Source organism: Barbus barbus (assembly GCF_936440315.1).
Source record: "Barbus barbus genome assembly, chromosome: 35".
Taxonomy (NCBI): Eukaryota; Metazoa; Chordata; class Actinopteri; order Cypriniformes; family Cyprinidae; genus Barbus; species Barbus barbus.
The window spans coordinates 15,543,606-15,606,813 of record NC_136763.1 but is presented as its reverse complement, the minus strand read 5'-3'; the positions used below and the strand labels follow the sequence as shown (position 1 = coordinate 15,606,813).

The 63,208-nt window shown below is 36.2% G+C and overlaps 2 protein-coding genes across 2 annotated transcripts; both read left to right on the top strand.

The window, feature by feature from the left end:
* Positions 1-2,919: 2,919 nt before the first annotated feature.
* LOC306855401 (A disintegrin and metalloproteinase with thrombospondin motifs 9-like) lies at positions 2,920-33,409 on the top strand (the record flags this gene model as incomplete). Its single annotated transcript, XM_079394103.1, has 28 exons — positions 2,920-3,016; positions 3,751-4,127; positions 5,306-5,465; positions 6,630-6,919; positions 8,029-8,112; positions 8,247-8,371; positions 8,719-8,759; positions 8,844-8,949; positions 11,817-11,963; positions 12,233-12,374; positions 12,640-12,744; positions 13,837-13,982; positions 14,286-14,467; positions 15,498-15,634; positions 15,768-15,885; positions 16,083-16,178; positions 17,286-17,452; positions 17,593-17,722; positions 17,944-18,070; positions 19,598-19,808; positions 19,934-20,095; positions 20,242-20,403; positions 22,133-22,252; positions 27,152-27,259; positions 27,367-27,534; positions 28,410-28,685; positions 29,763-29,924; positions 30,756-33,409. 28 exons carry the CDS (start codon positions 2,920-2,922, stop codon positions 30,942-30,944), a joined length of 4,335 nt encoding a protein of 1,444 aa, XP_079250229.1. The 3' UTR covers positions 30,945-33,409.
* Positions 33,410-44,090: 10,681 nt separating this feature from the next.
* LOC306855410 (A disintegrin and metalloproteinase with thrombospondin motifs 9-like) lies at positions 44,091-48,687 on the top strand. Its single transcript, XM_079394120.1, has 6 exons — positions 44,091-45,326; positions 45,503-45,597; positions 45,761-45,894; positions 46,035-46,126; positions 46,746-46,850; positions 47,551-48,687. Exons 1-6 carry the CDS (start codon positions 45,318-45,320, stop codon positions 47,638-47,640), a joined length of 525 nt encoding a protein of 174 aa, XP_079250246.1. The 5' UTR covers positions 44,091-45,317; the 3' UTR covers positions 47,641-48,687.
* The last annotated feature ends 14,521 nt before the right edge of the window (positions 48,688-63,208 follow it).

Here is a 63,208-nt window from a genome sequence, read left to right as displayed (position 1 = left end):
ATGGGCCTTGTTACGAAGTGGCCTGGAAAAGGTTTTTCCAAACTTAACAAATTTCATCAGTCTATCTCTCCTGTCTAATCTCTGTTTGTGAATCTTGATGGATCCCTGCTTTACTAAATTTGTAGTGTTCTCATTCCATGGAGCAGTACAAGATTTGTAAAGTGCTTGGATTTGGAAAAGACCCGAAGCAGCTGCTGTAGATCTTGGAAAGTGTCTATGTTCAGTTTAGCACTGTCAGCACTCTTACCCGGTTTTGCTTTTGATATTAAAACGTTTATTATGACAAAACACACACATTTTCCCAAGGGTGAAGCTAGATTCAGCAATTCTAAGCACTAGATGGAAATCGAATGATAATATAGGCATATTTCTATACCTAGAATTCAGTCTCTTTTCTGTTTTGAGAGTTTAGTTCCCAAGAAAGCTTTTTGTCATGCAAGATTGTGGGAATTTATTCTGAAGAACTTAAAAAAAAAAAAAAAAAAAACAGTGGCAGAAGGGTATGGCCTAAAAATATTTTAGTCTGAGATCAAAAATAAAAAAAACATGATATTGAGTGTATGTAATACATTACATTGCTATGGAAGCCGCCTCAGAGTAAAAAAAAAAATAATACTTGATAAAACAAGTATTTATCCTTATAAATAAAAAAAATTTAAGAACTGACTTAAGTTCAAGATTGTGAGATACAGTTACACGCCCGAGATTTCCATTACAGCACGAGATATTAAATACAGTTTCATACAGATATTTCATACAGTTGTGACTCTCACAATTGTGACTTTATTTCTCACAATGTGATTTTGATTCTCATAATCACCACTTTGATTCTTGTGAGTGCGACTTTCTCACAATGTGACTTTATATCTTGCTATTTCAGATTTGTTTCTCGTAATTGTACTTTAAATCGCACAATATAAATTTTTTGGTAACTGCCACTTTGTTTCTTGTAAGTGCGACTTTATTGCGAATTTGTTTCTTGTAAATGCAACTTTATATTCCACAAATGGGACTTTATATTGCACAATGCCATGTTGTTTCTCGTTATTGCCATTTTGTTTCTTGTAAGTGTGACTTTATTTTTCACAATGTGACTTTGTCTCACAATTGCAAATTTGTTTCTCATTATAGCAACTTTATATTCCTGTGAAGACCACTTTTTCATTATCTTTGTCAAAAGTACTTTTTATAATTTTTTACTCTGAGGCAGCAAACTAGAAATGCAACTGTGTATGCAGTATGTGTGCAATCTATTAGCAAACTGTATTTAATTGGATCATACCTGCTAATAATTCTTTCGACCCCATTTTTTCTCATAAGAATGCACAAGACTTTGCCTCAGTGAACCTAATCAAATTCTTTGAAGCTTGGCGATAGATATTGCACCATTAAAGAAATCAAGCTTGAAAGAAAAAGAAATCTATAGCCGTATGTCTGATTATCGGATGATTGTGTGATAAAGTTTAGCATAGTGGTGCAGGGACATTCAGTGACTCATCTTGACCCTTCTTTGAACACTCGAGCCAACTTTCTGCATCCATTCAAGCTTTCTAGTTCTTATCATCTCATCAAAGCCAAGAGGAAGTGAAGTTTACACTGACTTGAGGTCACCCTTGTTACACGATTGCAAGTCGGACACTCTACAGTCAGCCTCTCTCTCACTCATTCATACTTTCCTTTAAGGAGCCTTACAGCTGGTGCATATAGTGAAATCCATATCCACTCCAGGAAATCTTATAGTGTAGAAAGAATCTCCCACTCTTTTCATCTAAACCTAATGGAAAACTGTTTGCACTTTGCTCTGTCCAAATCTATGTCCCAAATAAATCCCATGAAGCGGCAGGTTTATAGTAACTTCAGAGAAGATACTGTAACTGTAAATAGAGAATACCTTCTGGAGGATTTTGTGGCTGTTAGGAACAATGTGTATTGAGCTGAGATGTTTTTACTGCTCATGCAGTGATTTAAAAGTGATTCTTGCATAATTATCTATCATAGTGCAAAGTAACATTTGCTATTAAAGTATATTTGAGTGAATCTTGTATAAAATGTTTGATTTCAGCAAATAAGAATATGTCTCAATTGCTTTATAATAGTCTACATCACAAATATCAGCATTATATATATTAGTATTCAGCCACCCATGCTGCCTAATAACTGGTATCAGCATTGGCCACTGAAAAACACTTATCAGTCATATAAATGCACATTGCTGGGACACAGGTGTTGGGAAAGACACAAATGCTTAAAAACAGACCAAGAAGTGGGAAACTATACAAGAGAAACCTCAGTGGACTTTATCAATAATATATAGTATATATAATGTCATATTCTATTCAAGATTATGTTGAAGGTCAGGTGGTCAAATTTACAGCGCTCCTTGCTCTTTAAAAAGAAGAAGTTTACAGTTATTGACTCAAAGCTGTTTGCATTAATGTAAACGTCAATTAGACTAAGAACTATCTTATGAGAGAGAGGCAACGGAACTGAATGTAGTCATAACTGCACAGTCTGAGGAAGGAACAAGAACAAAATGCACGTGTGCATGATCGTTATGATTAACATATTCAGTGATTTTAAAATGAAGTTTAGTCTGAACGCTGCATTAGCGACACATATGGCAGGAGTGGCTTTCTGAGAGAGGGGTGTCTCTTAGAGTACGCCCAAGTCTCGGCAAAAGTAATCAGCAAACTGGAGACCACCACAGTTGCATCGACCCCCTTTCTGGTATTATGCATGAAAACCAAGGGCTCCCACCGAGCGCTTGTTAGCGACATGGAAGTCACTTCTATAAAGTAGAGGAGAAACGTTTTGGATGTGGCAACCGTACGGCAGAAATCCCGGCTGAGAGCAGATTCAAGGGACAGCGGAATACTGAATTCGGGCTTGCTTGCATTCATTTTTTTTAAGTGGACAATCATGGTTTTGTTCTTCTGGGGACTAAGTTTTTTAGTATTACTCTCTGGTTTTATGAATGCACTAGCTTCAGCAGGGACACCGCGAGGTTCAGAGAAAGGTACGAGCTCTTTTCGTGATCTTTTACTCTCTCATTCAACTCAGAACCTGAGGCGCGGAGAATGAATGACTTTTCCTTGCTTGCTTCAGAGCTCATAGCGCGCTGTATGAGAGTCTTCGAGTAATAGTAACTGACTGACACCTGATTTAGGTGGGGGGTGGGGGGTGGGGAGGACGACACACACTGTTAGCTACAACTTTGGAGATTTTTCAATATATATTTTTTTGTAAGTAGTGTAGGCAGACAATGAATTATTTAAAGAAAACTTAAAGTTGTGTTCATAGGTTATGCATCAACCATGTTACTCTTATATTTCCCTATTTGAGAATAATTCTCTCTCTCTCAGTCTCTGAAAACTATTCAAGAACAGGTTTAAGTGTTCTCTTTTTCATCACTATGTTTTATGTTTATCAGTAGGAAACGATCTTACGCTGTCAACTCTGTTACCATGATTATTGATGACTAAAAAGCAGGTATTTCAAGAAATATCGAAATTAAATTGTCTTTCTAGGAAGTGTAGTTCCGCTATGTTGTAATGGCAAATTTAAATTGTCAACCCTGTTACCTGTTTGTTACATAGACGCGCAGTGCAATAGACTACTCGACCATTTAGACAGTTTGTATGAATTTTTTTTTTAATATAACAAAAATGTTTAAATGTCACAAAAATGTCGCTGCAAACGAATGACTCACTTGCTGTTACTTCACCATTCAATCTCTGTTTTCTACCACAGCAAAATTATCGCAGTTTGGCTCGTATGAGATTGTAACTCCGGCCAGAGTGAGTGAAGCCGGTGAAAAACTCCCAGCGGGCGTGCACTTCAAGAGGAGAAAGCGGAGTGCCGATCGCCCAGTAACCGACAACATCTCCCATCATTGGACCTCTTCGCACGTCTATTACCAAATATCTGCCTTTGGGCAGGACTTTTACCTTAATCTTACGCTCGAGTCGGGATTTATTGCGCCAGTTTACACTGTCACGATCCTCGGAGCATCCAGTGAAGGTTATAATTCAGAAGAGGAGGACACGGAGTATCAGCACTGCTTTTATAAAGGACATGTGAACGCCGGGAAGGAGCATACCGCAGTAATAAGCCTCTGCTCCGGTTTGGTGAGTTTAATAAACGTTCATTAATAATAATAATTATCTTAATCATAATTTATGCGATACAGGTCGCAGTATGCATTCGGAAACTTTGCAAATGTTCATATGCACACCAGATCCTACCTATGTGGTTACATAATTACTCGCACACTTACAAAGAAGTTTGGTGCAAGTTAGTCGGATACATGCGCACCAATTTTGAGCCAGATCGAAAGTATTTTCCCAACATATTCACTCATGTATCACAAAATGACGCTCTGTAAATGAGCTGTGTGACGTACACTCATCAGTGGCATAAGCTGCAGTAGTGTGCTGACGTCAACGGATGTCCATATATGAGACTCAGATGTCATCTGTTGATGTGAACGTGAGTTCGAGTTCGAGCCATTTCTCACAGATCAAAAGTAGTCTTGGGAACGAACTAGTGAATCGGTTCTTCCGAATCGTTTCAAAGAACCTATTCAAACCGTATTTAGTGGTTACTTTTGAATGTCTGTCAATGGAGATTGCCAGAAAGCATTAGATGTTCAATATTTTTAAATGTGCTATCATGAGAGCTGTAGGCTTTTATTGAAAGCGGAAGGATCTGTGACCCTAATTAGCCACCTTTTCAATTAATCTGATATTTGCATTTGAGTTTGCTCTTGATTGGTCTCAAGCACCATAACGACTGAACATGTTGGTTTAACTTTAAAATATTCAAAACATTAAAAAAATAAACTAAAAGAGAGAATGTAATGTTAAACTTTTATTCCATTTTAACATATTGAAGAAAATCTGACACAACATCATTTATCCCTCCTTCAGCGTTTGAACCTATGAAGTTTGGATTACCTGCCTAGATAACACTACACAACTACCCCCATTAGTAGGCTATAGAGTGCCATAGCCTGGAGATTATATGGTTATTATATGGAAATTCATATTTCAAAACTTTATGCTTCGTAAGTGTAGCAGAATGTTCTGATAGTTATCAACAACATTCTCCATTCATTACCCCCCTGAGGCCAGTACATTGATATGCATGCAATGTATGTTTACTTTATCACTCCATCAGCCACTTAGGATTTGTACGTAAATCAAATTTTAGGGGCAAATTGTAAGGGCAATTTACAGGTACACACAGACTGTGTCTATAGACTTTACTGGCTGTGGACCAATTTAAACTTTGTTGTTTGTTTTAGCTTGGCACTTTCAGGTCACTAGAAGGGGAGTTTTTTGTGGAGCCCCTTCATAGCTACAATGGTGAACATTATGAAGAAGAACACATCAAACCTCATGTCGTGTACAGAAAAGATGCCTCAAAAAAGACTGTAGATGACTCAACTACATGTGAAACTTCAGGTAAGCAGGAAGACACACAAGTCTTATCTTTTGAGTGAAAAAGGTAAAACATCTGATTTAAACTTTAGAGTAAACCAGTGTTAGTAATATTTATAATAACAACTGTACAGGACCGTTCTGGATCTTGCATCAATGCAGTGAATTCAGTGACTCCCTGTGCATTGCACTGACTCATATTCAAGATAAGAAGCATTCATTTACCATAATGTTACTATGTAGTTTAGCAAATGGTATGTTAACGCATAATTAAATGAACCAGTTATAATTCTTTAAATCTAGATACGATTATGAATAGAAGCACAGCACAATGCTTCTAGGCACGGAAACCGATATGCTATCATTGGCATTCAAATACTCATAGTGCTATTCATGGTTTCTTTTGCATCCTTTGCTTTTCTATTTTGAAATGTCATTGAGTAGAAATCAGTGGAACAGGAAAAATCATTTTGGAAGTTCTTGGTATCATTCCAATCTTAGTTTACTGCCTCAAAATTCTGTTGACTCTTGCACTTCCTGTGGCCTGAAGATAAGGAAACTCAAGAGGCCCAATACCACGAAAGCCACGTGGTGAGATGCATTCTAGTAAAACAATGCTAGTTTTAAGTGTTTGTAAATTCCATGTTACAAAAATAAATTTGGACTGGCCTAATGCACGCTGCTGTGTATCAATAGCACTCAACAGAAGCTTTGTTTTTTGAATTACCCCTTTGGTATTCTTTGCTATTGTGTTATGTAAAGGAAACGTTTTGCCCCCAAAAGTGCTGGGAGAAAGCTTATTTTAGTTTGCAAGAGTTTTATTGACAGCTCCATTGTGGTTTTCTTTTTGTCTAGTGGAATAAGATTAATATGGATGCCCAGTACACTTTTTTGTGAAATATTATTTTTCATATTTTAAAATAGAATTTATTCCTGTGGTGGCGAAGCTGAATTTTTAGCCAGTCTTCAATGTCACATGATCCTTTGGAAATCATTCTAATTGACTGATTGGCACTCAAGAAACATAACTTTTACCGATCCTAAGCGGTGGCATGCATTCACTTTTATGGAGGCTCACCTGTCTACAATACAAATTATCATCTAATATTTATAATGATTAACCCTCCTTGGATGCATAATCGCTTCACTTCATTTCTTAACATGTATTGTTTTCCTCCTTCAATGCAGGACATAAAGAGCCACAGCGCAGACACAGGAACAGACTGAAGAGAAAGTCACCCTCAAGCATGTTGTCCGACCTGGAGACTCTTAATTCCAGACTCTTCTCTGCCCCCTTCCCCTCCTCAGAAAACAAGCACAACTCTGCTAATGAAAGCAGTGACTCCAAGCCACACCGGAGATCAAAGCGTTTCCTCTCCTACCCCCGTTTTGTTGAAGTCATGGTTGTGGCAGACAGCAAGATGGTGGAACATCATGGAAGCAACCTCCAGCACTACATTCTTACACTGATGTCCATCGTAAGTTCTGCCCAGTTAACAATAGTCTCCTGGTTTGTGTCTGGGTTTGCTTTAGGTCTGGTGCTCTTGCTCTTACAGGACAGATTATTAGCATTGGGTGAATATGTCTGACAGGCTTGATGAATGTTGAATATAAAACACATAAAATCAGGTATGTTGCATGGACTGCATGCTTTAGATGCTTTTTCGTTGGAATGCACAGGGAGGTTAGATGACCTATATCTTGATCTTGGCAAAGGCTGAATTCTCAGCAGGATCTGGCAGCACAAGCTAGTTCTCAATGGCCAAGAATTTTTTTATTTCAACAGCTGAGGTTAACATCACATGTTCAAAGAGGTCTTTGTGTATTGAAATTCAGAAATCAAAAAATCAAGACAGCAAATGTAAAAACCACCCTACCAAGTACTTTCAGATTTTGAGTGATGATATTTTTATTTAAATATTTTGTCAGTGGTGTCTTTAGTTACATCGAGATGATTACAAAAGATCACTTTCTTACAAAGCAGGGGTCTCAAACTGAAACTAAATTATGAAGGTTAAGGTTAAATTATGTTCTCCAATTTTTATATGCATTACCATTCAAAAACATTTTAAAAGGTTTTAGAAAGAAGTCTCTTATGCTCACCAAGGCTGCATATTTGATCAAATTACAGTAATATTAATGTGAATTAAAAAGCAAACAACTGTTTTTCTATGTTAATATATATATATATATATATATATATAAAAAAGTAACTTATTTCTCTGATGGCAAAACTGAATATTGAGCAGCTATTACTCTAGTCTTCAGTGTTGCATGATCTTTCAGAAATCATTCTAATACATTGGTTTTGTGCTCAAGAAGACATTTCTTATTCTTATCAATGGTGAAAAGTGTTATTTTAGTGTGTCAAATTGTAAATACCTTTACTGTCACTTTTGATCAATTTAATGCATCCTTGCAGGATAAAAGTATAATTTCTTACAATCTTACTGACCCCAAACAGTTCTGAACAGTAGTGTATAATGTAATAGCTGAAACTCTCACAGGGCTGAAGTTTGAGACCCCTGCTGCAAATTAATTAGAAGCTCTGACAATGAATTCCAATTGTCTGTGTTCTCTCATATAGGTTTCCTCCATCTATAAGGATCCCAGCATTGGAAACCTGATTAACATTGTTATTGTGAAGTTGGTCATCATAAAGAATGAGCTGGTAAGAGTTCTTTGCGTGGAAGTGTGGTAATTAATGGTTGCATTAAGAGCGCTTTTAAAATGTACTTAAGCAGTTTATTGCGGTTAAACCTTAATTTTATTCAAATGTTATCATCTGTCTTTGTCCTTCTATAGGATGGTCCCACTATCTCTTTCGATGCACAAACCAGTTTGAAAAAATTCTGCACATGGCAGCAGAGTCAGAACCACCCAGATGACAATCATCACTCGCATCACGACACCGCCATCCTAATCACAAGGTAAGAACGATTTTAATGGAATGGTTTTGATTTTTTTCTTGTTGCTCACAGGTAAGTTGCTCATGCAGTAAGTCTAATTGTGTCATGTTTTGTGTCCTCTCTCCACAGTAGGATTTCAGTGCCATTCATTTGGCAACAGAAACTTTATACTTGGTGTGAACATTGAGCAAAACAGTACAGAAAGATTTGAGTAACAAAATAATTTATGGTGCTACAACTACTTAAGTTATACTTTTTAAGGGCATGAGTGCATGCAAAAATAAGAAAGCAAAGGACAGCACAGACACAAATGCAAGATAAAAGGATATCCAAATTTGTAAAGCCTTGTCCTTTTTGTTTGTTTTTAGGCAGGACATCTGTCGAGCACGGGACAAGTGTGACACTTTAGGTAAATCATCTTTGTGTGAAAATGGTGCTTATGATCATATTAAAGTTGACAGTTTAACTACGGTGTTCTCTCATGCACTTTCAGGTCTTGCTGAGCTGGGTACAGTTTGTGATCCCTACAGAAGTTGCAGTATTAATGAGGATAATGGGCTCAGTACTGCTTTCACCATCGCTCATGAGCTTGGCCATGTGTGAGTACTATTTTTATGAAATATTTCACTTTGTAAATGTGTGCGTACCTTCCCCCTTCAAAATAAATACCTCGAGTTCATTTTTGGCTAATCTAGCACAATGACAGTCATGCATTAAGTATCCAAATAATTGTCTTTAAATCATTTATTTTTAAAGTTTTGTGTGTGGCTTAAGTGTCCAAATACTTTTTGAGCTGTAACATCTCCTGCATTATAAATGCTGTTTGTCACACTGACTTTGTTTGAGAAGAGCTCTTGTTATACCTAGAACTAAATTGTCTTTAAATCATTTATCTACTATCGTGTTCTACTTTTTAAAGTACTGCTTTTAAAACACTCCACTTCTTCAAGGTCCACCAGTCTGCAAGTTTCTCAGGCCTCTTCACTGCCTCTTTTCCTATTTTTTAGTTGTGAGTCTTTTATTTTGGTATGTTTTGGGGAGATGTCATTGCCATTGGTACAGCTCGATAAAAGTGTGTGCAACTTCAAGGTTTCTCAAGGTCTGTTCATCACTGCTGAAATGACTCAGTTATGCTCTGGCTTTTTTAGATTAATAGAGTCTTGGAGGTAAATTATCTAAATAAACGAGTTCATGGCACATACAACGGTCTCATGATGGTCAAATACAGTAAAACAAACATTATATCGGTATCTGTTCCCATTTCAGTTTTCAGCGTGGCAAATTTTTTTATTAAAAAAGGTCAATATTTATGCCATGATTTTGGCAAATGCATCTACGCCTAAGTTTGCATGTACAGACATATGGAAATTACCTCTAAAAGGCCTTTAAACAAACTCTTTTGAATTCCATTCTTATCCGGTGGCAGGTGGTGACATCAGTGCCATGTGCTTGAGTGAGGATTTAGTCTTGGTGCTGTACAGTACTATGCAGCGCGTACCACCTCTCTCCCCTATGGTTGTCCCAGAATTTAATATGTTCTGCTGCTCATGGGATTATTACTTTCCTTACTGGTGGCCAACTGATATAGGTTTTTTAATACTGGCAATATTGCTAGCAATATCTAGAGAGCGGGGTGGCAAAAAGTCTATTTAAAGGTGCCATAGAATGTAAAACTGTATTTACCTTGGCATAGTTGAATAATAAGAGTTCTGTACATGGAAATGACATACCGTGAACCTCAAACACCATTGTTTTCTGTAAATCTCGTGAATACATTTTTTTTTTTAAAAGCCACTGAAAAATAGGCGAATCAGAACATAACACTGACTGTGACATGACAGTCGGGATCACTAATAGTTACGCCCCCCAACATTTGCATATACCCGCCCATGTTCTAAGCCAACCGGACCTGCCTAGCCGAATCATCAGAAGTTCTGCAGGTATTGTGAATAAACAAGCGCAGATAATAGCGAAAATGGCAGATCATGGCAATAAACATGTTCCAGGCTGTGCAGGGGATGTGAAGTGCAGGGATGGGTTGGTGTCTGTATTCAGAAAGGTACGGAAAGCAAATAACATGAGCCACTAAAGGGACATGGTTAGCTCCTTGCTAGCGGTATCCTGTTACATTACAGTACATAAGATTTCACTTACCACATAAACAGCGTAAGGAGAGATGACGGAGGACGATGGCATAGTATAAACGGAGTTCATGCGATCGCTTTTTACTTTCGCGATCGTGCATTTGAAAGCAGTTTCAGTGCCCCACATATTAATAGCGGCTCCCTGATGCCCGCATTTTATATACAGTATAATTACCCAACTATATAACTGCACAAGAAAGTATTGAAACATGTTTTCCCTGCTTTTCCTTCCTGCTGTGTGAGCTAGAACTGTTAAACAGCCAATCAGAGCAGAGCTCAACATTGAGCCGCACTGTGAAACAGCCAATCAACATTATTATTCATGACCCTTCCAAATAAGCCGATAACAAACCATGTTATTTTAGGGAGAAATCCTAGGGTTGTTGTCACACTTTATGAGGGAGCGAGCAGTACTTCAAAACAAGGTCTTTAATAGTCCACACACATAGGAGACACAGGAACACATGGAAAGACGTTCAGAACCGACAAACACTAACAGAAGGACTGGGTCTTTTAAACACAGGATATTTGGGGAAGACGATTTTTGGGGAAGACACACCTGGAATCAAATTAACACAATCAACATGAGGGAAAAACTGGGTCACAGGGAACACATGGGGAGCAAAACACACACAAAACAGTCCACAATCCTGTTTCTGGAGATGTTTTGCCCTTACCTAAGCCACATACCTTCTATGTAAATATCAGAGAACAATTTAAAATATTGTATCAATGGCACCTTTAATGCTGATATAAATAATACAGTTTATTGACGAAAAAAAAAAAAACTAAAAAAACTAAAATGAACACTTATTTATGCTGTATTCACTAAATATTTACTGAAATATCCTTTCGGATATTTAATTGTTCATTATCATTTCCCCTATTTTCTATTTTTACATTTAGGTTACCTTTGCCATCATCATATTATATATATAAATATATATAATTGCCCAGCTTTTTAATACAGTGAAATAATTGCTTGTAACATTCCCAAAAATTACAAAGAAACATTCTCAGAAGTAACACATTGAAATAAATGTGAAATTTTAAAGTAGAAAGACTAAAATATTATTTTCTTTTAAAATGTACTCCAATAATCTTTGTTTTATTTCCAAATAAAAAAACAACAACTACCATTATTTACATAGTAGGATTGTGGTACAAATGTGTAAATACCTGGTTTTGGTCAGTGTGCAGATCACAGTACATGTGTCCTGAACCTGCTCACGATCTTGTCCTGTTTGTGTGTGTGTGTGTGTGTGTGTGTGTATGTGTATGTGTGGGTGTGTGTGCATGTGTGTTTTCAATCATGCCCTTAGGTTCAACATGCCTCACGATGACAGTAACAAATGCAAGGAGGATGGAGTCAAGAACCAGCAACATGTGATGGCCCCTACGCTCAACTATTACACCAATCCTTGGATGTGGTCCAAATGTAGTCGGAAATACATCACAGAGTTCCTCGAGTATGTAAACCCCATTTTGCACTCCACACAGTCACAGTGTGTTGTTGAATCTGTGATATTGGTTTGAACTCTCGAAGTTGAGCCCCACATGTCCCGCGTCAACTTGCATTTGTTTTCTTCTAAACATTCTCAATTGAGATGGAAACAACATCATCTGTAGCAAACTGAACAGATTATTATTTTTTGTCTTCTGTCACTTACTGAGATCATTTGTGTTGTTTGTGTCTTGTTTGTTTTCTTCAGCTCATTTGTTGATCATTTATCATTAGCACAGGGTATGGTGAGTGTTTGCTCGATGAGCCAGTTTCTAGGCCATACAGTTTGTCCCAGCAGCTGTCTGGACAGATATACAGTGTCAATAAACAATGTGAGCTGATATTTGGGCCTGGGACACAGGTGTGCCCATATATGGTGAGAAGATCCCTCAGGGAATTGCATAACATACTGACATGGACGTTTTCTACTGTGTATTATCTGCTGTCTAATATTACTTATGGAGATGTTTTTAATAAAAAACCATAAAGAGAATCCATAGTACAGCTTGTTAGTAATATCACAGTGACATTCAAAGCATGTTACGTGCTCAGAAAAAACAAGTGTCAGTACAAATTTTGTTAGTAAGAGTGCATGTTTAAGAGTTGTTTAAGCTAACAGTAAGTGTTTGGATGTTGTGCAGACACAGTGTCGAAGGTTGTGGTGCACCAGTCCAGAAGGAGTCCAGCGTGGCTGCCGGACCCAACACATGCCATGGGCCGACGGGACAGAGTGTTCTCCTGGAAAGGTAAGCACTCAGTAAATCAAATGTGAACATATTTAGACATTAGGCTCCAGTGTTGTTTAGATCTCAACAATATCTTCTTTTGTGTTAATTGACACGAGGGTGAATAAATGATGATAGAACTCTCATTTTTTTGGTGAACTGTCCTTTTAAAGATAAGATTTGTGTAGCGTTTTCTATTGTGCAGCAATAATACATTTTGCTGGTTGCTTGTGGAGAGTATGTGATTAGTTTTGTGTAAGTATTTTGCAGATGAAAAGCAGATTCTTCAGTCTAACTTCAAACACATATTTCCTCCAAATAGCAACCAAATCACTTCCACAGTGACACTCATCCTCACTGATATACTGCTTTGCCCTTGTCTCTGTTTTACAATGTTTCCCAGATTGTGAACCCAAGTCAGACTTGTATAGTGGTAGTGATTGTGAACGGGAATGCCTTTCTCATGACCTCCGTATGAAAAGCGTTGCAGATAGCATCACAGAAGGGCAATTTTACATAGTTGCTAGGTATCTCAACATTGAATTACTGCCATACATTGTTTTTCCCTGCATGTCATATGCTTTCGGTGTGGTATCATGTGGCTTGATGTATCTAGATATGCACAGGACCGGTCTCTTACAGCTTGTTTTGATTTTCACGCTGGGACCACCCATAATATGTGGATTGTCTGGTAATCATTGGGTGAAACTGTTTTAAATTTGAGCATTGCATCACAAGGCTTGACCCACGTGCAGTTTGATGGCAGAATAATGCTGTAGCTTGGCGCTTTGCTCCATAAAGTTTAATGCCATTAAAATAAGTTGACATGAATCGTATGAAAGGGATCTTCAGAGAAGATTGCTGCATCAAAAAAGAGTCCCAGAACCTATTACGTAATCACCATGGATTGAAATTAAGATAGATGAGATTGATAATTGATAACTTAAATGCTACAAGGGTTTTGAGTGAAACAAAAAACACTTTGAATTGTCATAGTGTCTGTGTTTCAACATCATTCCTCCTCATTCTAGTTGGTGGACTTTATAGCAAGCAGGCTGCACTGACTGGTTCTGCAATGATCTCATCTTTTCTGTGTTTGCTCCTTGCTTGCAGCATTGTAAACATGGCCTGTGCGTCCATAAAGAGCATGAATCTGTTCCAGTAGAGGGGGCCTGGGGTGTCTGGAGTCCCTTTGGCACATGCTCAAGGACCTGCGGAGGGGGAATCAAGATCGCTGTGCGCGAGTGCAACCGACCCGTGTAAGCTACCGCTCTTTGTAGTCTTGCATTCTCACTGGACTGTGAATTGGCACCAGGTTTCTCAATGTTCCTTGACAAATGACAGCAGCACAGACATCCTGAACAAGAATATTCTTCAAAAGAGATTGAATACTTAATGCACACGGGTAGACAGCAGGTTTTGCTCAATTTAAATTGAAATCAGACACAAACGTCATCAAGAAAGCAAAAGGGACTTTCTATGAAAGAAAGTTTTATTGATACTATAGTTACATTTTCTCAATGTGAATATATGCTCTGTTTATGTGTTTTCATGACTTTTAGGCCCAGAAATGGGGGGAAGTATTGTGTTGGACGCAGAATGAAATTCCGTTCCTGTAACTCTGAGCCATGCTCCAAGCAAAAGAAAGACTTCAGGGAGGAACAGTGTGCCAGTTTTGATGGGTGGCACTTCAACATCAATGGTCTACTTCCAAATGTCAGCTGGGTGCCAAAGTATAGCGGAAGTAAGGGATTTAGTTCTATGGTTGCAGCTGGCGATTTAAAATAAAAAATTCAAGGGATAGTTCACTCAGAAATTAATATTTAAACATTAATATTAAAATATTACCGTCATTCCAAACTTTAAATTTTTTTTTAAATATTAATGCAGGTCTGTTTCAAAAACGTAAGATCATAGTGACCATGTCTCTTAAGTTCTGAAAAGTGACTCAAAAACTGATGTGAACAAATGATTTAGTCTGATTTTAAACTAAATCAATTAAAAGAACCCTCTCGAAAGATTGATGATCCAATTTAAACTCACCGATTCTATGATCCAATAACAGCAGTTCTTGATTTAACAGCTCACTAGAGAAGAAGATTTTTACTGAATTATGGCATGGGCTGCATCTCCCAAAAGCATCGTAAGCCACCAGTGGTCTCTACGATCAACTTAGCTTTACGATGCTTTTGAGAATCGCAGCCATGGTCTGTTCCTCACACAAAGCTTAAATGTACAGCAGTAGTTTTGGCTACATTTATGGTGCTTTATTCTGTTGTGATTGGGAGCTTAAAAGACCTCACTACAAATTCTTTAACAAACCTTCTTTTTGTGTATCACTGAAACAACTTAATAAAATGTAATAATAATAAACAATAACAAATATAAATATTAAGCAAAATATTAATAAATAATGTTATGCTAAATAAATAATACTGAAATAGATTTTTCCCTTGATGTTTGCCAGTAGCTCATATGCCCTCAGTATGTGTTGAAGATATCCCAATAGAGTAAGTTTTTTAATTGTTTCAGTTCAAACGTATTGTTCGACCAATATATAATTGCTTTCAATATGTATAACCCACATTAAACAATTCCCCAGATTTTCCTTGTGATTTGAGACGAATTAAATGACCAAACACAATTAGATTTCAATTAAGTTCATAATCGTGTGGTACAAAGATGAATAGCTGTGATGAGAAACATATTATCAATGTCCTAAATACAGTAAGTCAGACTGTAGTAACTCTTTCTCATGGCTATGTGTACTGTAGTTCTAATGAAGGATCGCTGTAAGCTATTCTGTCGTGTGGCGGGCAGTACAGTTTACTACCAACTCAGGGACAGAGTTACTGATGGCACGCAGTGTGGGCCTGATACCAACGACATCTGTGTGCAGGGCCTGTGCAGGGTGGGTGCATTTGTGTCAATGTGGTGTGAAAATGCACCTTAAATCAGTGAATATCCTGCATAATCTGAAGCATTAGTCCTGTATAGTCCTGTTCAAGTGTCCTTTGAATTAATTCCACATTCTGTTTCTGCAGCAAGCAGGATGTGACCATGTGCTAAACTCCAAGGCCAGGAGAGATAAGTGTGGAGTGTGTGGTGGGGATAACTCATCTTGCAAGACTGTGGCAGGAACGTTCAACATAGTGCATTATGGTAGGTGACACAGGCTTTTATTTTAGTTCAGTTCTTTCCATGTTGGTCAAAGTAACCCAAAGCAGTTTAATTCAAATGTAGCTTGATTCGCTTTAGTTCCACGCAGTTCAGCCCAATTACAGACCAAAAGAACAATAATGTTTACTCTATAATACTAGTTTTGGAAGAGTATTGTATTGATTTCTGCTTTCTTTCAGGTTACAATGATGTGGTGCATATTCCCAGTGGTGCTACAAACATAGATGTGAGACAGCACAGCTACTCAGGGAAACCAGAGGACGATAACTACCTCGGTAAGACAAGAAATTACAATAGACCTTAAATACAATAACATATGATTTTTTTCCCAGTTGTAGTTCAGAGTATTTAAATAAAACTTGGAAAAGCAATAATAAAAAATTAGACCTGCACTGATAATTGTGGCCAATATGGATGCTGATAATTATTTTCATATTATATTCAAATTAAATTAAAATGATATACTATTTTGTAATTAAAAATAAAACCCTATACATTATTTAATAAAATATTAAAATCTGTAAAATACTAAATGCTACATAGTACTTAATTAAAAAAAGATATTTAATTATTTAAAGATTAACTTTAAATGAAGATTATATGTTGACAATGTACTGACAAATGAGCATACGATTAAATGTACAACACTGGCTGACAAGTTTTAATAATCTCTAAAATCGACAGGTAAAAATATGGCACTAAAATATCATGCATCCCTTGTAAAACAGTTTGTATGGAAATGGAAAATTGTTTTGCATATTCATCATGATCAATCCTTATTTAAAATGAATCATATGGCTTTGATGTGCCATAGGTGAACTGATGTCAAGATTTACTGCAAGCTAACTTACAAGAGGCTTTTGCAATTGTTTTCATAAACGTTTTTGTGTTAATGCTTCTGAACTCTACAAACCTAAGGAAATATGTGCTGTTTTTAGCAGATTACCGAGCTGTGCTTGTGTGTTTATTGATATCTTTGCATGCCAATGTGTATTTGGTGCATTTGTGTATGAGGAGCAGGGGTTGGCCACTGTAATGTGTGAAGTAGTGAGGAAAGTAACTCAGGAAATTAGCTACATAATCACATTAGTGTGCATTTTTGAAGCACACTGACTTCAGTAGAGTAAGATGTGGCCTCTTCACGGAATGCTGGATTTCTTTACCCCGATAAGCCTAATATGCCCTGACTGTTGCTAAATCTGACTGTAAATGAAAATGTTTTATTCCTTAGGTCATGTAGGTCTTGTAGTGAGACATATTTGAGTTTAAACAAATACACCATTTAATTATTTATCCTGTGGCATGGCTGAATATATATTTGTTTTTTGTGTTTGAACATAAAGAAAATAAAGTATGCATGTTGTTTCATTTTTGTTTTGCAGCCTTGTCCAACAGCCGTGGAGAATATTTACTCAATGGAGATTTTGTGGTCAGTATGTTTAAAAGGGAAGTCAGAGTAGGGAATGCTGTTATTGAATACAGCGGCTCTGGCCATGTTGTTGAGAGAATCAACTGCACTGACCGCATAGAAGAGGAGATTATTATCCAGGTAATATGGCATCAATGAATTCAATTTGAACTTTTTTGTTGTCTTACATTGTGAAACCTCACATTTTAACAACGTGTGAATAATGTTTAAAATCTTTGTAACACCATACTTTTGGCCTATATTTGATCTTTTCCAACTAGGTGCTATCCGTAGGTAACCTCTATAACCCTGACGTCAGGTATTCCTACAACATTCTCATAGAGGACAAACCTCAGCAGTTTTTCTGGGATGCGTACGGCCCGTGGCAGGATTGCAGTCTTTTGTGCCAAGGTGGGTGTGAGAGAAGCAACACATATTTTTAGTGAAACTTTTGCCAAAAAAGTCCGTTTAGAATTCGGTAAACTTGAACCAGACGTCTAATGCTGGCGGGGTTATCCAGTTCAGTTTTTCTTGGAAATTTGGAGAATGCGATGAGGAACTTTCTTTTTTCTTTCTTTGTCTAGATCACAAACGTGTGTTTGAACTTGTGTATGTTATGTTATGTGCATCAGGAGAGCGCAAGAGGAAGATCTTGTGCAGTCGTGAGTCGGATCGAGTGGTTGTGTCTGATCAGCGGTGCCATGGCTCTCCCAAACCAGCTGTGATCTCTGAGCCATGCAACACAGATTGTGAACTCAGGTACATGTTCACATTCACTAGTTTTATAAACTTGTGTGTGTGTGTGTGAAAGAAGTTAAAAGGATAGTTCACCCAAAATTGAAAATTCTGTCATTAATTACTCACCCGCATGTCATTCCAAACCTGTAAGACCTTCGTTCATCTTCGAATCCAAGAGTTTTCTGATCTTGTAGAACATGCTGCTTTCTGCAGAACATGCATGTGCTGCGCCTTGTTTACAAACAGAAGAATGCACATGCATGTACTCTTGATAATGGTAGAGGATGGTGATGCAGAAGAGAAGAATTGTTGAATAGTTGTTATTTTTGTTTACTTTGCGCACAAACAGTGTTATCGTAGCTTCGCAAAATTACGGTTAAACCACTGATGTCACATGGACTATTTTAATATCTTTAGTAAGTTTCTGGGTCTGGGAACATTTCAGTTACATTGCTGTCTGTGCAGGGTCAGAAAGCGCTCTGATTTCATCCAAAATATTTTAATTTGTGTTTGTTGTCTGGAGTCTTACGGGTTTGGAACAACATGAGGGTGAGTAATTAATGACAGAATTTGAATTTCTGTCAGGACCACTATCGTTAAAATGATTGACACTTAGCATACAGTTTGGATTTGCGGTATGGTTCTGTTCTGGGCAAAAACTCCCTGCCCATCCATGCAACCCGTCATGAATGAACAGGAAGAGAAGCAATAATAACCCCCTTAGGGTAAACAGAACAGAACAAAGCAGATATCATTAATGTTCTTAGTGATATTTAAGTGTAACAACATTATTCAAGCTAAAAGGAGTCTGATTCAATGAGGACTATTAGAAAGCCAAGTCCTAACGGTGGTGAGAGGAGTTGGAGATGGAGGAGGGTCGTTTGCGCCTGAGCAAGTGAAAAAGCTGCTGAATAATACTGACTAGACCTTATTTAAGAATGCCGTTATAGGCGTTGTATTCCTATAGGTAGATGTGGATCAGCTGAGAGTCAGCCAATGCAAGCTTGACTTGACAAGGCCAGAACTAACGCTATACGCTTGATTTTTGGGTAAACTATCCCTTTCATATTTTTATTCAGCAAGGGTATAATAAATTGATCAAAAGTTACAGTAAAGGCATTTATAATGTTCTAAATGATAAAAGATAATCAGCTCAACATAATAATAAGATATGTTACTTGAGCACAAAATCAGCAAATTAGAGTGATTTCTGAATGATCATGTGACACCCAAGACTGTAGTAATGATGCTGAAATTTGAGCTTTACCATTACAGGAATAACTGACACATTAATATACATTAAAATAGAAAACAGATATTTTAAACTAATAATATTTTGCAGTGTAAGAGTTTTTGCTCTATTTTTGATCAAATAAAGGCAGCCTTGGTGAACATAAGAGGCTTTTTTTCAAAATCATTAAACAATCTTACCTACCCGACAATCTTAACTTTTGAATGAGTCTATCTATTTATTTACTTTGTTTTTGTAATGAAACCAGAAATAAGGCTGCATGGGGTTTAACTTTGTTGCATTTCTTCAATTTACAGGTGGCAGGTTGTTCGCAAAAGCGAATGTACAGCCACTTGTGGTCAGGGCTTCAGGACTTTGTACATTTACTGCATCAAACAGAGCAGGTTGGATGGGAAAACCCAGAAGGTTGATGACCGATATTGCAGCAACCAGCGCAAGCCTGAAGACAAGGAGGTGTGCCATGGAGACTGCAACCCTGGTGGATGGGCGTACTCTTCCTGGTCTGAGGTGCGAAAAACCTCATTGGTCTCAAATCAGCTCTTGATAAATAGATTCATGTACTTGAAAGAATATGGACTGTATTATATTTGACATGTGACTTACTATGAGGGTTTTTTTTCTTGGTTTTCTAGTGCTCCAGGAGCTGTGGAGGAGGAACACGTCATAGGAGTGCAGTATGTGGAAAGTCAGCAGAAACTAATGACGAAACCAAGTGCAACCCACAAGAAAAGCTCACAGTCCAACCTTGTAATGAGTTCCTGTGTCCTCAGTGGAAAACTGGAGACTGGTCTGAGGTAAACACCGACCAATGCATCCTATGAATACAAGAGCAGCTTCAAATGTAATCTGGATTTATGCAGACTATGCTTACACCATCAAAGTAAAAATCTAGTCTTTCCCCATGACTTATTCTAATGCTACTTTGGAATTCATTTTGTAGTGTTTAGTGACATGTGGCAAGGGCTATAAGCACCGTCAGACTTGGTGTCAGTTTGGAGAGGAGCGTTTGGATGACGGCTTCTGTGATTCCTCCAAACCAGAGTCGGTACAGGCCTGCCAACAGCAAGAATGTGCTTCCTGGCAGGTGGGACCCTGGGGACAGGTGAGAAACAAAAAAAAAACTGTATTTGGGTGCATTTTAGGTATGTCAGGTATTACATGAAGTATATTTGATGCTTATGCCTGTGAAATGAAAATGCAAGTGTATTGTGATAACGCAATGTAATTTCAGTCAGTACAGTCATAGCTGGCAGATATAAAATCAGATTATGTAAACAGATTATAACAGCTGCTGTGTGGGCAGAAAGTGACCACAAAAATTTAATGAGGTTAGGGACCAGACAAAGAACAACATTTGGTACTTTTGCGTCGATGTGGAACACATCTGAAACAGACATATCTATGCCGTTTATAATGTCTGTGGATCCCTGAAAAGTATTAAAACGTGTTTCATTTGCTTTTTTTTAAATAAGTTTTAAATGTTGTTCCCAGAAGTCAACACATTAGTTCATTGAAAAACTTGCTTCTCACTAGGCAGCCGATTTACGATGCTTTGCTGCATGTACTTAAAATGTCATCAGAGCAAGCTTAAAGTTTTTCATCTTGTTTCTTTTTTTTGTCAGCTGTACATGGAAATCAATAATCAACATTCAACAGTGCAAAACACTGTGCTGCTTTAAAACATCTGTGTGAATGTGCCATTTTTTGAGCTTGTACTGCAGAATATTTGATATTATTGCAAAGGTGATAATAGACTTTTTCCATTCTGATTTATATGATACCCACGATTGAAAAGTAAAAAAACTAAAAGTAATATACTACCATTCAAAAGTTTAGAGTTGGCAAGATTTATTTATTTATTATTATTTATTTTTATTCTTGAAAAGAAGGCTGCATTTATTTGATTGAAAATACAGTAAAAACAGTAATATTATGAAATTTTATTACAATTTAAAATATCTGTTTTCTATTTTTATATATTTAAAAATGTAATTTGTTTCATAATAGCAGCTCTGAATTTTCAGCAGCTATGTCACATGATTCTTCATATATCTTTCTGATATGCTGAATTTGTGCTTAAGAAACATTTGATCATTATTATTAATGTTAAAAACAGATGCTTTTTTTTGGTGGTCTTTTTCTTGAGTCTTAGATGAATAATCAGCTCAAAAGAATTTATTTGAAAATAAAATAAAGTAATTTAAGAGTATTGAATATAATTAAGTTTTTTTAGCTTATTGCCAATCATACAGTTGAGCAGAATGTGGTGTTAAAATCTTTTTTAAGCTTTTTGTTACAAATCCATCTTAAATACTTTTTAAAACTTGCAGACACCATGTGAATATCATCTATTCATGGATAATCTGTTTTCTATCCACTTGAGCAGTTTATGACTTTCTACAGAAAAGCAAATAGATTTTTTCCAGAGATCACCAGAGGGGAATCATATAATTTGTAGCATTTGTGTTGGCAAACTATCTTTAAGTCCTAAAGTATGATAGAGATTAGACATCACTCTTGCATAGATTAAGCAATCATGATAAATGCATGTTTGAGGTGCTTTACTGAAGCATATGCGATCTAGCTCTAAATGCTGCCACACTAGCTTGACCTTGTTGCAGTCAAGTCAGCGATGAGGAAAAGAGATAAAGAAAAGGATAAAGGTGGACAAATTACTGGCCCACATCCCAGGTTGCCCATGTGGGTGCTTATCACATCAGTGCTGGATTGATGCCAGCAGTCCAATAGTGGCAGCCTTAAATAGGCATTACAATGTAACATTAAATAATATACTGTCCCTAACTGACCTCCCTCTTTATTTGTGTGTGTAGTGTACCACCACATGTGGCCCGGGCTATCAGATGAGAGCTGTGAAGTGTGTGGTTGGCTCGTACAGCTCTGTCATGGATGACTCTGAATGTAATGCAGCAACACGTCCAACAGACACTCAGGTAGGAGCATTGATCTCTAACATTCACACTGTCTCTCACTCATTTCTCTCTTTCTCATAATTGATTGCAAACTAAGAACTGAGTTAGTTTTTCATAATATAACTACTGAAAACCATAAAGGGGTGAACCAGTCTCCCTGGTTCAATTTGCTGTATGCTTGATGAAATGAAAGAGCAAGAAGCCAGGGAGTGGTTAAAAGTTGCTTTTAATGGCTGAACCACAGCACAATTAAGAAACCTTGGAGATCATGCGTTATTGTTATTGCAAACACTGTTTTGCTTTGAAATGGACATGATTTGTGGCACTGATACATTAGAGGGATAGTTAATCCAAAAATGAAGATTCTGTCATCGCTTACAAGTTGAGTTTTTTTTTTTTGGTTGTTGTTGAATGTAAAAGAAGACATTTTAAAGAATGTTGGCAACCAAACAGTTGACAGTAAGCATTGATTCCATAGTATTTCTTTCATTCTCAGTAACTACTACGATTAATCGCATCCAAAATAAACGTTTTTGTTCACATAGTATATATGTGTGTACTGTGTATATTTATTATGTATATATAAATACATAACCATGCATGTATATATTTAAGAACAATATGTTACGTTTATATATTAAATATATTTATGTATAATATAAATTATATGAATGTACATCTAAAAAAATTAGAATATAGTGAAAAAGGTCAATATTTACTCAGAAAATTAGAATATTAGATAAGATATATATAAAAAAGGATATTTTAAACAGAAATGTCAGGCTTCTGAAAAGTATGTTCATTTCTATGCACTCAATACTTGGTTGAGCCTCCTTTTGCATGAATTACTGCATCAATGTTGTGTGGAATGGAGGCAATCAGACTGTGGCACTGCTCAGGTGTAATGGAAGCACAGGTTGCTTTGATAGCGGCCTTCAGGTCATCTGCATTGTTGGGTCTGGTGTCTCTCATCGTCCACTTGACAATACCCCATAGATTCTCTATGGGGTTCGGGTCAGGCGAGTTTGCTGGCCAATCAAGCACAGTAACACCATAGTCATTGAACCAGCTTTTGGTACCTTTGGCAGTGTGGGCAAGTGCCAAGTCCTGCTGGAAAATGAAATCAGCATCTCCATAAAGCTTGTCAGCAGAAGGAAGCATGAAGTGCTCTAAAATTTCCTGGTAGATGGCTGCGTTGACTCTGGACTTCAGAAAACACAGTGGACCAACACCAGCAGATGACATGGCAGCCCAAATCATCACTGACTGTGGAAACTTCACACTGGACTTCAAGCAACATGGATTCTGTGCCTCTCTGCTCTTCCTCCAGACAATGGGACCTTGATTTCCAAATGAAATGCAAAATTTACTTTCATCTGAAAAGAGGACTTTGGACCACTGAGCAACAGTCCAGTTCTTTTCTCCACAGCCCAGGTAAGACGCTTCTGACGTTGTCTCTGGTTCAGAAGTGGCTTGGTAGCCCTTTTCCTGAAGACGTCTGAGCGTGGTGACTCTTGATGCACTGACTCCAGCTTCAGTCCACTCCTTGTGAAGCTCTCCCAAATGTTTGAATCAGCTTTGCTTGACAGCATTCTCAAGCTTGCGGTCATCCCTGTTGCTTGTGCACCTTTTCCTACCCAAATTCTTCCTTCCAGTCAACTTTGCATTTAATATGCTTTGATACAGCACTCTGTAAACAGCCACACCTTTCAGTAATGACCCTCTGTGACTTACCCTCTTTGTGGAGGGCGTCGATGTTCGTCTTCTGGATCATTGCCAAGTCAGCAGTCTTCCCCATTATTGTGGTTTCAAAGAACAAGAGATATCCAGAATTTATACTGTAGGGATGGTCATTAATTGAAACTCAAATGTAAATATTCTAATATTTTGAGATACTGATTTTTGACTTTCATGAGCTGTAAGCTCTAATCATCAAAATTAAAACAAAAAACTTTTGAAATGTTTTACTTTACATGTAATGAATCTAAAATATATGAAAGTTTCACTTTTTGAAATAAATTACAAGAAAAAAAAAGAACTTTTTCACGATATTCAATTTTTTTTAGATGTACCTGTAAATATATACATGTAAATACATGTATGTGTGTGTATTTATACATACATAATAAATATACATAGTACACACAGATATATTATGTAAATCTTTTATTTTGGATGCGATTAATCATTTGACAGCACTAATTATTTTACACCATCCTGGAATATGAAACTGGAAAAGAGAAAAAAAAAGTGCGTGCAGGTACAGCCAGAAAGGCAAGAAGGAAGTTTCCCACCCAGCATATTTATCACCTGCACTCAATAAGGCTTTGTCTGAAGGAATAGGAAATTAACCTTAAAAGTGTTCCCATGGTTTTGAAATGTCTGGAAATATTAGGGAATTTAAAATGTATGTTTTTTAGGGCTGTACAAGACATGGCAATTGATATAATCCTAAAAATGTTATTTTAAGATTATTATTACTTTTATTGAAGTAATGTGAGTGACTCAGTGTTTTGAATCAGTTTATTTCAGTGAACTGACCCAATAGGTACACGAAATCAATTTATTAATGATTCATTAATCTAAATCTGAATTTTATTATTGAAATTATTATAAACACCTGGAAAGAATAAAGAAATACACTGGTCAAATAGTGTGGGACTCTGTATGTGTGTGCAATGTTCACCATTAACTTGTGGGTTTTGCATGTGTGGTTTTTTCAGTATGAACTGTTGTGATTTATAACTTCCATGTCTATATAGTTCCCCTGCAGATTTATATTTGATAGTCATTTAAGTTAATTTGCAGTCATCTGGATCTTGATTTTATCTACTTAACAATCTGCACATACCTGCAAAATTACATTTACCCTGTTCCCCCTCCCCCAGTGTAATTGTGCTGCAGAGCTAGACTGGCTGAACGCTGCATTTCACAGAGTATTTTATGAACTTTCCTGAGGCATTGGTTTTATAGAGCTTAATTTTCACAAGGATCTAAGGAGATTAAAGAAAGAGCGCTTTTTTCCCACCATCAAACCAACCAGGTTGATAAAAGTCTGACAACATGTATACATAAGACATATACTGCAAATATACACTCACTGGCCACTTTATTAGGTACACCTTGCTAGTACCGGGTTGGACTCCCTTTTGCTTTCAGATCTGCCTTAATTCTTCGTGGCATAGATTCAACAAGGTGTTGGAAACATTCCTCAGAGATTTTGGTCCATATTGACATGATAGCATCATGCAGTTGCTGCAGATTTGTCGGCTGCACATCCATGATGTGAATCTACTGTTCCACCACATCCCAAAGGTGCTCTATTGGATTGAGATCTGGTGACTGTGGAGGCCATTTTTAGTAAAGTGAACTCATTGTCATGTTCAAGAAACCAGTCTGAGATGATTTGAGCTTTGTGACATGGTGCATTATCCTGCTGGAAGTAGCCATCAGAAGATGGGTACACTGTAGTCATAAAGGGATGGACATGGTCAGCAACAATACTCAGGTTGGCTGTGGCGTTTAAACGATGCTCAATTGGTACTAAGGGGCTCAAAGTGTGCCAAGAAAATATCCCCCACACCATTACACCACCACCACCAGCCTGAACCCTTGAGACAAGGCAGGATGGATCCATGCTTTCATGTTCTTTATGCCAAATTTTGACTCTACCATCTGAATGTCACAGCAGAAATCGAGACTCATCAGACCAGGCAACGTTTTTCCAATCTTCTATTGTCCAGTTTTGGTGAGCCTGTGCGAATTGTTGCCTCCGTTTCCTGTTCTTAGCTGACAGGAGCGGCACCCGGTGTGGTCTTCTGCTGCTGTAGCCCATCTGCTTCAGGGTTTGACGTGTTGTGCGTTCAGAGATGTATTCTGCATACCTTGGTTGTAACGAGTGGTTATTTGAGTTACTGTTGCCTTTCTATCATCTCTTACCAGTCTGCCCATTCTCCTCTGACCTCTGACATCAACAAGGCATTTTCGTCCACACAACTGCCGCTCACTGGATATTTTCTCTTTTTCAGACCATTCTTTGTAAAACCTAGAGATGGTTGTGCGTGAAAATCCCAGTAGATCAGCAGTTTTTTAAATACTCAGACCAGCCCGTCTGGCACCAACAACCATTCCATGTTCAAAGTCACTTAAATCCCCTTTCTTTCCCATTCTGATGCTCGGTTTGAACTTCAGCAAGTCGTCTTCACCACATCTAGATGCCTAAATGCATTGAGTTGATGCCATGTGATTGGCTGATTAGCAATTTGTGTTACCAAGCAATTGAACAGGTGTACCTAATAAAGTGACCAGTGAGTGTACACTATAAAGAGAGAGAAAATAATTGAATAAATAAGGGATATTGTACAGTCAGCCAGATTATCGCAAAATAAACCCAGGCAGGATGATCAGGACCCGGACGCGAAAGTGAAAGGATCTTGTGTAAAATTTAGATTTTAGTTGATATTATAAAGTTACATAAAACATAAACAGAAACAACTAGTATAGCTCCGCAGTAAATCGATTGCTGTGTACGAAAACGGTCAATTAAACTGTACAGTCTTTATACTAAACTATTTGACTGCAGACTGCTGTAATTGACCAATCAGTGTCAGGTATTTCCGAGAGACATGTAAAATGATTGGCGAAGGCAGAAACCAAGGGGGAATAAGTGGAGGTAGGTGGGAGTGTGAGAGAGTCAGGAACCGAAAGGAGGGATACAACAGACAGAACGAGAACGCAGGAGGCCCCCTGGTTTTAAATCCTCTATTTGCTGTAAGGCGCAGTGACCCAGAACAAGTGATTTCAGCCAGTCAAGCATAAATCAAGCACACTGGCTCCAGCCTTGAAGCCCTACCGGCCTCAGAGTCACGGATCTTCATTACTGAAAATTGATTGTCCTTGCCCACTTCCTTCCTTCCATAGGACTGTGAACTTTCGCAGTGTCCTGTTACTCATCCTGTTGCCCCAGAGACCAAAGTGATGTCATATCCTGGTCATAAAACACAGTGGCGCTTTGGATCTTGGACACAGGTACGTTCTTGAATAATGTCATGTATATGAATTACTGTTAGTAGTTATTGTGCTAGACAATGTGGTAGGTTCTGTAGATATTGTAAAATGGTTGTTTCTTACAATAGTGCAGTGCCACCTGTGGAAAGGGAACCCGGATGCGCTATGTAAGTTGCCGTGACCAGCAGGGTGGAGTAGCAGAGGAATCAGCCTGCTCCCATCTTCCAAAACCTCCTGCTAGTGAGGTTTGCTCCATAGTGGCATGCGGACAGTGGAAGGTCCTGGACTGGACTCCGGTAAATAAAATATACCTTTTTTATCTCATAGTTAATTTAATTATTTTATTTTATTTTATTTATTTTTAGCACAACTATTTTGTGAAAAGTTGAAAACTGAACCTGATTATTTTATCCAGCATAATTTAAAAATTGTTTTTGTATTTCAATGGAACAAGGAAAATAATTTGCTGAGAGAGTTCACATGGTCAGGATCACAAATTAATTTATTTCATCTGTGACCTAGAAATAGTGCATACTTTTTTTTCTACATTTTGTAAAATCCGTAAATATTTTATTTTCAAGTTTAAAATACATTTTGTGGTCTCAGACATTTGGACCCCACTGTAGTTATTCAGTATATATGTCCAGTATTGACATACCCTTGTGTTAGCCAGCATTGTTACCCTGCAAGTATTTGTATTTTCATTCACATCTGTTCTACAACCTAATATCATAGACTACTGACCTTGATCATTCTACTCTCATTCTGGTGTTCAGAGCTCAGTTGTAATTGGAAACTGCTGAGAGTTCATTTTGTGTGGCTCTTGTGTGCAGATGGGGTTCAGTGTGCATACTGTTCACATTTATACAGGAAGACAAGAATTAGTGTGGTGTGATTGCTTTAGCCAATGTCCTCCTGCTTTTTAGTTTTTAAATCAATATTTTCAGATATCTGAAAAAGTCAAACACACTAAACTAAGGGGACTATTTTTCTTCCATTTTTAATAAATGTAATAGTTCATTTAAAAAATACAAATCCTGACAGTTTTAAGGTTAAACTTAAGTGTGGTGGGTTATCATCTTAATATAGTGTTATTGTTCAGTATAATGTGTTTTCTGTGCCATCATGTGTGTGTGTGTGTGTGTGTGTATGTGTCTGTCTGTATTTACAGTGCTCCGTATCCTGTGGTCAGGGTAAGACTACAGGGCAAGTAGTGTGCATGAACATCAGCGATCAAGTTGTGGAAATGAGTGAGTGTGACCCAGATGATCAACCAGCAACAGAGCAGGAGTGTGCCATGCCCCAGTGTCCGTCTCGCTCCAGCGACCACAGGGGCTTTTCACCTAACACTGATTCTCGAAAAAAGACTGCTCCCGCCGGAAGAGCTGACCGTAACAGAGCTGGCAGACCCCAGTCACATCAATGGAGGACTGGACCATGGGGGGCGGTAAGTACCTCTAAAAATGATTATGTCTCTGCATGTCTCTGATATTTGATATATTCCACATACTAGTCCTGTTAGAGAGTTTTTTGCAAACCCAGAAACAGAATGACATCTAAGGTGTTGAGATCACCAGTACATGAACTCTCTAAGAAGTCATCCAAGCAGCAGCATTTCCTCTGATTAATGTTGCTGTTTCCTTCATGATATCATTGCTTTAAATAGTCTTTAGAGTTCAAAGAACAGCTAAATATTGTGCAGTATTTGGGAAGCTCTTCCTTTTTGTCTTGTAGGTATTTGTAGACCTTTCAAAAAGTGCTTCCTTTATAGCTATATATAATTTGCATCCTTCTAAGTGATGGTAATCATGTGGAATTGAATGATTCTGATTCTGGATATAAATCATGCGTTCAGCTTGTACAGTTATCAAAAGTCGTTCAAAAGTTCAGGTAATATTAGAATTTCTGAAAAATTCTGTTATACTGAATTGTGAAGACTGCTGAAAATTTATTTTTTTCATCACAGGAATAAATTACATTTGAGAATGTAATAAAATAGAAAACAGTTATTTAAATTGTAATAATATTTCACATTAATATAGTTTTCCTATTTTTCTGATTAAATAAATGCAGCCTTGGTGAGCATAATAGATGATTTCAAAAGCATTTAAAAAATCTTACTTTTAGTATATACGGTAATAAAGTCAATGCAATGCTTTTAATAACTGTTTTTGTATTGTTTCTGTCGTTCTCTATTTCTCTCATCACATTTAATTCTGCTTATTCAGAACTTAGCTAAAACATCATTTCTTTTGCCAAGAGTCAAGCGTTAATAAAACGAAATGTCATTCAGTTCCAGCATTTTCTAAAAAAGAAAAAAGGAAATAGTCATAATCGTTCTCATCAAAGGAGTCAGGGTTGGTCAGTGTTTATGTATTGACAAATATTTTCCGTCAAGGCTAATGGAATGTGAAATTGGTCTATTGAGAATGTGCTTGCTTGTGTTTGTGATTGTGTGGAGGGCATGTGTGTGTGTAGCCCTTCTCTTATTATGTAGCTTCTGTTTCTCTTTCACACCTCTCAGTGTTCAAGTACCTGTGCCGGAGGATTCCAGAGGCGTGTGGTAGTGTGCCAGGATGAGAACGGCTACTCTGCCAACAGCTGTGATGAAAGCACTCAACCCATAGAGCAACGCTCCTGTGAGTCCGGCCCCTGCCCTCAGTGGTTCTATGGCAGCTGGGGTGAGGTAAAATGCTCTCAGTTCAATTGAATTGGTTTTATTTAATAAAATGTATACTACTGTTGACAGGTTTGAGGTCAGTAAGATTTGTTTCAAGAAATTAATATTTTAATATTTTATTTAGAAAAGACACAGTAAAATGTTCAAAAGTGACAGTAAAGACATTCGTAATGTTAAAAAAGATTTATATTATACAAATGCTTTCTTTTGAACTTTCTACTCATCAGAAAATCCTGAAAAAAATGTTTCCACAAAAATATTAAGCGGCCCAGCTGTTTTCAACATTGATAATAATAAGAAATGTCTGTTGAGCATAAAATTCTGATTATGAAGGATCATATGGCATTGACGACTGGAGTAATTTAACACAGAAATCAATTACATTTTAATACTGTATAAAATAAATCAACCCCAAATGTTTGAATTGGTGTATGCATGCATGTATATGCTATCCATTAGCTAAGTATAACAGGTTTTGGTCACATTGCATGATTTCCATTTTAATCATGCATTAACATTTTTATTCACATTTACAACTGGTCTGTAAAATAATTTTTTTGCATTAGGGTCAATATAGGATTTGTTTGCTATTCAGACAAAAATACAAAGGATATTTGAGTAGGATGTGCTTACATGTCGTATTTTGTCTATGTGAACGAAGCTTTAGAAGTGTGCCTACTCAAGAGAAGACCGTGAGATTATGATATTTTGACATTATATATGTGGTCCAAGCCGTCTTTTGAAAATGTTCTCTCAGAAAAGTTATATCTGTTAAAAAAAACCCCAGACTTTCACTCTTTCTTTTCTCTCACCCATACTCTGTTTCTGCCTCCCTAGTGTTCAAAATCCTGCGAAGGAGGGATAAAGAAACGGTTGGTTGCTTGTCAGCGGCCCAACGGGGAGCGCTTTAACGATCTGAGCTGTGAAATTCTTGACAAACCACCCGACCGAGAACAGTGCAATACTCAGTCCTGCTCTATTAACCCTCACTGGAGCACAGACCAATGGAGCTCGGTACGCTCGTAACTATTTTAACTTTTTCCTTTCATAAGTTCTCATTCTCAGAACATGCCGATGTTTCTTTACGTTCAAGATATGAGGAAAACAAACTCAAACTCAAAATTCGAAATTGTTTGATCTTTGAGGAAGCAAATAGCTGGTTTTAACGTTTGCTGCTTTTTAGCGAGTTTCGGTTGCACTTAAAGATCTACCAAACATGCAGTTAAAAATTGTTTTAGAGGTCTATTTTCTGACTGAAAAAGTGAGCATCTCTTTGGTCGATGTGTTGAAGTTTGAATGCTGTTTTGTTTGCTTTTTCCCCGTTTAATTTTCTATGTTAGGTTTCTTTTGATCACTGCAGCTGTACTTTGGATAAATACAAATCATTGTGACGCCCTTTGCTGTGGCTTGTGTTCAAAACACAGTACAGTTGTATATAGTATTTAGAATATATGGGCAGCAACGCTTGTATTGCTCCACTTCAGAGCTAAAACATCTGGCCACTGGCAGTTTACTTTTATTGTATTGAAACAATCTTTCTGTGGTTTTCCTACCACTCTTCATAATTCATTTCTCTTGAATTTTATTTTTCAACCATACCTCACATGAACTCAGCTAGCCATTGACCTTTTTTAAATTTATGATGGTGCTTTTTCAGTACAAGGGAGACTTATGTGAAAATCTGTCTATAGTTGCTATATTTTTGTATATTTAAGGTAACTTACAGAAGTACATTTTAAGCAAATACAAAAAGTTGTGACCTAATCTGAAATCAAATGTAGTTTTGTGGCATTTTGTCTGTTGATTTGTTCTGCAATTGTAATATTTTTCTAGGTTATTTACAAAATCAGTAATATTTCTTTTTTTAATTATTGTATTAAGCAACAAAAAACATGTTTAGTCTAGTGTGTAAAATTCCTTATTGCATTTCCCTCAGACCCAGGGAAGGTCAGTTTTTTTTTTTTTTAAATCTTTTTTTAAAATGCTTGTTGGCCAGTTGCTTGTGTCTACCTCAGTCTTAATGAAGAGCCCCACATACATCTTCCATCCACTTTATATTTGTGAATTCTAAGCTATCCTATAATATCCATAACCAACCATTCATTGCTTAATTTGATCTAGAGTCTCTCATGGATATAATAGTATATATTTTAAGAAACATACAGTGATGTAAAAAAAGAAATGGCTCAAATCATTATAAAAAGTATGATTTATTAAATTATAATTTATTTGATCTATTAACATTGACGAAATGTCAATCCAATATCTTTTATAAATACTACACTTTTCGTGGGGTGTACTTACTTTTTCACAGCACTGTATTTATACAAATTATTATATTTTTTTTCCCAAAGATGCTATAGTGTCTATGGTGCTATTCCCTTTCATGACATGGTCTGTTAATGCAACCAGACTGAAAATTAAGCGGTTTAAATCGAATGGCAGTATTGATGAAGGTGTGCATGAACGTTTCTGTATATTATTGTATGTATTTGTATTTATTTCTGCTGCCATATGTTTGTCCATATTTGTTTGAACCTGTTGATGATGATGGTCAAATTAAACAAGCTTTTCTTTTTTATTGTTATTCATGTGGTTTGGAAAAGTAGGCAATTTTTTGTAATAAATTAATAATACTAGTTGATTTGTGAATTAGTCATCTAGAAAAGAAAATGACTTTGAATGTTTGATTTCTTGTATTATTCTGAAGGTGTTATTTTTTTTAAAAGATAGCATTTTATTCGCCGATTAAGCATATGTTCTCAAATCAAAGAAGGTACAAAACCACTGAGCTTAATATCTGTTGTTTCGTGTGTCAAACTTCCAATTCTGTATGACTTTTTTGTGTTAACCTGCTGCTTTTATTTCATTTCTCATCTGATTATTCAACATCTTTTACCTGTTTTAATGATCCTTAAATGGTGGTCTTTTTTTGGTGCTCACTCACCTTAATACCTACAGAAGAAGTCTACCGCTGTCTATTTCCTTTTGGACGGCACAGGATATTAACCAGCCCTAATGGGTGATATGGTCACAGTCAACCGAGTGAGCATACATGAAAATAACAATGGCAAAGGCATGGGGGGCCAAGGATGGCCTTTGATCTGTGGGAAGGGCTTTAGCTCATCTAATCAGAATGGACGCACTTCGCAGAAAGACTTTTATTCTTATGCGAAGAATGAACGGCAGGAGCGATGGCCCCACATAGCATGGATATCTGTGTGCGGTTTGATACTTGGAAGTCCCTGTTGGAATGTAGTGAGGCACGTGGCCAAGTACGTTGCCATTCCTGGACTGATCATTTGTGGTAACAATTTAAAGGAAAAACAAGGCAATTTTGCATGGTCTATAAAGCCATGATTAATGAACTGAAGGGTGGCATCACAGTTAGACCTATATATTTTGATTGCATTCAGATGTCATGAATTGGAATATTTGTTTTGAACATGTTTTAATTAGCATAACAAATATACATGTGTTGTTCACTTTTGAAAAAAAAAAAGAAAAATCCCATATACACTTGTTTTTAATTTGTATTTTATTTTTCTGTTGTCAATTTGATGACATTTGGTTAAACGGTTTTGCTCTAGGAAGATAACTCAGGCTTGTGCATTTCAGGATTGTGGGTGGTTTTTAGATGAAGGGAATTTTTAAGTAAATTACCCTGCATTGGAATCATTTTGAGTGTAAAAGTTGGTAATTTGTGCTCATTAAATCAGTGGTGCATTCATTTAACAACAGTATGGTAGCTTTCCACACCTTAACCGTGACTGAAATAAAGGCCTTTCCATGTGAAAACAAATGAAAGGATATATGTTATGATAAACTAAATGATATGGCTCCTAATTATTCAGACACATTATTGCTGTATGTAAAAACCATTTCAGATGTCAATAATTGAAATACCAGTCATTTTAATTGTTTTAGAGCTGATCAGCACCAATATTGTGATGCAATTTATTAAATGTATGCTTATTGATGTTTCATATCAACTAAAGAGACCTTCACACACTCACACAAAAACTAAGTATGCAACTTTTACACTTGTATTTTTAGCTTGTAACATATATATTACACATTCTCACACATAAACACTGTAAAATTCTGAGGCAGAGTAAGCAAGTGTATGATTTATTATGAATCATTATTTAGGGCTTTGGATGAATTATTAAAGTGGATCATTATAACAATGGTACATGGAGGTCTTGCTTTAAAGATAAAAGTGTATATTTATATCATTTTATGTAAAGTTTTTTATTTTGTTATTTTGCTGCAACTGTCCATGTTGTCGCTACTGAATTTTGTACAATATGTAATCAGTTGAACCAACTGTATATATTTTGGTACTGTACATATTTGTAAAAGCAAATATATATATATATATATATGAATGTTAAACCGTTTGCCCAAGACCTATTTTGTTCTGTGACACACTGACTTGCTAGACTTGCTTGATAAAGTATCCCCAGGAACACATTATCCGATTGGGGAGTTTCTGTTCTCTTAGTTCCTGTATTTTGTGAATGCATGCTGGGAATGGACTCATTCAACTTCAGACTTGTCGCATCATATCCATCCTCCCTCTACGGGGCCCTTTCATTATCCGTTCCTCTCCAATCCTGGGGTCCAGGGAAGCCTCTCTCTCTTTTCCCTTTATCCGCTGGTGCCAGAAAATATGTCACTGTTTCTTCAGCTCGGCAAGCAGATGTCCCGACTGCCATTCATTATGATTCAGAGACACTTTCTTTCCTCTTTTTTTATACTGTAAATAGTATTTGAGGTAAAAACAAATGCTTTGTTTATGCTGCTCCCATTGTATATCATGTATTATGTTATTGGTATCTTATAATGTAAATGCCCATATACTGCTTCTCCACATAACATGATGTGCTGTCAAAATGGTAATAAATTTGAAAGTAATTACAATGATTACCACAGGACTGATCTATTCTTTTGTTTACTTTGACTTACCCATAAATTCACATATTTAGACATAATCAGCTTCATAATCAAACATAATCACGTCAAATGACACACTAATTAGGCTTGTGTTTATCAAGCAGTTGGATTTCACTGTAGCTTTTTTCCCCTTCTTGCAGTGCTCTGTGTCCTGTGGGAATGGATACAAGTACCGTAATGTGACTTGTGTCAGTCACTCGGGTCAGCCAGTCCCAGAAGAGAACTGCCTACACCTGCCCCTCCCACAAAAGCAAAGGCGTTGCAGAGGTGGGAGGTGCCCCAAGTGGAAGACGGGAAGCTGGGGAGAGGTAAAACTCACTTTATTATATATTACACTGTGTACGTGCATATATGGACTACCATTAAAATGTATTTATTCTTTTGATGACAAAGTTGAATTTTCAACAGCCATTACTCCAGTCGTCAGTGCCACATGATCCTTTACAAATCACCCTATGCTGATTTGGTGCTCAAAGAAACATTATTTATAATAATACTGATAAAATATTGAAAATAACATTAATGTGAATATAAAAATACATCTTTAAATATATTATTATAAATTAATGTTGATAATAATAATACTTAATATTAATATATTAATGCTCAAGGCCTTTGTGGTACTTAATATTTTTATGTAAACCATCAGAGATTTTTTTTTCAGGATTCTTTAATAGAAAAAAAAATCACAAGAACATTTTTGGTTTGTTTGTTTTAATTGAAATAGAGATATTTTGTAAGAATGTAAAAGTCTTACCTGTCACTTCTGATCAATATACTGCACCCTTGCTATACATTTCTTAAAAAAATTAATTCTGAAACCAAACTTTTGAACTGTAATGTAAATATATATTTTAGGTCATCAGCAGCATCAAGTTTTAGAGATTTACAGGAGCAGTCTGTGTAGTAAATAACTGAAGAGAAGGAAAGCAGATATCTAGAAAGATATATGTATTTGTACAGCATGTCCCAATTTCAGTTAGAAATCTGTTAAAGCCCTCATTTAATCTTCACTTTACTCAGTATCATTTATGCATACTTTTTTGCTCAATCATTTGAATACTGCACCTCCAAAACCAATGTAATATATTTAACAAGTCATTTAAAATGTATATTGTATGTAAATGTAAATGTATAGTGTACGATGTGTTCAGAGATCACTCACTGTTTTAATATATTTTCCAATAGGATACAGTAGCACTCAAAATCTTTCTTTTCTATGAAAATTACTCCCATACACAGAATATCTCTGCCTGTTATATCAAAATATTCTTGATAAAAAGTAATTCAACAACTTTTCCAATCACCAACCAAACACGCATGATCAAATAACTACACACAATGACCAATATTTAAACTCATGCAAACGAATGGAGAGCCCAATTCATCTTATTTCATTTCATCCTGTTTCATTTTAGCAAAATGTCAAACTTCATCTTCTGTGTAAACCACAAGCAGGCTTGATGATGCAGTAAAATGAGAGTTAAAGTAAACTGGCAAATTTAGTTTGGCAAGAATACTTTAATGGTTATTTTTATGGAAGAGTTGAATTTCTTTTCTTCTCCCTTTTACTTTTGCCTGCATTTGGATGGCATTCACGCAATGAAAAACCCACCTAGGCTCATCACATTTACAAAACTGTAAAAGACAATAGAATATGCATGATAAAGACATCAGTTCAACTTTTACCTTATCCTTGGTTTTTCAGTGGCCCCAGCTTAAAAAAAATGCTGGTTGCTGTTGAAAGTGGTCTGCATACATTCAGGTACAGCAGCACTTTTCTGAGCTTTAACAGAGCAGGAGTGTGCAAACCTCTCAACAGACTCTTCATTGTAATCCTGTCATCACATTTTGATTTATGGCTTTCAAAGGAAGTAATTACTATCTGAACAAACTAGAGGACAGCTGCGATTTGTTAAGGCTTAAAGTATGTAAACAGATCACAGAAATGTTGAATTGATGAGTTCCATTAACCCACCTGTGTTGTTCTCCATAGTGTTCATCATCTTGTGGAAATGGACTGCAGCATCGTGAGGTTTCTTGTGTCAGTGGTGACGAGCGCAGGATGCAGGAGTCTAAATGTTCCCGTCTCCTTCACCCGCCCTCTACGCAGCCTTGCCAGGTCACCGATTGTGTCTCACACTACAGCTGGGGTAAAGGAGACTGGCAAGAGGTGAATATGTGACAAAGTGTGAGAATGAAATAAATGTGAATGAGCAGCAGCAAGTGTGTGTATGAGCAACTCAAACCGTTCTCTCTCAGATGATATGGGCAAAATTCAATCAAGCACAACAGTGACCGCCTACTTTTTTTTTTTATCATCCTCAGTTCTGGAAGTATTTTTTTTCCTTTAAAGGAATAGTTCACCAAAAAAAATCTTTCATTATTTAATTATTACCCTCATTTTGCTCCAAACCTATATGTTTTTCATAAAATAAATTGCTGTCCATACAATGGAAGTCAGTGGTAACCGAAACTGTTTGGTTACCAACATTCTTCAATATATCAGAAGAAAGAAACCCACACACGTTTGAAACAATATACAAACTATGCCTTTAATTTTTTTCCACAATAATAAAAAAAATAAAAAATCATAAAAATAGCAAGAATGCCACATTGCGAAACACTTCCCTATTAATTCTGTTGGTGCAGTTTTGTTAAATTTGGCTATTAATTAAGACACTTTTTTAGATATCTACTTAAATTTACCTTTATGTTTTTGCATATTCAATATCCATTACATATATAATTTAACTTTAACTGAACTGATATAATATTTAACTCTACCTTAAGAACTCACAAAAAATGAATTGTTGTAATTAAAGGGTTAGTTCACCCAAAAATTAAAATTCTGTTATTAATTACCCCTGTGTTGTTCTAAACCTGTAAGACCTTCGTTCATCTTCGCAACACAAATTAAGATTTTTTGATGAAATCTGAGAGCTCGCTAACCCTGCATAGACACAACTGAAATGTTCCCAGACCCAGAAACGAAGTAAGGACATTGATAAAACTGTCCATGTGACATCAGTGGTTCAACTTCAATTTTGCTAAGCTTCTAGAATACTTTTTGTGCACAAAGAAAACAAAAATAACTATTTATTCAACAATTCTTCTCCCCGAGTTAACGGATTCTCCTGAATGTAAACAATACTGAATTTTAATTTTTGGGTGAACTCACCCTTTAATTTCCCTATATCGTCACCCCCAATTTCTGCTAATAATATATTACACTGTATTTCTGCTAATATTATATTATACGGGGGCCTTTAAATATTGTGTTAGACCGCTGGGGGGTCTTTGAGTTAAAAAGGTTGAGAACCACTGGTCTACAGAAAAACTTTCAGACAACAAAAACTTCCGTAAGACTCGAATCTGGGTCATCTATCAGCATGAAATCACAGCACTTAAAAGAAGTGTAATTAGTTGAGTGCACTGCTCTAGAGAACACGTCCACAGCAGACACAGGCAGCTGGAGCCTATTAGACTAGCTCACTTTGCCTGTCGGATGCTTGAGGGGCCAAGTTGCCTCGCACAAAGCTTGGTGCTGCTCACTGTCAACACTTTACAGCGTATGACAGAATTACCAGAATCAGTGATATTTCTTCCCACTTCTTTTACTTTCTCTACATAGCAGTTAACCCCATAGTAAAGATTCCAGTCCAGGTTAGCATTCATCATACATTATACAAATAACTAAAACTGAACTGTACCTTTAAGGCCACCTAAATCTCAAATTATGTAGTTTTTAAACAGAAAGCTGCACACATACCTTGGCTGATCAAATTAGTGCCAGTATTATCCTGCTTGCTGGAATTTTATGATCACTTTTCTGGATATCCCTTCCTTCAGTGCAACAAAACATGTGGTTCTGGGTACAAGGTTCGAGCAGTAGTGTGTTTGGATAAGGATGAAGATGAGGTGCATGAGGCGTACTGCATGAACCAAAGAAAACCAGCTGATAAGGAACCTTGTAATTTACAACACTGTGAGTTCATCTGGATTACAGGAGAATGGTCTAAGGTGAGAGACAGGAAATAATACAGTTATTTAGAAAATTAAATTTGGAAATAATTTGACAGTTTAAGTTCTATGCCAATAGATGTTGTGAATCCTGAATAACTACTTATATTGAATAAATAAATGGATGTTATTTATAAAGAGCAGTAAAGTTTTAGACACTGTAGATTGGGTTTTGTTTCCATCAAGGCTGTTTTCCATTTTAGTGCTCAGTCACTTGTGGTCTGGGGTATGAGAGGAGGCTGGTGTCCTGCAGTGAGGTTCATGCTGGGATTGATAATTATGAGTATAGTCTTAACTCTTCATTAGACTGCCCCAGCACCCCTCCTGAGGACATCTTGCCCTGCTTTCGGCTGCCTTGTCCTGCCCCACACACTTGGAGAATGGGTCTATGGGGACTTGAGAGTTTATTAAAGTAATTATTCATGATTTGAATTTGTCTAATTCAATTTTACATTTTTAAGGAATGACATTCAATCGAAAAATGTCATTTTGTACAAGAAAAATAAAACCCTTTTTAAAAATTTAAAAAGAAATTTGATAATATGTAGTTTTACTGAATTTAAGACAGATCTGGACTGATAATAATATATACCTATTTGAATAATTATGCAAGATATAAAATTATACTAAATTACTAAATGTCATTACTAAACCCATAATGTCTGTTTAAAAAAACTCTTTTTTTTTGTATATTAGTGTTCTGAAAGCTGTGGAAGTGGTTGGACAGAGAGACAAGTCCAGTGTATATCAGCAGAGGGTGAGGTTTCTGAAAAATGTCCCTCCTCCTCCAAACCTGAGGAACGGAAATCATGCATCAGTCCGTCTTGTGAGTAACAATGAATTAATAGTAGCAGCAGGACAGTGAATTACAATGAATGTCCTTATAGTTTATTTATGCCCATATAGTGGTAGAAAAGAATAGTGGTTGAAGTGGACCCCGGGTGATGCTCCCTCTTAAGGTTTATTTATTTGTTTGTTTGCTTAAATGTTTATTTTTGTAAAATGGTCTTTTGTGCTATCCACCGCACATGCAAAGTTGGTTGATTGCGTGACTGCAATTAAGTAATAGGCTATATATAACAATTACTTGTTTACATTGGATATATAAATGTATTTTATATTATTTAGACACTTAGGCTATAGTTTGACAGAATGTTCTAATTCAACACGCCATGGGAAGTCAATCTAACTTAACATTTTCTTATATTGATATTGTTTATTTCTTACTCCTTAACAGTTCATCAGGCTCTTAATGATTTAATCTAGGCCATCATTGGAATATCTGAAGGCCAGGTTTTTCCATCACTCATCATTAGAACCCATTGGCTCTCGATTCTGAATGTACTTGCTCTTATGAAAAAGTACCATAGTTCTTAACTGTAGCATTTGTAATAATAAGGTTAGCCTATTAATCATTACCAGGCCAATAATGACTTTTTTAATTAATCTGTATATTACATTTGTTATGAGAAACAACAGCCTTTAGAAACAATAGCTACAACATGCCACAGTTGTAATATAAATCTTTAGGGAAAACTCTATTCCCTTAACAGATTATCCATTATAAATTCTACAAGTTTACCACAATAAATAAGCCTATAGTAAAACGTGATAAATTATATAGGCTAAAGGTGGTCATGAGTAGCCTAGTTTAAAAATATTTTAATATTATGTTAGTGTTGGTGCACAATTTAGTTTTCTCCTCTTTTCATCAGTCTTTTTAGTTTGTACCTTGTTTTAGTTAATGTTCGGCTTTCTCCATAGCATTTTAAAGTGGCAGTTTCTCAATAGAATTCAAATAGATCGCATATTTTACCATCCAACGCGATAGGAATGGCTCGTGCAGGGGGGGGGGGCGGTGGGTGCTTGAGCACCTGCCCCTTTTCTCCTTGATGCCCAAAGTGCCCTTTTGTCAAGGCAATTTTTTACTGAATTTTTTTATTAAACGCCCTTTTGTGAAGGCCTACCCAATCTAACTATTAGTAAAATTAATTAATAGTAGTTTATCCATAAATTAAATTATCCACATGATGACTTTTCACCTGACGATCTCATCCGGGACGATCCCTCACGTTCAAACACCTTTAGGATGTAGGTAAGTGGAGTTCTCAGCGGAACGGTGTGCTTGTAAACTTATATTATTTAATTATTATTATTATTTTACAAGAACGGCGTGAAGAGATCATGCACAGGTGTTGTTTATATTGCTGTGTGTAGCCTGTGGAAGCACAATTAGCTGCAGCAAGGGGCTACAATATTTTTGTTTAATGTTTTCCTAATGACAATTTTATGATTGGTTTATAAAGGCTACTACGAACACCCTTTTCCCATTTTTATCACAGAATAATACAGGAAATATATTTTAGAGTTTCTTTACTAAATGATATGTCAATCAGTACTGCATTTTTCATATAGTTTATATACTCATTACCTGAAGATAACTTGAAAGACACACATAAACCATATATTTTCGCAATCGTGTGTTTATTGTCTTCACGTTTCATCAGTAAAAACGTTTCTGTTTTTTATTCAGCTCAGCTATAGATAGCCTGTGAGTTTGTCCACATTGGGGATTTCCTCCTGCACATCATAATGAATGAAACTTGCACTGCACGAGAGTGTTCAGCTCTCCTGATATTCATATCTCCTCATTTTGATGAGGAGGATACAAATAAAATTTGCGCGCCGCTCGTGCATAATTAAAAGAACTGCGCTTCAGTCAACTGTCATGACGTTTGTGTGCTACTTAAATACCCTGCCATGGAAAGGATGAAACAGCACCATGAAATCTATGTGTGGCCAAAATATGCATTGCATCTGTATTGTTAAGCACTACCTCTACAGTTGAGCTTAACTTCCCTTAACTTTTCCCATTCATTCTCTATGGTAGTGCTTAACACTACGGATGTAATATATTTCTGGCCACGCGTATACTTCCTGGCGCTGTTTCGTCTTTTCCGTGGCGGGTAATTTAAGAAGCCGAGTATCATCTGTCAATCATTCGCGTTCGCAGTGGAGGAGGGGAGACCCGTTGTACAACAAATATTTACTGTCTGAACTACCTTAAAACAGATTTTACCTATGGTGACTGCTGTTTAATCTGACAAACCGAGAAGGTAAATTGAATGCTAATTTACTGTATTGCATATACATTATGATTAATATATTTTATCATTTAAATTGCATGTATATTATCATGTAATCGGATTGCCAGTTGTGTTGAATGGTTTGACGTTAGGAAACAGTAAACCAAACTATTATATAAAATAAAAACTCTTATAAAATACAGCTGTTATTTTATAAGAGTATCTTTGTTTGTAAAGGTGAATGTTTCATCATTAATCTCTCACTATGTACTTAAATCAAATATTTAAAATATATATATGTCAACAGTGCAGTATGATGTAGTACTTGTAATTAATATATATTACACACACACATTTACATTACAAACAAATTGATTACAAAAAATGTGTGTGCAATTTAATGGTATAATATATGAATTACATTTTATTATGAAAAAATAGATAATCAAACACAATAGTCTGTGAAAGAGGATATTGTGAAATATATTAATAAATGTTGTGTTTTCATGGACTTTTAGAAAATAAATAGATGCATTTAATTATTGATATATTTATTTAATAAATTATGAATTACATTTAATCATTATTTAATTATTTCAGAATAATCTGTTTCATTTAATTGTTGTTTTATTTATTAAGTAATAAAATCATATAAATCAGAATAGAAGTGTGTTAATTAATTGTGTATTATTTAAAAAAAAAAATATTGTGAAATATTTTTACAATTTAAAATAACTGTTTTCTATTTGAATATATTTTAAAATGCATTAATGCAATTAATTTCTTTGTTTACTTTGGAATGATATGTTGACTCCATGCAGGATTGTAAAATGTAAAAAGTCTGCTTAACTTTTACTGTTATATATGCATCATTTTCTATTTATCAGTGGAATTGTTTTACCATTCTTTCAAAACATTTTCAAAACTCTATGATTATTTAGATGTTGGAAAGCATATAATATTTCTTAAGCATGTTGTTCTGTTGTTCTTACATTTTATTAGTTTATTACTTATGGCACAATCATATTCGTACTATATACATGCACATGGACAGTATCATCTGTTTAACTGAAAAAAGTACTGTGTAGCCTCTTTCTAAAAAAGCATGTTCTTTTTTTCTTGCTTTTTTCCTGTTCTCCACAACTATAGATTTTATTACTATTATTATTATTATTATTAATATTGTTTTTGTTGTTGTTTAATCTATAAATGTAAATTTCTTCTTTAAAATATCAAGTATTGGCCTTGTTTGCATTGCATTTTAGTGTGTTTTTTAAATTAAATTTATTTACTTGCATTATTTTATTTTGATTTGTAAACACTAAATATTAATAACTCTTACTATTAAACATACATAATTGTACATACTTATTTAATTTAAAATTCTTGTTTTTTTCTGTGTTCTTCACAACTTTAAATTTTATTATTATTATTGTTGTTGTTTAATCTATAATTATTTAATGTATATTTATTCAGTTATTATATGTTTTGGTTAGTACTGTACTGTAGCAATTACCTTTTTTCAGTTTTATATAATATTTATATTATTGTACTATAAATAAAACGAGAGACTTTCTATTTTTTATTGTTTATTGGTTGTATTTCATATTTCATATTACATTTTCTGTACATAGTTATACAAATATAAAGCAAACGTCTCTTTAAAAATAAATGTCTAAAACAAAATAAAAAAATAAAAGTCAAAATGTTCTTTTCAATTAATCACATTCACATTTTCTATATTAGCGATAACTATACCCTATTATAATGTAAATGTTTATTAAGATCGTTGCACATTTTGTACATCCTACACAAGAACAGTTATTGCAAGATTTATTTTATCTTTGTGCACAAAGTTCGTTTATTATATGTTAATTGTACTTAAAGTGTAACTAGATGAAAAACGAATAAAAATTAATATTATATTATTTGTGGCCGAGGCGGGATTCGAACCTCTAACTGTGTGTATTTTACTCGTCCCACCTCCCTGGAATTTCCTTCGCTCCTATTGGCTAGTCAGCGCTCTACACCTATCCGCGACTGGCCCGGTTTTGTTAGGCGAACGTGATAACCACTACACTACGGAAACCCCTGCTGCTAGCACGGTCACTGCCACCGGACCTTATTGGGAACTATAATAATACTTACACGAGCATGCGAAATTTACATATTGTTAAATTGTTAAAATATTACCTTAAATGTTTTGAGGATACTTAAAGTAAATCTGTTAGGTGAGAGGTGTTCAAACTCGGTCCTGGAGAGTTTAGCTCCAACTTGCTTCAACACACCTGACTGGTATTTAGCATTATAGCTAGTAAAGAGCTTGATTAGCAGCTTCAGGTGTTTAATCAGGGGTTGAAATTAAACTTTGGACCGAGTTTAGACAGCCCTGTATTAGGTCAAATGAGTTTTACTTCAAAACTATTTCTTTAATATGTAGTAGAACTTTATTATAAGTATCTGCCAAAAATGTAAAATTGGTGAGGCGCACTCACCAAAAAAAAAAAAAAAAAAATGAAGCACAAATGTTAGTTCATCTAAAGTAATTTTTGCTTATAAGTATGGTTGAATCGCATCATCGAAGGTCAGCAGCAAAGACACTGGTTAATAAAACGGGATTAAATACATAAAGGATATTTGTATTATTTAACCTATTTAATTGTTGCATGTTTGCATTTCACGGTTTTTATTCAATTTGAGGACTACTGAATCTGATTTTGTGAGAGAGATGAATTAATGCATGTTCACATTTAGTCTAGAACTACAGTAACATCATGTTTACTCCCTATTTCCTGACAGGAGACTTGTCAGTCAATAAATGGGGGAAAAAATAACTGGTGTTACTTATTTGGAAAAGTAACTCAGACATTTGCTTAGAAATTCAAAAGTAATGCGTTACTTTACTAGTTAGTAGGCTACTTGAAAAAAGTAATCTGATTACGTAACTTGCGTTACTTGTAATGCGTTACCCCCAACACTACCTGCCAGCTGTTTCTACGTAAAACATCATCCGCTTCTGTGACAAGAGCCACCCATAGAACATAAATAGCATTGTTATGAAAGTACATAATAGATACATAATACATAATAGTAAGGTTATGATTTCATGTGTATTTGTAAATTCGGCTGTTTACGTACGTGAACCCTAGAAAAGCACTTGATTACACGATCATTACGGATATCGATCGCTGTTTGCATTTGCTGAGATCCGTACTGTACAAACTCTTTTCCTCTCTCATTTTCAGGCCACTTCCCCACTAGCTGTATAGATGTACAGCTCCAGAAAGGTGTCGTCTCTGATGGTGAACAGACGTTTAACATTGATGGAAAAATGTTAAAAGTAAGATAAATTTTTAGGTCTCATTTCTGTTAACATGACATTCAGCTCTTCTCTGAAACATTTTCAGAGAGAAGATAACTTTGTTATTTGGCACAAAGAATGAATTCCTGATTTAAAAGAATTGCTTAGTTTAGACATAAAAAAATAAAACTCCACTTACCTCCTCTATTCCTCAGATCTACTGTTCAGAGATGAACACTGACAGTCCTAAGGAGTATATCACGCTGATCACCGGAGAAGAAGAGAACTTCTCTGAGGTCTTCGGATACAGGTTACACTTAGGCTACCCATTTGACTTCCATTGAGAGTGTATTAATATGCATTATTGCATTATTTCTGTGCTTTTACAAAATACATTTGTATTATATATTTATATTATTCATTTTTCTGTCAAAGAAACAACATTTCTTTATGTTGTTCGTGTTGTTGTCCAGGCTGATGGACCCCACACAGTGCCCATCCAACCTAAGCAGGAGAGAAGGTTGCCAGTGTAGAAGAGACTACACAGCTGCTGGTCTTTCTACCTTCACAAGAGTCAGAATGGACCTCAGCAGAATGACCATTATAAGTAAGCCTAGCTAACACACATTTTGCCAGAAATTATTCTTGAAAAAAGTCTGGTCTCTTTTTCATTTATTTCTTGCCCTTTTAATCTTTAATACGCCTACCTTAAATGTATAAACGTTATTTATTTATTTTTTTGTGTAGCCACAGACTGGAAATTTGCCTTAATCCATGAAGGGCATGGGGTTCCCTTTGCCACGGCAGGAGACTGCTATAGTGCTGCCCGCTGCCCACAGGTAGGTAGCACACCACAGGCCTTTTCACACACCTGTTTACATAAAGACCTCCTCATATTACCGGTATATATTGCCAACTTTATTAAGTTGTTCCTTAGTGGATTTTTTTGGTCTACAAAGGTAAGAATGAAATTCTCTCTTCTTCATTGCAATTTACATCTCTGTTTGACGTTTTACCCTTAAATGTTGAAACTACTATTTATACAACACGCAGTGTTTCCGTGACTGTTCAAAGCAAAGTGAATATGAGACACGCAATTGGCTGTCTGTTGCTTAGCATCTAGTCATAACATTCTAACACTGCATCATTTAACAGTGCATAAAAGATTCTAACTTCAGGTAACATACAGTGCTAACCCTGCTAAAGTACATTTGTGAAACATTCCTCTACCCAGGGTTAAAAGCAGGATTAAGAATGAAGATAATCAGGGGTTCAGTGCGGTGTGAAAAGCTTATTTTTCATTTTCTATATAAATAAATATAGGAATGACATATTTGTCAGATTAGTTTACTCATCCAGATTTTAGTGTACAGACAGTGTGAGGTTAAAATTCCTACTGCCACCTGTTGCTAGGAGGTGAAATGTTGTGACTGCTCAAACAATGTGCTCTTTTTTCAGGGCCGGTTCAGGATCAACCTCTCAGGAACAGGATTTAAGGTGACAGAAAGCACTAGGTGGATTTCCCAAGGGAACTACGCCACAGCTGACATTCACAGGTCTCAGGTAATTCCACCACCATGCACTGACTTAAAGAAAACTAGCTCACACATTGAAATCATAAAGTCTTGCATTTATACACTTCTTTGTAATACATTTTGTTTTTACAAATTTTACACAATTTCTATTTAGCCCATTAGGATGTTGTAATTCCGCATTTCTCTTTTAAGATAAAGTAGTTATTTGTAGTATGAAAACACAGCATTTTTAAGAACTTTATAAAACAAAAGATAGGCCTACTCTAACTAATGCACACTAGAAGGCATAATGATTAGAGTAAATGTGTGCAAGTTCACCAGACCGTGTGTTGTTTTTGGAACCTGCAACTCTGAATGAATAGTAAATTAAGTATATTATCCATTTTGGCTTAGAATTAGATTTTAAGCACATGTAGTACATCATCCATCTTATTTTGTACAAGTGTCCTTTTGATGGAACAACTGAGCAGCTGCTGTGTAGATCCAGTCCTTGAAATCAGCAGAGGGACCATTTTTGGCAGAGATTAAACAGAATCCATTCAAAATTATCCACTGTTCTAAGTCAAGAGCTCTGGAGGACATGCAGAGAGAGAATTGTATCTTTAGTTGAAGTCAGCTGAGTTGTGTTTTCATGCCCCTGGGGTTAAAATTTCTCAATTATTTTTTAGTGTGTTTTAGTTAATAAACGATTAAGAATACTTTACATGTATTTCTTCTTTTATCCACAGGATGGCAGTAGAGTTTCTGGGATATGTGGTGGTTATTGTGGAAAATGCACTCCCTCCTCCAGCCCTGGACTTCTTGTTGAAGTTTCATGATGCAGGTGTACTGGTCAGGTCTGCAAACAACCCAGCATGAAAGCTTATGACCTGTTTCTAAATACTTATTTCTACTGTCAGACTTAATTTCTTTTAAAGGGAAATCTAAATTCTATGTGCATGATTCCTCAAGTGCCATACAGTTCACTTACGAGCCATTAGGAGTGTTGGAATACCAGTAAAGGTTCTTTGGCATCTATTTTACTGGATGTATTTATACACTACTGTCCAAAAGCTTCTCTTAGATGCCTCTTATAGTCACCAAAGCTGCATTTATTTGATCAAAAATAGAGTAATACTGTGAAAAGTATTTAAATGTATAATGTTTTCTATTTTGTTATAGGCTATATTAAAATGTAATTTATTCCTGTGATGACAAAGCTGAATTTTCACAACCTTTACTCTTGTCCTCAGTGTCACATTAACCTCAGAGATCATTCTAATATGCTGGCTTGGTGCTCGTGAAACATTGTGTTGAATTTTTTTGGTAACAGTGGTGCTATTATGTGTAAAACACTAAGGAATATCATTTTAGTTTTTAATAGAGTGTTTGGCCAACTGTAGTTTCACGTAAGACCACTATAAATTTGGCCTCAGACTAATCCATGTAATTTAGTATGAAAGAAACAGTTACATGACAGTTCAAAAGTCTGGGGTCAGTACGATTTTAAAATATATTTGAAAGGGTGTTTTTACTTATCAATGTATTTAATTTAAAATACAGTAAAACAGTAATATTGTGAACTATTATTGAAATGTAAAATAACTGCTTTTAGATTTATATTTTAAAATATGAATTTTCTGAGTTTTCAGGATCATTACTCCAGTCTTCAGTGTCTCATAATCTTTCAGAAATCACTCTAATATGCTGATTTGATACTCGAGAAACATATTTTTATTATCAATGTTGAAAACTGTTGTGCTGCTTAATATTTTTGTGGAAGCCATGTTACTTTAAAAGCATATATATAAATCTTGTGTTTTTACCTTTATTGTCACTTTTGATCAATTAAATGGTTAAAATGCTTAAAATCCAGGCATTTGAACAGTAGTGTATGCTATTCCTAATTATTTATGAATGGGATATTTGTCAGTGTCTTCTTGGAATTTATAGATGAAGATGTCATGTCTGGTAAGTTGAGTATTTTTATTGTAGAAGGAAGTACAGCTTATTTATAGCTCAGACCATCGACTCACCGGTCTAAAGAAGGCTATAGAGACAAGATGTGACTTGTGTTCAGATTTTTGTTCTGATAGAGCAGCAAACATCTAGGGAGAGTAGAGTTCAGATAAATATCTGAGAAGGGGAAAGAGAAGTCTGCCTATAGCAAAAGAGTTGGAATTAGATGAAGGTTTACGAAATGTGAATTCAAAACTGTCACTGGAAGGTATCTTTCAAAAGATACTAATATGTACTGTTTAGGTACTTGTATGCACCTTTAAGGTAGTAACATCTAGAGGTAAATAAGATAAAAATAGGTTTTGGAGCTCAGAGTAACCATCCTAGTGACAGCTTTGTGGTTTGTACATTTTATTTTGAGAGTGTGAAGTTGGTCATCTTGTTCATTGCCCAAGCAGTACATTTTGAGACAAAGTGTTTAGCCTAAAGAAAATTGAGATGGTTTAAGATGTTTGAATCAAATGTTGTGAATGAATTTAGGTGTTCCAAATATCAAACACAACCAAATATCAGAACAAGTCTGTAGCCAGAAGCAGTCTGGAAGACGTGACATGCATCACAATTATGTCTCAAGTTCGCTGCGTGAAGTGCAGTGTGATGTAATTTGTTTTTTTTTACATAATTTTTCAATTCTACCTCAGCCGTGCCTGTTGTAAGCTTTTATCCGTTTCATAACTTATTGAATAATTATTGTCATAGCAACATGTTTCACTAATAACTGCACAGCCATTATGTGTACAGTTTATTATTGTGTATTTATTGGGGTGATAATTCATTGGTACATTAAAATCTATTGGCGCAATAATTGATGCCAATGGGAATATTGAAATATTTTGGTGTATTCATTACATAGACCATTGCAATAGCAAAAGACAAACATGCTCAAAAGACGGGTCACAAGACAAAGAAGCCAATTTGTAGCACTGAAACACGTTATAACATTGAAGTACTAAAAAACATTCCCAAATTGGTCTTTGCTAGATGGTGCTGTTTTTTTATTTTTTTTTTATTAAGTATGGTTATAAAATTATCAGATTAATTTATTTGTGTTGTCTTGTAACACGTACCTTTAAATGCATATTGATAATAATCTAATAATTGAAAAGGAATTTTTGAAAACAACAAAGGCATTATCTAGATAATAGAGCAATATTCCTTAAATATTGCACAAAACTGATATGTCATTTTGAGTAATTCTGAATGTCTGAAGCCATTATTTTAAATTAATATATATCAAATCATATACCAGTTAATTTTGCATGTGCATAAAGTTAGACAGAAAATTCATATTTTAAAACATTTTATACTCAAGAATATAATTTGTAAAAATGTCTTAAACTGTTTCAATCAATCTTTTGATAAACTAGTATTATTCCTGTCTTTACAGAATATAGACAGAACCCACATTTTACAGTATTTTGTATTTTGTTAATGTTTGTAAATACATTTTTAAAAACTGTATTTGAATTTTTCCCATTTAGATTTGTTTTCTTTTAATTTTACATCAGACAACATTTTCAAGTAATAATTATGTTACTGTAACATGTTACATTTCAGTTGAGCTGCTTGGTGCAGGTTGTGATATGAGTTATGTGTAAAATTATGTATAAGAATGATTTAATGCAATGAATTTGTCTTGATAAAGTCTATAATAGTCTTTAATGTCAAAATTAATATAATGTGTATGCCTCACAAATAAATTCCCTTTGATATGATGTTGTGATGCTATGATGTCTCTTTGATTAAACTAATGCAGCCAGATAGACAAAAAATATTTGCTTTCTTTAAGCAAAATCAATTTCTTTTTGAATAAATATTTTGGGGTATTGCACAACTTCCACTAAACACCTACAGGAGTGATGGTGGAAACTCCACTGAACCTCCTCAACGGTGAGCATCTTTGACAAAGTCTGTCTTTGATTAAACTGATGTGCTAGATAATATACCTGAATAAGAAAAGTAGAGTTAAGTACATATTTGATAAATATTTAATAAGGTACAAGTTATCATATTTCATCAGACTCTGTCTCGTGAAACAGACTGCATTAAACCGCATTCTGGGACTCAAAACTGTATTGTTTCACAAACTTTCATTATTTACATTAGGTTAAAGGTTGACTACATTAAAAGTAGTAGAACACTTCATAGTGAATTGGACTGAGGTATATTACAGCTCTTTTTAGTCTTTTCTGTCAGTTTTGTAGGCATTCTGCACACACTCCTACACAGAAATACTGAGTTTGCTCTTTGAGCCCCACTGAATACAAATCAAGACCTCATAGTGATCAAGAAATGTCCTTATCATACTACTTTGTTGATCTCCTTTTCCTAAGTGCATCTCACTGAATAACAAGAACAAAAAAAATGTGATGAAGCATTTGAAAGAATAGACTTAAATTTTATGCTTTTTATCAGTTCATGAATTCCTTGGGAATAATAAAAAAAACATGTTGCTAGCTCTATGCTATAACTTAAACATAAGATATCTATTTTAAGGTTAAGCATGCATTTATTATGGTAATCAAACATATTCAAAATAATGGAATTTACCATTAACAAATTTGCAAACAAATAGCATACACACTCTCACATTGCAATTCACAATTCACATGCATACTGATTTTTGTCGATATTTTACACAGAATCTCAAAACTTTCCTTTGAAACAATTACACCCTCGGAATCTGTGGTTTATATAACTCCAATTAAAGAAAATGTCTCATACGTTTACACAGGAATGTACCTGACATTTACTGGGTTTGTTAAAAAAAAAACCGCTGGCGTGTCCGGAAATGCAGTAATTACATTCACAAGCTCCCCTGGAACAGACTGAGAGAACGTTTCCACCAATGCTCTCTTTCTCACATTGACTCGGTGACCCGTTTCACTGCGCTTTGAGATTCAGTTCCTCACGCTGTCATGTTTGCTCGAAGCCTTAAGAAGAGAAACTCCAGCTGGTCGGTGAGTAGAGTATTACGGGGTGTTTGCATTTTAACGACTTGTATTTTTACGCACGGTGCATCAGTAAGACATTCAAGTATGGGGCTCTTTGTTGTGAGTTATTTGGACGGAAATGAAAGGGCTGGATGTGATGAACGTGCTGGAGCTGCTCTGTGATGTGTGAAGTTATGAACAACAAACACACAGGTTTGATACCTCAGCCTGAAACGTCCGTTAATGTTGCAAAAATTTAGTTCGTTTAGCATTTTATTGTTAGATTAACAAATATTTTTTTCTTAAGTGTGACATTATGTTATGATATGACAACATTTGAGCATTGCTGTGTGAAGTGTATTGTGAGCAGATTTAATACGTTTTACTTTTTGGACAACCGAATGAAACAAACTGAATGGCTTTTCTGAAAAAAAGTTAGTTAAGAAAGTTGAAAACATTAAAATAACAAAGTAAAATTTTATGTGAGGCAGTTATTTGGAAATAAAACTATACCTGTTTTAACGAATCACCATGCTTTAAAATTGTATAATTCCAATCGATCAGTCAAAATGAAGCAATGAACCACTGACTGATATCATGATTTAAATTAGTGCAATCAGTAATTCCACTAATGATAAAGCCAGTAAATATTATGTGTATGAAATATGGTAGTTTTATCTGTATTAGTACTCAATTGACATGTTTTAATGGCGCTTTGACCTAGTCACCACCATCTTTCAGAAGGATGAGCATACAGAGTATGCATTATACATTTGGATGTTCTTAATGGCATATACATGCATTTATGTAGCCTAGTAATGCCATTTCCACAAAGTACCGCATAACTTAAGTTTCTATGAAAAATAACTCTTGGCTCTCTATTCAACCTCTGTAGCCCACTGTGCTTGATGACTTCGAAAGAGGACAACCTTGTACCGCATGTGGAGAGCAGTGTCCTGGCTTCGTTCTGCATAAGTGGAGGTGAGACCCCCAACTTGCTAGATCTAAGCATGCTTTTTCTTATTTAACTACATGTTCAGGCATTTGGAGGAGAATAAGCTGTTATTTGACTTCATCCTGCTATAGTCAGCGTTTGGTGCAGGAGAATCCTCACCATGCTTTTCAAAGTTAGGGTTGGTGTTTTGGTGCCGTATGCGGTCAATATTGAATGGCATCAGCATTTCCAAGCTCTTGGAATGTTCAGTGGAAATTGAGAGGTTCTTTGCCTTTAGATAGAGTCACCATAGGAGGATTCAGTAGAATCTGAATAGAGTTGACAGTGCGTGTCTGAGCCAGCTGGCAATTTGCAGGACCTGTATGTGCAAAGATAACAGTGTACACTAAGCTTGCTATTCATGCTTTCCAGGACATTCCGGCTTCATTTTTGCTTGGGTGAAACCAAAAGCCAGCATTTTGTTCTAGCTCAGAAGTGAGATGAACTTACTTTTCATTCACCCCAAAATGAAAATTCTTGCATCATTTCTAACATTCATGTTTGTTTTATAAAGAAGCCATTTGAGTTTTACGAGTATCAACTGAGAGAGGAGTTGCTGGGATGGAGGGTAAGAAGAACTCCTCATCTGCCTGCTCTCCATTGCTGTAAACTATTACAGGGCAACAGTCAGCTCTGGAATGTGCCCTTAATTGCAGTGCTACAATAAAACTATATGGTCTTCTAGACAAACTTAAAGCAGACATTTGTAATATAGTACTTTCTATCCGTCTTTGTGTGTGAGTGGGAGACCTATGGAACAGTATGTGGTCTCTTACACAACAGTAGCTCCTCAAGATTTTTTATGAAGACTGTAAAGGGACATATTTGAATACAGATTGCTATCTGTATGGCTATTTAGCTGTGTGTGTAAATAGAGAAAGAAAAATAGAGAGAGTTTAAGTAAAATTTGACCATTATCTGACCACAGACAGAGCAAGTAGGTGTCCATGCTTACACAATTTTAAGCATGCATTCATGTCATGCACACTGAAGTTTAAGTTCATTGTTCAAAATATATAGATGCACCATTTGTTGGATAATGAATAGTATAAACTGTAAGATATGAAATGGATGGTGGCAGTAGGAATGACAAGTTTTTGGTCTTTTTGTGTTCTAGCAGATAGAACCTCTACTTGTATGCCTACCTAAAAATATCTGTCCTGTGTCATCACCAAGATGGTCTTCAAAATTAACTGACGTGCCAGGGACTTTGCTTTAAAGCAGTGGGGTAGAGCACGGGTCTTATGAATTGGTGAAAATGAAAAGGCTATGCATCAACTCACATTCCAACAATTTTAACATCTGCAATGCCTAAAATGTCCTTAAATATTCATAAATCTCTAAATATTAATGAGACGGTTGGAATATCTGCTGGAGCTGGACTCTATTTTCCCTGCTTCTCCACCACTGTATAAAAGAGGTATCCTGGGGTATGAACACTACTGTCTATTCAAGGATTGAATTAGTAATTCAGACAGTTTTGGGCTAGAATAAACTGCATTGTGGACCAGACATTACAGTCAGAAGTCTGTTTATGTGAAACTTGTATAACTCAATTTTTTCATTTTATTTTTCCTGAAAGTACCTTAATGATGTTTTTATTTGTCCAAGCTGCAGTCCATCAGGTTGTATTGGGCATGCTATGTAGAAGGAACAAACCAAGATGGTAGCATGTGTAACACGATGAGTTGAATAATATATGAGAGCCATTGGCTTGATTGATTTCTTTGTGGTAATGAGTCTCATTACTGCCCCTATTAGCATCAGTGCTTTGAGTATTTGCTATCTGATCAGCCAGCTTATATGACCCATTTACTCAGGTTGGCATGTAGCTGTAGGTTGTAGATGCTCAGTCGTGACGATTAAAGACCTATTTTAGTTGTCAGTGGTTTTTGTTTTTACACCAACTACTCTGTATACAGAATAGCCTTATATTATACCACTTATTTATTTTATTCTGTATTTATTTTGGTTTCTTTCTATATGATTTGTTTTTTGCAAATGGTAAAATATAAGAACGGTCAGTTCAAAGTTAATCTTTTTTTTTTTTTCATGTGTGCATTTAAAAGAAGTGTCTGAAATACAAAGCGCTTAAAAGTCAGTTCATCTTGAATTTTATTTTTATTTTTTATCAACAGTCCTCTGGTATTGCCAGTGTGTGTAACTGTTGTTGTTAGAGAGCCAGCAAAACTGATTACTGGTACGTCCTTCATGGTGACTTCTGTGATACACAGCATGACACACATTTAATGGTGTTTGGATGCAAATGCTCACTTTTTTCTGTATAAAGACAATTTACTGGGTAGATGGTCCACTATTTTTGGTGTTCTGACACATTATAGTGTTAGCATTTGGTAAAATTATCTTATTTTAATAATATTTAAATATGGAAACCAGGACAAAATATTGATTAAAAATTATTTCTGTAGTGGAAAAAATAAAATCAATTGTAGCTGCAGGAAGAACTGCTGGACTCTGTCCTCCAAGTAACCTCCTCCAATCTGCATAACAGTGTCTTTCAGTGTGTTAACAAGCGGGCCAGCCAAACCAATCCGTCAGGGCAGTCTGGCACATTGAATGGGGGTTTTAAGTGGGGTCTTCTTTTCAGCCAGTCATGAGGAGGAGAAAAAGAGAGGGAAACCTTGCTCCTCAGACATCTACAAAGAGGGCAAGAAAGCATAACAACTGGGCCTTTTCTAGATTAGCATGGTCCTACAGAGCTGCTAAAACACAGTCACCTCTAATGGAATGAAATCACTATATCCACTCCCAGTGTGCTTTGAACTTATAACCAGAGGAGCTTATGTTGCCTGCTAACACTTAGTCCACTCATCAAGTAAATGAGTTGGGTTGTTGTTGCTTATGTGGCCATTTGAGGTTATTTTGATCAAAGATTGATATTTTGGGGCCTGTGTAAATGGATGGGCTACACTTTAGCCATGCAGATGATTCACAGGTTGACCATTCAGATTCAGACAGTGCTTTTACTGGGGGTTGGGATAACCGTGGGTGTATGTGATTGTCTTTGATTGGGTGTAATGATAGGGTCATTTATTTGCCATTGTGGTCAAGGAAACGGTGGGGTGGGTAACATACATGCAGACTGAATACACAGGCCCACTGGATACACAAATCACAGCTCGGTGCTGGTGAAAGTAACAGCGGGTATCCAAAACCAAGATGCATTCAGGTTAATCGCTAACTCGAAGCTTAACTATTTTATATGGGTTTGTAAAAAATTAGCTTCAAATCAGCATATTAGAAGGATTTTTGAAGGATCATGAAGACTAGAGTAATGGCTAATGCCATCACAGGAATAAATTACATACAATTTTTTCTTTCTTTTACATTGTTACTGTTTTACTGTAGCCATTTCTCAATAGAGTGGGGGAACTATGACGTCACTTTGTATGCAGATCAGCTGTTAGCATGAAACTGGTTCCCTCGATCGAATAATCCATAGGTTTTTGAATTATTGCTAAAAATTCTGTGTTCAAAATTCATGAAACTTACACGTTTTGTCCATCAAGATAATCTTCACAAAAAAATATAACTTTGATGAATTTTGAAGCCTAAATAAAAGCGGCAGAACTGAAAAGCTAAACTTGGGCTATAAACGAACTACAGCACCACGGTCGCTCGCCTTCAACATCACCACCACCGCGCTTCCGACAACTTTCTCAAACTTATTTTTAACGTTCGGTGAAACCTATTTACTCTGTATATGAATTTTAATCCACGCTACATGAACCTTTTCATATAAACTGGAATAAATGCAAAACTAGAGCCAAAGTAAAACTGAAATGAGACAGTATAGGAATAAATAGTATAGTGAATAAATGAAATAATCTTAACTAAAGGACATTTAAGGTGCATTAAAAGTCAATAAATCTTTGATTAATATGAATATTTTAATAAAAAATGTATCCCTGCGTATTTAATCTTTTAAATAACAGCAGAGTGCGTGAGTTTTTGGATATGGTAAGATTAAACTTATTTTAGTGAACAAAGTACCACATTTCAGCTCTCATTTTGTTAGGGTGGGTAAACAAAATGTTATTTTATCCTTGCTTCTACGAAATCCTCAATCTATATGCTTTCTAACAGCTTCATGTGGCCGTAAACATTTAATTTTAACGTGTCTTTAAGCACTATGCATCATTAAAGTTTCACTTTCACCCAGTAAAGCCGGCAAATGTGGTGTTTACATGTAATAATCGTAATATGAGTTTACCTTGTGGTCCGAACCGTGTCAGTGAGTGATAAAATGAGCATCTTCCCTCCGAAGACATGTCGCATTTCGGGGCAAAGCAAAAAAACATTGTCGAACAACAATATAAAATGTGGGAAACTATTCGTTGGTTATTCTAAAATTAATTGTACTACAAATTATACTACAACTGGAAAATACTGTAAGTTGATAAATTGTTGCATCTCTTCCAAAGCGGTGGCCACTATCGTCAAAGGGTCAGCTTGTCAGAGGGTCAATGTATCAAGACATAGTGTTCTTGTGGACTTGTGAAACGTGATCAGTAGTCGCCCAAGTACTGTTCCAATTCAAAGTTCACATCGAGCCAAGTACAGTTCAAATCCCCGGATGTTTCCTTGCTCCGCCCCTTTTATCAAAGATGCATCCAGAGGTGACTTGTGCGAACTTGAGCCAGCCAGGTGTCCCAGAATGCATTTCGTACCAATCAGCGAGCGTTAATGGTGGAGGGGAAAACCGCAAAATATCAAAATATTACTATTATTATTACTATTATTTCAGGTGAGAATGTAGTTGTTTAAAACTCAAATCTACGGTTATTTATCAAGAAAGCGCCTATTTGAAAATTAGTTTTGCCGATTTCAGAGACTTGAGCTCCACGTGATCACCGGACACTCAGTGCTCATATATCCGCCGAGAGCAGCCTCACCACGGCTAGTCCTTCTGACATCTGCCGCTGGCTCTGATGTCTCTGTAAACATGAGGTAAAATTCGTTTTGGGTAAATCTAACAGGCAATTGCATAAATCACATTTTTTGTGGCTATTAATATTTAAAACAGCTGTTTGATATAATATTTTGTTTCACTGTAATGTATGTACGTTCCCTGAACTACATTTTTGCGGCTATTAATGTTTACATGAAAACAAAAAAAGGCAGTGGTGTTTGATATATTTTGTCGTATTGTAATACAGTGTAGATAAGGTGAGCTGACTGACGTTATCAAGTACGCTGCTGTTCCATTTGCAGAATTATCGGACTTGTGTCCTCCAGTCCTCAGGAGAAACGGCCTGTGTTTTTGACCAAATAAATGCATCCCTGGTGAGAATAAAGAATTCTTTCAAAGATTACAAAATCTTACTGGCAACAAACTTTTTTAAAAGTAGTATATACTCCTTATCTATTTCTATCTCTACTCATATACTTCGAATTGAAGAGTTTATTGGCTAAAACGGATAACTTTTTTTTTTTTTTCAAAAATCAAGTATTTTTTATGTTATCATGTTTTTATTGTGTTAGTTAGCTGTATTTGTTTTGTAATTTTTTAACCTAATCAAAATAACCCAACTGCAGTTTGATTCGGTTTAATTGGAAAGCACAATAAAAAACCATGATATTTGAAAATGGTTAAAAACGTATTTTTACAAACATTTTACAATTGTAAATCTTACATCTATCTGTATTTGTATATATTTTTGTCTCTTATAAATATTATACAACAACATGTGAAAGAGCTTGACCTGATTCCATCACTGATTTTTTAAAATACCTTATTAACCTTTTATATGATTATTCAATGCATTTCAAAATTGACCTTATACTGTAAAGCATAACCAGATCACCAATTAACCATAAAAAAAACAGCCCTTGAGTGCAACAAATTTATCTATTCACTGTGACCAAAGCGCACATACCACTTTATACCAGTATCTGCTGCTTTGATGTTGCACAGTTGCCTATTACAATTAGACTTTGGCTAGACAAGAATGACATAAGGAGGCCATTTCTTAACATCAATGATAGTGCTTTTTATGTTTTGTGGAGAGCTTCTCTGCCATGAGGAGTTTCGTATCAAGAGGTTTCCTTTTGTAAAGATGCATTTAACATGCATTTGTGTCACAGGAAGAAAAGAACATCTCTAGGGTTTTGTTTTATCACACCTTCATATTTTACACTTAGCAGATGCTCAATAAGGCTGGAGTGGGTGTAATTGGAGAATGTTTTTATCCCTTTGTCTCTGAAGCTGTAGAGCTAATGATTGCAGAAGAGTGTGTATGTGTGCCAGCTTTTGGGTACTCCATCTTTACAATAGTGAGCTTGGTTTCCACTACTCCATTGTAATGTGGTTGAAAGAAAGAGATCACATGATGACAGGATGGGACCTGTTACTGGTGTCGCATTGCCTTCGATTCACTCTTTCTGACAAATGTCATAATGTGGACTTTTAAGAAAATGATGTTTTTGAACAATCTTATACTATCATACAAAGCATTACATTGAGCCTGCTGATGTAATACGAGTGCTGGTAAATAACAATCTGTGATTTAAAAGTTCAGACTTGCTTTGATGCAGTTTTTTTACGTCATTCACACAAATAATTGCAAAATGACTCAAAATCAAATGTCAGTCAGCAGACCGTTGGCAACAAAATGAGGCGTACTTTCTTGTTATGCATGTACATTCAAATGCCATTGAGCTTGAAGACAGTGATTACTCATTAATACGTTTTTGTTTTTTTTTGTAATCGGAGAAAAATTTTAAGTTCATCCAAATGAAAATGTTGATGAGATAAAGCAACACAGTGTCCTTTTAAAATTCTTTCAGTCTAAACTTCATGCATCATTCAGACGTCATCTCTCAGCACTAGTGGCTCAGTGATGTCTTGTTTGCTCTCATCAGTGAAGGTCATATTTCAGTCTTTGGTCAACATCATGCTCTAATAGAGAACAGCTGGTTCCCTTCCCTTTGCATTATGCAATATTCCTTTTATGTTTTTTTTAGTCCACGGTAAACATGACAGTCTAGATCTGACAACGGTCCTTAACATGCCAAGTGGCCCTTGACCAGGGTCCTATTTACACCTGGTTCTAACATGCCTCAAATGTGTCTCCTGTGGCCAGTGGGTTAGATGGGTAGTTTGGTGGACAGATGAATGAGTGGAGAGATAATGGACAGACGGACGGATGCTTGGAGAGATGATAGATAGATAGATAGATGGATAGGTTTATTGATTGATTGATTGGTGGACATACAAATGATTGGAGAGATGGATGGATGGATGGATAGACGGTCGGACGGACAGATGCTTTGATTGATTGGTCGACATACCAATTATTGGAGAGATGGATGGATAGACGGACGGATGGATGGACGGATGTTTAGATGCGACGGCTACATGAATGGACTGATGGATAGATTAGTGGAAAGAAGGATGCTTGGGGAGATGATGGATGATAAATAGATGGATGAACAGAAATAACAGACAAATACAGGGTTTTTCCTGGGTCAAAAAAGGTCTTCGGTGGTGGCTGACAGTCATCCACACACAGAGTAAAAAAGTACCCTCCCCACGTGATCTGCAAACCCAATACTGACCATAACTAAAATAAATGCAAAGAAACTGTTTGTGATTTCTAATTATATTAATTCATGAAAGAAAAAACAGCCACTGTCAGGGAATATAATAAAATTGGCTTTCATATTTTTGTAAGATAGGATCCTTTGCTAGACAAAAACAAAACAAAAAACACTTTAAATAGGGCCTTGACATCCCGGACAAATAAAATGTGCCTCCAAACTTGGCCTGTTTATGCAGTCCCAGTGGTACCAGCCGTTGCAAGAGTCACATGCAATCTAAACAATATAAGATTTACAACACATGAATGCATATGGTAGTGCAACTTTAAAATACACTGTAGTCTTTATATATAATAATATAAATAATAATAATAGTCTAACATACACAAGTGTCTACCTTGTCTGGTGTGTGGGGATATTGTTCTCCACAAGCCAGGCACAGGTTATCCAGAGGTTCTGTGGAAGGTAATTAAGGTGACATTATATTCTTTATCACATGTAATACATCATCCCTTTTTAATTTAACGAAGAAAAACCTGATTCATTCAAAAGGCATAGACCCAGGTCTTAACGCATCTGTGCAATGTTTGCGTCTGTGCATGAGAACATTTACATTTATTCATTTAGCTGACGCTTTTATCCAAAGCGACTTACACTTGCTATATATGTCAGAGGTCGCACGCCTCTGGAGCAACTAGGGGTTAAGTGTCTTGCTCAGGGACACATTGGTGTCTCACAGTGGATTCGAACCCGGGTCTCTCACACCAAAGGCATGTGTCTTATCCACTGCGCCATCACCACCACCAGAAGTGCTTCTGCAAACTAGAAAATGGGGGGGGGGGGGGATTACAGCAATTTACAGCTACTTACCTTACACACAAACACCCCACATGAAGTGGCATCTGGTTGTAGGCTGTGTAGTCTTCCTCCTACTTTTCCTGCCCAGATGTCTTGTAATACTGAAAATAGTAAAAAAAAAAAAAAAGATTGTTGTTCTCTTTACATAGGTTTTAAAAAGTGGATACATACAATCAGTGCAAGGCACACCAGAGGAGGGCGCAGGCTGGGGGGCACTAGAGCAGGTGGTATGAGGGACTGGAATAGTTGTGGCAGGGAAGGATGTGGTTGTGATGGGTGAGGTGACCTTGGGAGCTTTTGGTGGAAGATCTTCTAAAAAAGTGTACCAGGTGATCAAGGTTTACTCTGGGAAATAGTTTTCCATGGTCATCCACAATGTCTATTCTTTTGGCATCAACTTTAGTGACAGTGTACGGGCCAAAGAAATCAGGATCCAATTTACCCCCCTTTCTCTGCTGACTTCTTTTGTTTTGTCTCAGGGCTCTGTCCCCCAACCTTATTCAGGACGATTTAGTGTGGCTTTTATGCCTTATTTCAGCTACATTTTTTTCCCCAAAACTTACTAACCACGCATAATATTTTTTTTCTAACAAATGCAAACATGTACATCCACCTTGGTCACATATTATTGTAGCATAGTTTGTGCTGAATACAAAAAAAAATACATGTTGGTCAATAGTATATTATAAGTAGCTGAAATAAGCACAAATATCAGGGCATGTCAACACATCTCAAGGGCCCCAAAATTACCTCAGACCCCAGAGGGTTAAATCTAGGATTTTTTTGTCCTCATGTATGTGGTCTCTCACATTTTGAAGCTCTTATAAGATTTTAAAAATCTTTTAGTGTGTACCCAGCATAAATCACATGAACCGATCAAATACGGCTTTGGCGGGACAAAAATTTGTTCTGGCGGCCGCCAAACATTTTTCAATGTAGTAAAAACCCTAAAATAGATGGATAGATACATAGACAGAAGGCTGATGTGATGAAGAGATGTGAAATGGGATGATAAATGTGGCTTGAAATTAAATAGATGAAATGAGTTCTTCTACTGCAAAAACTAGTGATGTGTGCAAACAGAGGGCAGCAGTGCAGTTGGTGGAAGAGATCAGAGATTGCAGTTGGCAGTGAGCTGTGTTTCTGTGTATGAGAAGAGAACTAATGCCTTATTCTCTCTTTGTCCCTGAGCTCAGGGTCAGTTGACTGCTTGGTCTGTCCAGACCAGCTGCAGCTGCTAAACACAGAGATCATGTCTTCATCACCTCTAATTTACTTGCACAAGAGCCGCGAAGTGCCACTGGAATCCACACCCAGTTAAGTGATAAAATAAATGCATGGAATGTATGCGTGTCAAATGCTACGTTAAAAATGCATTTAGTCCATATTTGGCCTTTTGTCTTCCATCTCCTGCAGCTGGTACTAAAGGCCCTGTTCTGAAAGCTCTTTAAACTTTATATCCATTCAATACTCGTGTATTAAACAACAATTTTTATATAGATCATTGGATCACAACTGGATAGGGGTTTACACTTGAATTTGGATTTAACCTTGGTACAGCTTGCATGCTAAACCAAAAAATATGTTGTTATATATGTTTTAGCTTGGATGTTTTATCTTGCCTAGGGCAATATATAAGTGCATGGCGCCCGAGACATTAGTACTGTGATGTATCATCAGTTTTTGGCACCATACCAATTCTTCATTGTAGGCTGTTCTCTGTATAGTGATCCATCTCAAGATGGAGAGAATAAATGGCTGCAGGCGCCGAGGCTCTGCGACACTGCTGATCCGTAACCTTACCAGAGAGCTGTAGGAATTAAATGCTCTTTGAATGTGCTCAGGATTGGGTAGACGTTAACCTTGTGTTTCCAGCTCAACAGCAATGGACAGCAATTGTGAAGTGTGCATGCAGCAGTGCTATGTCCACTGTAGCATGTTGTTGATAAACATGGGCACAGACATGCATGCACCCACAAACACTCACACAGCTTGGGAACCGCAGGTATCTGAACAGCTCCCTGCAGCACTTAAACAACT

What these genes read in the sequence shown, in the direction of transcription:
- LOC306855410 (XM_079394120.1), top strand. An exon ending in CAGCAGAATGACCATTATAA is followed by an intron (nt 45,895 to 46,034) that starts GTAAGCCTAGCT and finishes TTTTTTGTGTAG; the next exon opens with CCACAGACTGGAAATTTGCC. An exon ending in GTGCTGCCCGCTGCCCACAG is followed by an intron (nt 46,127 to 46,745) that starts GTAGGTAGCACA and finishes CTCTTTTTTCAG; the next exon opens with GGCCGGTTCAGGATCAACCT.